The following is a 72,089-nucleotide window of genomic DNA, read 5'->3' as shown; positions in this document are numbered from 1 at the left end:
AACTAAGCACAATTCTCCATGGAATTTCCACTTGGTAAGAGCTTGACAAATGAAATAAATCCATGTGCTGATAAGAGAAATAAAATGTTTCTTATAGGGAAGCTGTATACACATATGTGTGTATACATATATAAATCCACAAATTTTAACTAAGGTAGTATATTGGCATTGCTTTGCTGTTATTCTAGAGTATTGCAAAATGCAGTGGATTCCCCACATGGCATGTAGCTTACATATTGTTGGGAAAACACACAGGGAGGGCTCTAAAAATTCTTCCTCTAACCTGTTATGACAATAATAATGATGATGTCTAACATTCCTTAAGCACTTGTGATGAGCTTGTATTTAGTAATTAACAGACTCTATAATATTTTCTTATTGATAGAAGCAGTTGTCTTTCTCATTTCTCAAATTAGGATGTTCATAGGACTAATTTCTTTCAAATGATAATTCTAGACAGAGGACTCCAAATTAAGCCAAGAAGACTTTAAGCTAGTAACTAATTTCTATTAGAATATTAGGTAATTAATTCACTAATTCACTCATTCAGTGATGCATCCATTTCTTTAGGTATCTAGAACAGTGTCTGGCACAGAATGGTCACTCAATAAATATTTGTTGCATGAGTGAATGAATGAATGATTGAATGAGTAACTCTCATGTGTAATCAGCTAGGCTTACAGAGATTGGAAAGAAAAGTTGACCCAAATAGGACTGATATCCTCAACTTGCAACTAAATGATAGCAATTGAAGGCAGTTATATCATATTAAAAGGGAATTGTGGAGAAAAATATAACTTAAGGTGTGATAAAAAAAGGTTAGTGGAAGAGAGAAGATTTGACCCTCAGTATAGAAATCAAGAAGCCAGGAATCATAAAAGGGAATGGGAACAAAGGAAGAAAAAAAAGTTGTAAATTCACAATAGGAAGAATTGCAAATAGAAGGCCAGGCCATGGCAAGTGGAAATTGATTGTGTTATCTAAGTGCAGAAAATAGTCCCTCAAAATATATTAGATGAAAACTTTGGAAATTCCCATTAACCCAAGTGTGGTGGGTAGAATAACTCCTCTACCCACCCTAAAGATGTCCATGTTTTAATACTTAAAATCTTTGAATATGTTACTTTATGTGACCAAAGGGACTGTGACTCTGCAGATGTGGTGAAGTCAAGGAACTTGAGAGGTAAAGTTTATCTTGAATTATTCAGGTGGGCTTAATATAGTCACAAGGGTTTCTATAATTGAAAGAGGAAGCTTTAGCCTCTTGGAACCCATTTCAGTCTTATGACTGCAAGAACAGTAAGCAGTGCATGTATATGTTGTTTTAAGCCCAAGTTTATGATAATTTATTACAGCAGCAAGAGGAAACTGATACAATGAGCTAATCTAGAAAGGAAAGCATTGTCTTCTCAATTTCTTTTTTTTCTTTTCTGAGTAACTTCACTCAGCGTAATAAACACCCTTGGTAGCTCAAGAACATTAAAAGCTGTGTACTGATTCACATGGACATACCTGAGAAACCTAGCAGAGTGGTGTTTAAGGTATTTAAAATGTTGAAGATAGCCTCACCCTTTGAATTCAACCTTCACTTGACCTGTGCTACAGCATCCAAATAAAATGATTCAAAAGCTTTTCCCACCCTAAGAGCAAAATCATCAACTCACATGTTTGAAGGAAGATCCACCACTTGTCATCTTTATTCTGGGGAAATACAAATGTGCACACTATTTTTTTTCCAGAAGTTTGGCTATCAGCAAAGCCTCTCAACGAGTTTTCTAAACATATGGAAGGAAACAGTGTGAAATGCACCACTTCTTTACATTGAGTCTGTAAACCTTTGCATTGCCAAACTTTCCCTTCCTCTTTTCACAGAGAAACTGATGAATTTTATCCACAGAAACATAATAGACATTACCTCACAAGACAGCGTGTATTTTCCTTTTTTAAATAAGCTACTTTTGATCACAGCGTGTATTTTCTTATCTTTCTGCAGCATCCGCAATGAACAATGACTGTTAGATCATCATCAGTAATTATGACATTTTCTCAGTTGTATAAAAACTCACTACCAAATGGATAACCTTCAAGGATTCTCCAGAAAACATGGATTATATACTGAAGGTTTTCTCTTGTTCTTTTTGCTTTTTAAAAGTGAAACATACACAGTTTGATTCTTTGGTGGCTTGACTATGGAAACATCACAGGTTCTTTAGATTTCTGTGAAATGAGGGAGATCCAACTGTGTTTCAAACTTAATGAAAAGCTGTCAGGGTTTCTTTCCCCTAATTTGAACCCTGTGTGAACTTGCATATACAAAAAGGTGTATTAGAGTCTATTACTGAGTTCAAACTAGGACTTCTGAGAGAATAGAAATAGGCATATCATGACTGAATTCAACCTTCTTGATCATGTGGCATAAATCAAACCCTAAAATCCAGACAATCTTATTTATTTATTTATTTTATTTTATTTTTTTTTTTTTTTTTGAGACCGAGTCTCGTTCTGGCTCTGTCGTCCAGGCTGGAGTGCAGTGGCGCGATCTCAGCTCACTGCAAGATCCGCCTCCTTCCTGCCTCAGCCTCCTGAGCAGCTGGGATTACAGGCGGATGCAACAAAGCCCGGCTAATTTGGTGTATTTTCAGTAGAGACAGGGTTTCACCATGTTAGCCAGGATGGTCTGGATCCCCTGACCTCGTGGTCCGCCCTCCTCAGCCTCCCAAAGTGCTGGGATTACAGGCGTGAGCAACCGCGTCCGGCCCTGACAGTCTTATCTTTAATTAACTTTACAACCCAGAAGAGATGAGTTAGTTTTGATCTAACAGAATTCCTATTTTCCAAGCCCACAAAGAAATTTTGTCCAGACCTATGTGAGTTTTAATACGTGCTAAAATTTATATTATTTCACTTTTCATAATTGTCCACAAAGACAATCAAGGTAGGATACAGGTGACTGTTTCAAAAACAGTGGCTGGTCTTGGCTCACGCCTGTAATCCCAGCATTTTGGGAGGCCAAGGCGGGGGGATCACGAGGTCAGGAGATCTAGACCATCCTGGCTAACACGGTGAAACACCATCTCTACTGAAAATACAAAAAATTAGCCGGGCGTGGTGGCGGGCACCTGTAGTCCCAACTACTGGGGTGGCTGAGGCAGGAGAATGGCATGAACCCAGGAGGCGGAGCTTGCAGTGAGGCGAGATTGCGCCACTGCACTCCAGCCTGGGCGACAGAGAGAGACTCCATCTCAAAAAATAAATAAATAAATAAATAAACAAATAAAAAATAAAATCAGCAGGTATCCACATAATGAAATGAGTTTACCTAGTTTTTATTTGCTCACATGTTCAACCAATATGATTTAAAATTAAAGACTTAAAGACCTCAAACCTGAACTTTCTTCTTTTTCCTTTTTTTAAAGTTACAGGTCCCACTCTGTCACTCAGGGTGGAGTGCAGTGGCATGATCACAGGTCACAGCAGCTTCAAACTCCTGGGCTCAAGCAATCCTCTGCAAGCAGGTGCAGAGCACCATACTCAGCTAATTTTTTTTTTTAAGAGATCAAATTTTACCATGTTGCCAAGGCAGGTCCCAAACTTTTGGGCCAAGCAGTCCTCCCACCTGGCCTTCCAAAGTACTAGATTTACAAGTGTGGCCTCCTGAAACCAGCCACAAACCTGAAGTTTCCAAGAAAACATTACTAAAAGTCATGTATTTTTTGGTTAAATAATGACAAAAGAAAGACTAAGTAGGACAACATAGAATAATATCAAGTGCAACTCAGAGATCCAATGTGAAGGGAAAGGCATTAAGAAGAGATGCTTTTCATGGTCTATTAAATGCCTACTAGGGCCCTAGATCATTGGTAGGAGTTCCATGGAAACGACAAGTGAGAAGTCAGAATTGGGGTCGGGGTATTTATGTTGGATAATATCCTAGTATGAGTGGTAAGAACTTACAGGCAAGAAAGTGTCCAGGAAGTAAATGTAAAAAAATATTCAGTTCTAGAAAAACCCAGTGGAAAATAAAGTGTTGGGTTGATATATTTTACAGTAGCACGATGAAGTCTGAGCTAATCTGTTATAAGGGAGAGCTAGAAAGGCAAAATTGTTTTGGGCAAAACAGTTCAGAGAACAGGAGTCAGCTGAGTTTAACAAATCACATGACATTTTAAGATGAGAGAGAATAACAGTGAAATATGGTTTTTAATCTTATATGCAACCATCTTTGAAAACATGATGTGATTGCTCTTGCTTTTTATTTTTATTATCCAGTCCCATGATGTGCAGTCTTTCTCTCAATGTTTTGCTTTGTGATTTTAAGAGGGAAGTGTTTCCATGAGAAACAATAAGCGTCCAATGGACGTGCTAACATCACAGATGATTTTTGTTTGGCTGTAGATAACAAGGCTCCCACAGTGAGAAAACCAGGGTGAAAATGAAGAATAAATTTATTGCTGGAGAAAAAAAAAAGTGCACATCCTGCACATGTATCCCAGAACTCAAAGTATAACAATGTCCAGAATGTGGTGGAGGAGGGAGTGTGTCCTCTTTGGGCAGAGTCTGTGAGATATTTTGATAGGGTGCCTCGTGAATTCACCAGGCTAGATCTTGGCTGAAGTTGTGTGCCTAGCAGTAGAGAGGAAACTTTAACACCCTATATTGCTTGCTCTAATCCTCTCATCATAGGAGGAGGGAGAACCAGCTGAAGGAACCTGTCCCCTTCACCTGTCTACTCGCAAAGTTGAGCAATGGCTATGATCATGAGCTAGAAAAGAGCTTAGGTTGATCTTTTTGAAGTGGTTATATATAGTTTTTGTTGGTTTTTCACTATGCATCCTGAACTACCCCCTACTCCCACCACACTCCCAGTGATATGAATGACTACTTCCTATTCCAAGTAGCAATACATATTCTGATTTCTGACTCAGGCTGTCTAAACTTCCATATGAGATCTTTCCTTTGCTGTCCTTGCAATGTTGGGAGGTTCCTGAACTATTCTTTAGGATTATTTGTTCTCATCTCTGAAACAGGGTGGATGGAATGATACCTCTCTCATTGACTCGTTGGGAGAATCAGAATGAAATGGTATATGAGGAATGATTTGCACAGTGTCTGGTGTTAACAACAAGCACTAATCTGTGCTGGTCATGATGGTTATGACACATCCATGAATTCTAATACTTTGAGCCCTGCTGATGGTGAGGGATAATCTAGGAACTCCTGGAGGGACTATACATTGTTCTGTAATACAGGTGTAGAGGTCTCCTTATGACCTTCAATCATTCACTTGCTTCTCGAGAGCTTCCATTGAGTTTTCTCCTTCCCCCTTCTTCTTGCTTTGTGCCACGGGGGGATGACAAATGTGGGCTATGTCTGTGGATCCTGTGTCTCTGGCTTCAGCATGGTTTGGGCAATGATAAGCCATGTTGTTATAGGAACAACAGATTTATAAACCCACTACACAGTAATGCACCAATGCACAAAAGCAGCAGTGTTTGCAGCAGAGAAAGATTTTAATAATCACAGGGTGCTGAGTGAAGAGATGGGAGGGACATTCAGATCCATCTCCTTGGAGATGGATCTTGGCTGAAGCTTTTAAGGGGATCGTGGAAGGCAAGGGGCTAGAACATTAGGGTCACTCATTGGTCAGTGTAAGGGAGATGAAATCATCAGGGTGTGCCAATGGCATTCTTTGGTGAGTCAACTCCTTGCAGGGTCCTTTAGACCAACTAGCATCAGTCATTTTATTATTGTTTGGTATGCAGGATGTGAAAGAATATCTCAAAGGAGAACTTCACTTTTCACAGTGCTTAAGTTGTTGTTTATAAAGCAGTTATGGGGAGCTATAATCTAAACTCAGACAATAGATACCAAAGCACTGTGAAGAAGCCCGTCGGAGAGCTAGCTGACCTAGGGATTAATGCTAAATATACTGCAAGCTTGCTTTAGTTTGTTTCTACCTCTCCATTTTTCTTTGATTATTTTTGTAAAGTTATAGGGATGGTATCACTGGTGGGAAATTCGAGGAAGGGTGGAGAATAAAGATAGGTTTCTCTTTCTCTAGTGTGGTCCCTGTGAGGACGTCTAGGGCTGAGATGACCTCAACAGAGAAGACACCTAGTTATCTTCTAAAGGCTGCTAGAGGCAAACCAAGAAAGACTTCCTGCATGGTTTATGGCCTCCCTACACATGTGTCTAATTAATAAAACAACAGCACAACTCTTTCACAGAAAATCCTAATTTGAATATGCCCTTTGTTTCACTATAGGGCACCATTTTCCTCGTATGCCTTGTAGGCAGACACACTTCCGAGGTCATGAATTCCTGAATTATTCACAGAATGTGGATTTGTGAATGCTAGCATTTCAGGATAAAATGTACCAACCACTTGGTGCAGATAAGTGTATGAGATCTGTTGCACAGTAGGTTGACTAAAGTTAATAGTAATGAGTTTTGTATTTCAAAATTGCTAAGACAGTAAATGTCAAATGGTCTTGACACAAAAAAATAAGTATTTGAGGTGATGGGTAGGTTAATACACTTGATTTAATTATTCCATATTATAAACATATATCAAAACATCACATTATACTCCATAAATATATATAATTATAACTTATCAACCAAAACTTTGAAAATTAAATAATTTAGTTAATTGAATAAAAGGCTTTTTAATATGAAAGCATCAGTAGATGTTGAGGTCTGGCCACAGAATCATTTTACTGAGGTGTGTTTTCAGGTTGCACATCAGGTTGATGCTCTGTAAGTACGGTATTATTTTGTTTTTGTTTTTTTGAGTCTCACTGTGTTGTCCAGGCTGGAGTGCAATGCTGCAATCTCCAGTAACTGCAACCTCCACCTCCTAGGTTCAAGCAATTCTCCTGTCTCAGCCACATGAGTGGCTGGGATTACAGACATCCATCACCATGCTTGGCTAATTTTTGAGAAAGAGTTTCACCATGTTGGCCAGGTGGGTCACCAACTACTAACCTCAAGTGATCCACCTACCTTGGCCTTCTAAAGTGCTGGGATCACAGGCATGAGCCACCGCAACTGCCCAAGTATGGTTTTTGAACATGAACATAGTCAGCAACTCCTGACTTTATTATTTATTATCACTTTATTATTTTTTGAAGAGGCATAGTCTCTCTGTCTGTCATCCACTGGAGTACAGTGGTGCAGTGATGGCTTACTGCATCCTCCACTGGTCTCAAGTGATCCTCTTACATTTGCCTTCAAATTAGCTGGGACCACAGGTATGCACCACTACACTGACTAATTTTTTCTATTTTCTGTATAGATGATGTCTCACTATGTTACTCAGGCTGGTTTCAAACTCCTAGCCTGAAGAAATTTTTGTGTCTGGGCCACCTAAAGAGCTGGGATTACAGGCCACCACACCTAACCTAGCATCCCTCACTTTAAATAAATACATATCAAATGCATAGTAAGAGTCTAGATATCATATGTATAGTCATAAGTCATTTGACTCTAAACCTTTTTTATTTGCATAGATGGTTCACACTCAAAATTTACCATTAATTCCAATTTATGACAGTAAATTGTATGTCTGGCCACATAAGTATAGCAAACACACTTTTCTGTATTTAGGTTTGCCATTTATTTATGTATTTATTTATTATACTTTAAGTTGTGGGATATATGTGCTGAATGTGCAGGTTTGTTACATAGGTATATGCACGTAATGGTGGTTTGCTGCCCCCATCAGCCCATCATCTACATTAGGTATTTCTTCTAATACTATCCCTCCCCTATGCCCCCAACCCCCAACAGGCCCCAGTGAGTGATGTTGCCCTCCATGTGTCTACGTGTTTTCATTGCTCAACTCCCACTTATGAGTGAGAACATGCCATGTTTGGTTTACTGTTCCTGTGTTAGTTTGCTGAAAATGATGTTTCCCAGCTTCATCCATGTCACTGCAAACGACATGAACTCCCCCTTTTTTTATGGCTACATAGTATTCCATGCTGTATATGTGCCACATTTACTTTGTCCAGTTTATCGCTGATGGGCATTTGGGTTGGTTTCAAGTCTTTTCTATTGTGAACAGTGCCGCAATAAACATATGTGTGCCTGCATCTTTATAGTAGAATGATTTTTAATCCTTTGGGTATATACCCAGTAATGAGATTGCTGGGTCAAATCATATTTGTGGTTCTAGATCCTTGAGAATCACCACACTGTCTTCCATTGTGGTCAACTAATTTACACTCCCACCAACAGTGCAAAAACTTTCCTATTTCTCCACATCCTCTTCAGCATCTGTTGTTTCCTGACATTCTAATGATCACCATTCTAAGAGGTGTGAGATGATACCACATTGTGCTTTTGATCTGCATTTCTTCAATGACCAGTGATAATGAACTTTTTCTCATACGTCTGTTGGCTGCATAAATGTCTTATTTTGAGAAGTGCCTGTTCTTATCCTTTGTCCAATCTCTGATGGGGTTGTTTTTTCTTGTAAATTTGCTTAAGTTTCTTATAGATTCTGGATATTAGCCCTTTGTCAGATGGATAGAAAGCAATAATTTTCTCCCATTCTATAAATTTAATGTTCATTCTGATGATAGTTGCTTTAGCTGTGCAGCAGCTCTTTAGTTTAAATAGATTTCATTTGTCAATTTTGGCTTAGTTGCTGTTGCTTTTGGTGTTTTTGTTGTGAAGTTTTTGGCCATGCTTATGTCCTGAATGGTATTGCCTAAGTTTTTTTCTAGAGTTTTTGTGGTTTTAGGTTTTATGTTTAAGTCTTTAATCCATCTTGAGTTAATTTTTGTATAAGGATTAAGGAAGGGGTCCAATTTTAATTTTCTGCATATGGCCAGCCAGTTTTCCCAACGTCATTTATTTAATAGGGAATTCTTTCCTCATTCCTTGTTATTTTCAGGTTTGTCAAAGAACAGATGGTTGTAGATGTGTGGTATTATTTCTGGAACCTCTGTTCTTTTCCATTGGTCTCTTTATCTGTTTTGAATCAGTATCATGCTCTTTTGGTTACTGTATCCTTGAAGTTACATAGCAGAATGACTCCAGCTTTGTTCTTTTTGCTTAGGATTGTCTTGGGTATATGGGCTCCTTTTTAGGTTCTATATGAAATTTAAAGTAGTTTTTCCTAATTCTGTTAAGAAAGTCAATGTTATCTTGATGAGGATAGCATTATATGTATACATTACTTTGGGCACTATGGCCATTTTCACAATATTGATATTTCCTATCCATGAGCATGGAAAGTTTTTCCATTTGTTTATGTCCTTTCTTATTTCCTTGAGCAGTGCTTTGTAGTTCTGCTGGAAGAGGTCCTTCATCTCCCTTGTAAGTTGTATTCCTAGCTATTTCATTCTCTTTGTAGCAGTTGTGAATGGGAGTTAACTCATGATTTGGCTCTCTTTCTATTATTAGCATATAGGAATGCTTGTGATTTTTGCACATTGATTTTGTATCCTGAGACTTTGCTGAAGTTGCTTATCAGTTTAAGAAGATTTGGGGCTGAGACGATGGGGTTTTCTAAACATACAATCATTTCATCTACAAACAGAGACAATTTGACTTCCTGTTTTCCTATTTGAATACCCTTTATTTCTTTCTCTTTCCTGGTTGCCCTGGCCAGAACTTTCAATACTATGTTGAATAGGAATGGTGAGAGAGGTCATTCTTGTCATGTGCCAGTTTTAAAAGGGAATGCTTCCAGTTTTTACCCATTCGGTATGATGTTGGCTGTGGGTTTGTTATAAATAGTCCTTATTATTTTGATATACATTCCATCAATATCTAGTTTATTGAACATTTTTAGCATGAAAGAGATTTAAATTTTATTGAACACCTCTTCCGCATTTATTGAAATAATCCTGAGTTTTTTGGTCATTGCTTCTGTTTATGTGATGGATTACATTTATTGGTTTGTGCATGTTGAACCTGCCTTGCATCCCAGGGATGAAGCCAACTTGATTGTCGTGGATAAGCTTTTTGATTTGCTGCTGGATTCAGTTTGCCAGTATTTTATTGAGAATTTTTCCTTTGATGTTCATCAAATATACTGGCCTGAAATTTCCTTTTTCTATTGTGTCTCTACCAGGTTTTGGTATCAGGATAATGCTGGCCTCATAAAATGAGTTAGGGAGGATTCTCGTTGTCTATTGCTTGGAATAGTTTCAGAGGGAATAGTCCTAGCTTCTCTTTGTACCTCTCATAGAATTTGGCTGTTAATATGTCTGGACCTGGGCTTTTTTTTTATCTGGTAGGCTATTACGTACTGCCTCAATTTCAAAATTTGTTATTGGTCTACTCAGGGATTCAACTTCTTCCTGGTTTAGTCTTTGGAGGGTGCATGTGTCCAGGAATTTATCCATTTCTTCTAGATTTTTAGTTTATTTGTGTAGAGTTATTTTTAGTATTCTCTGATGGTATTTCTGTGGGATCAGTGGTGACATCTTCTTTATCATTTATTAGTGTGTCTATTTCATTCTTCTTTCTTCTTTATTAGTCTGTTTAGTGGTCTATAAATTTTATTAATATTTTCAAAAAACCAGCTCCTGGATTCGTTGGTTTATTGAATGGTTTTTTTTGTCTCTATCTACTTCTGCTAATCTTAGTTATTTCTTGTCTTCTGCTAGCTTTTTAATTTTCTTGCTATTGCTTCTCTAGTTCTTATATTTGTGATGTTAGGGTGTTGATTTTAGATCTTTTCTACTTTCTCCTGTGGGCTTATAATGCTATAAATTTCCCTCTAAATGCTGCTTTAGCTATGGCCCAGAGATCCTGGTACACTTTGTCTTTGTTCTCATTTGTTTCAAATAACTTGTTTATTTCTGCCTTAATTTTGTTATTTATCCAGTGGTCATTCAGGAGCAGGTTGTTCAGTTTCCATGTAGTCATGCAGTTTTGAATAAGTTTCTTAATCCTGAGTTTTAATTTGATTGCACTGTGGTCTGAGAGACTGTTTGTTATGACTTCTCTTAATTGCATTTGCTATGGAGTGTTTCACTTCCAGTTATGGTCAATTTTAGAATAAGTGTGATGTGTTGCTAAGAATGTATATTCTGTCAGTTTTGGTTGGAGAGTTCTGTACATATCTATTAGGTTTTCTTCATCCAGAGCTCAAGTCCTGAATATCCTTGTTAATTTTCTTTCTCATTGTTCTGTTTAATATGACAGATGGGTGTTATTGTCTTCCACTATTATTGTATGGGGGTCTAAGTATCTTTGTAGGTCTCTAAGAACTTGCTATATGAATCTGGGTTCCCTTGTATAGGGTGTGTACATACTTAAGATTGTTAGCTCTTTTTGTTACATTGATCCCTTTACCATTATTTAATGCCATTCTTTCTTTTTATTGATCTTTGTTGGTTTAAAGTCTGTTATATCAGAGACAAGGATTGCACCCTCTGCTTTTTTTGGCTTTGCTTGGTAAATATTTCTCCATACCTTTATTTTGAGCCTATATGTGTCTTTGCACATGAGATGGGTCTCTTGAATACAGCACACCAGTGGATCTTGACTCTTTATTTAATTTGCCAGTCTATGTCTTTTAATTGAGGCAGTTAGCCCATTTACATTTAATGTTAATATTATTATGTGTGAATTTGTCCCAGTCATTATGATACTAGCTGGTTATTTTGCCATATAGTACATGCAGTTTCTTCCTAGTGTCAATGGTCTTTACATTTTGGTATGTTTTAGCTGTGGCTGGTACCGGTTTTTACTTTCCACAGTTATTACTTCCTTCAGGAGCTCTTGTAAGGTAGGACTGGTGGTGGCAAAGTCTCTCAGCATTTGGTTATCTGTAAATGATTTTAGTTTTCCTTCTCTTATGAAGCTAAATTTGGCAGGATATGAAATCCTGGGTTGAAAATTCTTTTCTTTAAGGCTGGTGAATATTGTACTCCACTCTTTTGGCTTGTAGGGTTTCTCCTAAGAGCTCTTCTGTTGGTCTGTGGGCTTGTCTTTGTGAGTAACGTGGCCTTTCTTTTGGCTGCCCTTAGCATTTCTTTTCTTTCATTTTGAAAGGTGAAGCCTGGTGGGCTTCTGGGTCAGGTGGGGACTTGGAGAACTTTTATTTCTGGCTAAAGGATTGTAAATGCACCAATCAGCCCTCTGTGTCTAACTAAATGTTTGTAAATGCACCAATTAGCACTCTATCAAAATGGACCAATCAGATCTCTTTAAAATGAATCAATCAGCAGTATGTGGGTGGGGCCAAATAAGGGAATAAAAGCTGGCTGCCTGAGCTAGCAGCAACAATCTGCTTGGGTCCTCTTCCATACTGTGGAAGCTTTGTTCTTTCACTCTTCACAGTAAATCTTGCTGCTGCTCATTCTTTGGGTCCACACTGCCTTTAAGAGCTGTAACGCTCACCGCGAAGGTATGCAGCTTCACTCCTGCAGCCAGTGAGACCACGAACCCACCAGGAGGAATGAACAACTCTGGATGTGCCGCCTTTATGAGCTGTAACACTCACCACAAGTGTCGTCAGCTTCATTCTTGAAGTCAGCGAGACCAAGAACTCATTGGAAGGAATTAATTCCAGACACAATTTCAACCTTCGTGAATCTGATGATTTTGTATCTTTGGGTTGCTTTTTTGAGGAGTATTTTTGTGGTGTTCTCTGTATTTCCTGAATTTGAATGCTGGCCTGTCTTTCTAGGTTGGGGAAGGTCTCCTGGATAATATCCTAAAGAGTGTTTTTCAACTTGGTTCTATTCTCCCCATCACTTTCAGGTTCACCAGTCAAACATATGTTTTGTCTTTTCACATAGTTCCGTATTTCATGGAGGCTTTCTTCATTCCTTTTTATTCTTTTTCAAGATTAGGTTTGCTATTTAGTTCAGAACATTTAACTTTACAATTTCACACAAATGGAAAAAAAGAAATTCTTTAATTTCTCCCAGCAACTGCAGGGAAAACCACACATTATTTCTGGGTTTTAAACACCACCATGAACACCACTGTATTTCTTTTCATCATAGAGGATTATTATGGATGGTCGCCCTTCTGCTGGAAATAAAAATTGTCTTCTGGTTATTTCACAGTAGCCCATGATATTAGATGTCAGTTTGGATGCTGGAATGATTGCCGAAAGCTCTCTCATTCTAGCATGAGGGAAAAGAGAGTAGCAGTGCTGCCTTCTGTGTCTAAACTGAGCTCAATTCAGGGATCTCCTTTGAAATACTTTCTGTTAGTTCTGTTGGCCCATGGAAGAATCTACTAATATGGGTCTTTCCAGAGAACACAGATACATTACTATAGTTCATTGACAGGAAATTATCTTGGATGCAGTGAGTCTCCCAGGGCAATTTCAGAACACAAGAGTCTATTCTGAATTTACCCCTCCCTTGACCTTTCATCAGTTTGTTGAAACATCTTTATTTCCCTCAGAGTTGGATAAATTAAATAACCTAGTGACAGCACTGGAGAAAACTTCTGGAAATGCAGGCAATAAAGTGTCAAATGCAAGCAGTCATCAATAGAACCAGCCATCCACCCCCAGCTTGATGCATCTAAGAGCACTGTATGTGGTTTTTGCATGTATTTAATATTTTTTCCGATGTTTATAGAGGCTCCACCAATGGTAAGAAATGCCTTGGAGACTGCAGCTTTGATATTCTGCAGTTGTATTTAAGGATAACATAATATATAAATGGTATATTCCATATTAAAAGGTCTCCTTGAGTTCCATGAGACATTTTTTCAGAAGAAATAGAAGGCAGAAAAATGTTAGATGAGGAAGTTATGTGGGTGACAAGAGACTTTGTTAGCTCTTCGTTGTTGTCTGCGAAAGAATTCCACCTAAATTAATACTTTTAAATGGATTTTCCTTTCCATTAACAGACACACTGTTAATGTAGCCTTGATAATCAAGGCACTCCAAACTGTAAGACTCTAATTACTTCTTGTTTGAAAAGGCTAATAAATGTTCTGTATTAATATTTAGAATAAAAGATTGGATTTGCACATTTTATCTTACCATTAATATAGCACAAATAAACATTTTCATTCTTTATAAATCTATGTATCAGCCCAGTTTTAGCTACTGACCTTGACTATAAGTTAATGGCTTTTAATATGTAGCATGCCAGGGTGGATTGCAAAGCTTTTTATTCCTTAGGAAAGAGTGTTTGTGAAGGAGTGGTGGGGATGGATGATGTATTAATTATCTTTTGTTGCACAACAAATAGTCACAGAGTTAGTAACTTAAATCGTCTTTCTTTCTTTCTTTCTTTCTTTCTTTCTTTCTTTCTTTCTTTCTTTCTTTCTTTCTTTCACGGCTTCTTCAATGAAGGTGTCAGTAAGTAGTGCTCTCAAACTGAACACTTGGATGGGGAAGAAGCTGATTTCAATCTCCATTGAATTGATGGCAGAAATCATTTCCTGGTGACTGAAAAGTTCTTGGCAACTTGCACCTTCAAAGCCAGGAAGCTTGGAGATGCTGACTTCAGGGTAGTTCCAGGCCCTAATTCATTTTATTTTATTTTATTTTATTTATTTTATTTTATTATTTTATTTTAATTTTATTTATTTTTTGAGACAGAGTCTCACTCTTTTGCCCAGGTTGGAGAGCAGTGACACAACCACAGCTCACTGCAGCCTTGATTTCCTTGACTTTCTGCCTCAGTCTCCTGAGTAGCTGGGATTACAGTTGTGAGCCACCAAACCCAGACAATTTTTGTATTTTTTGTGGAGATGAGGTTTCACTATGTTGCCTAGGCTTGTTTCAAACTCTTAGGCTCAAGCAATCCACCCACCTGCCTCTACCTCCCAAAGTGTTGGGATTAAAGATGTGAGACACCATGCCTGGCCAGGTCAGGATGGCACAAAGGCAGAAAGAGGCAGGCAGAATATGGAAGGCCCTATTTGTTTGAAGACATCTATGGAATCATGAAAACTTGAGATTTGGAGAGGATGGTCTTAAGGGGCATAGGATTAGATTTTAGGGATAAGTCCAGACTCACTAGGGTATGATGGGAGACCTGGCTACATAAAATTGAGATCTCCAAGCATTCCACACTCCAGGTAGGACAAAAACGATGATAGAATAAATCTTTCCACATCCTCAATCCCTAAAAGACTGCAAGTTGTTTTGATGCAAAGTAGAGAGAGGTTAAATTACATTTCATACTTCCCCCAAATCTGTAATGCAGTATTGGTCAATTCAGCACAGTTAATCTCAATAGACAAATAACAAAAACACTCAACCAAGAATGTTATCAGAGAAATACATTAAGGCCTTGTATAATAAGAGGACATATGGAAAATTTTAAAAAATATTTTTCTGTATTTTGAAACAAATTTTTCTTTTAAAGTTTTTGTAAAAGATGCCATGCATATCATGCAATAACTAATTGAATGAATTAAAACATGATCTACTTTCAACCCCATTTTAAAAACAATCCTTTCTAATAGACAGTATATTTTATTTCACATCATTTTGATTCAAGAAGTCAAAAAAGTACTTAATTTCATATGAAAATAGAAATGTATACTATGAAAACTTAGGTGATAAATAAAGGTTTTCAGAATGATACTAATATGTCAAATCAACACTTGAATTCCTGAGAAAAATTTACTTTGTTAGGTTGTATTGTCATTTTAATACACTGCTGGAAGTATTTACTAAATTTTGCTCTGTTTCTTGTCCTGTCTTTTTATTATTATTATTATACTTTAAGTTCTGAGGTACATGTGCAGAACGTGCAGGTTTGTTACATAGGTATACATGAGCCATGGTGGTTTGCTGCACTCATCAACCCGTAATGTACATTAGGTATTTCTCCTAATGCTATACCGCCTATCCTCTCCCTTAACCCCCTACCCCCCAACAGACCTCAGTGTGTGATGTTTCCCTCCTTGTGTCCATGTGTTTTCACTGCTCAACTCCCTCTTATGAGTGAGAACATGTGGTATTTGGTTTTCTGTTCTTGTGTTCTGTCTTTTCTGAGAATGATGGTTTCCAGCTTCATCCATGTCGCTGCAAAAGACATGAACTCATCCTTTTTTATGGCTGCATAGTATTTCATGCTTTATATGTGCCACATTTTCTTTATCCTGTCTATCACTCCGGGGCATTTGGGTTGGTTCCAAGTCTTTGCTATTGTGAACAGTGCTGCATAAACATACGTGTGCATGTGTCTTTATAGTAGCATGATTTATAATCCTGTGGGTACATACCCAGTAATGGGATGTCTGGGTCAAATGGTATTTCTAGTTCTACATCCTTGAGGAATCACCACACTGTCTTCCACAATGGTTGAACTAATTTACACTCCCACAAACTGTAAATGTGTAAAAGATTTCCTATTTCTCCACTTTCTGTCCAGTATCTGTCGTTTTCTGACTTTTTAATGATCACCATTCTAACTGGAGTGAGATGGTGTCTAATTTTGGTTTTGATTTGCATTTCTGTAATGACCAGTGATGATCAGCATTTTTTCATATATTTGTTGGGTGCATAAATGTCTTCTTCTGAGAAGTTTGTGTTCATATCCTTCGCCATTTGTTGACGGGGTTGTTTGTTTGTTTTCTTGTAAATTGTTTAAGTTATTTGCATATTCTGTTCATCAGGAATACCAGCTTGAAATTTAATTTTTTTGTTATCTCTCTGCCAGGTTTTGGTACTAGAATGATGCTGACCTCATAAAATGAGTTAGGAAGGATTCCTTCTCTTTCTATTGTTTGAAATAGTTTCAGAAGGAGAGGTACCTGCTCCCCTTTGTACCTCTGGTAGAATTAGCCTCCGAATATGTCTAGACCTGGAATTTTATTGGTTGGTAGGTTACTAATTGCTGCATTAATTTCAGAACTTGTTATTGGTCCATTCAGGGATTCGACTTCTTCCTGGTTTAGTCTTGGGAGGATGCATGTGACCAGGAACTTATCCTTTTCTTCTAGGTTGTCTATTTTATTTATGCAGAGGTATTTATAGTATTATCTGATGGTAGTTTGTATTTCTGTCGGATTGGTGGTGATAACCACTTTATCATATTTTTTATTGCATCTATTTGATTCTTCTCTTTTCTTCTTCCTTATTAGCCTGGCTTGAAGTCCATCCATTTTGTTGATCTTTTCAAAAAAAAAAAAAAAAAAAAAAAAACACCTCCTGGATTCATTGATTTTTTTGAAGGGTGTTTTGTTTCTCTGTCTCCTTCAGGTCTTCTCTGATCTTAGTTATTTGTTGCCATGTGCTGGCTTTTAATTTGTTTGCTTCTGCTTCTCTGTTTCTTTCTTTCTTTCTTTCTTATTATACTTTAAGTTTTAGGGTACATGTGCACAATCTGCAGGTTAGTTACATATGTATACATGTGCCATGCTGGTGTTCTGCACCCACTAACTCGTCATTTAGCATTAGGTATATCTCCTAATGCTATGCCTCTCCCTCCCCCCACCCTACAACAGTCCCCAGATTGTGATGTTCCCCTTTCTGTGTCCATGTGTTCTCATTGTTCAATTCCCACCTATGAGTTAGAATATGCAGTGTTTGGTTTTTTGTTATTGCGATAGTTTACTGAGAATGATGATTTCCAATTTCATCCATGTCCCTACAAAGGACATGAACTCATCATTGTTTATGGCTGCATAGTATTCCATGGTGTATATGTGCCACATTTTCTTAATCCAGTCTATTATTATTGGACATTTGGGTTGGCTCCAAGTCTTTGCTATTGTGAATAGTGCCGCAAAAAACATACATGTGCATGTGTCTGTATAGCAGCATGATTTACAGTCCTTTGGGTATATACCCAGTAATGGGATGGCTGGGTCAAATGGTATTTCCAGTTCTAGATCCCTGAGGAATCGCCACACTGACTTCCACAGTGGTTGAACTAGTTTACAGTCCCACCAACAGTGTAAAGCTGTTCCTATTTCTCCACATCCTCTCCAGTACCTGTTGTTTCCTGACTTTTGAATGATTGCCATTCTAACTGGTGTGAGATGGTATCTCATTGTGGTTTTGATTTGCATTTCTCTGATGGCCAGTGATGGTGAGCATTTTTTCATGTGTTTTTTGGCTGCATAAATGTCTTCTTTTGAGAAGTGTCTATTCATATCCTTCACCCACTTTTTGATGGGGTTGTTTGTTTTTTTCTTGTAAATGTGTTTGATTTCATCATAGATTCTGGATATTAGCCCTTTGTCAGATGAGTAGGTTGCAAAAATTTTCTCCCATTTTGTAGGTTGCCTGTTCACTGTGATGGTAGTTTTGTTTGCTGTGCAGAAGCTCTTCAGTTGAATTAGATCCCATTTGTCAATTTTGGCTTTTGTTGCCATTGCTTTTGGTGTTTTAGACATGAAGTCCTTGCCCATGCCTATGTCCTAAATGGTAATGCCTAGGTTTTCTTCTAGAATTTTTATGGTTTTAGTTCTAACATGTAAGTCTTTAATCCATCTTGAATTAATTTTGTATAATGTGTACGGAAGGGATCCAGTTTCAGCTTTCTACATATGGCTAGCCAGTTTTCCCAGCACCATTTATTAAATAGGGAATCCTTTCCCCATTTCTGTTTTTCTCAGGTTTGTCAAAGATCAGATAGTTGTAGATAAGCAGCACTATTTCTGAGGGCTCTGTTCTGTTCCATTGATCTATATCTCTGTTTTGGTACCAGTACCATGCTGTTTTGGTTACTGTAGCCTTTTAGTGTAGTTTGAAGTTAGGTAGCATGATGCCTCCAGCTTTGTTCTTTTGGCTTAGGATTCACTTGGTGGTGCAGGCTCTTTTTTGGTTCCATATGAACTTTAAAGTAGCTTTTTCCAATTCTGTGAAGAAAGTCATTGGTAGCTTGATATGGATGAAATTGAATCTATAAATTACCTTGGGCAGTATGGCCATTTTCATGATAGTGATTCTTCCTACCCATGGGCATGGAATGTTCTCTGTTACTTTTAACTGTGATGTTATGGTGGCAATTTTAAATCTTTCCAGCTCTCTCGTGGGCATTTATTGCTATAAATTTCCCTCTACACACTGCTTTAATTGTGTCCCAAAACTTCTGGTACATCGTGTCTTTTTTCTCATTGGTTTCAAAGAACATCTTTATTTCTGACTTCATTTCATTATTTACTTAGTAGTCATTCAGGAGCAGGTTGTTCCGTTTCCATGCAGTTGTGTGGTTTTAAGTGAGTTTCATAATCCTGGGTTCTAATTTGATTGCACTGTGGTCTGAGAAACACTTTGTTATGATTTCCATTATTTTGCACTTGCTGAGGAGTGTTTTACTTCCAATTTTATGATCAATTTGAGAATAAGTGTGATATGGTGCTGAGAAGAATGTATATTCTGTTGATTTGGCATGGAGAGTTCTATAGATGTCTATTAGCTCTGCCTTGTCAAGAGCTGAGTTCAGGCATTGGATGTCCTTTTTAGTTTTTTGTTTTGTTGATCTGTCTAATATTGACAGTGGGGTGTTAAAGTCTCCCACTATTATTGTGTGGGAGTCCAAGTTTCTTTCTAGGTCTCTAAATACCTGCTTTAGGAATCTGGGTGCTCCTGTGTTGGGTGCATATACATTTAGGACTGTTAGCTATTCTTGTTGCATTGATGCCTTTACCATTATGTAATGGCCTTCTTTGTCTCTTTTGATCTTTCTTGGTTTAAAGTCAGTTTTATCAGAGATTAAGATTGCAACTCCTGATGAACATCAATATGGAATTCTTCAATAAAATACTGTCAAACTGAATGCAGCAGCACAATAAAACACTTATCCACCACAGTCAAGTCAGCTTCATTCCTGGGATGCAAGGCTGGTTCAACATACATCAACAAATAAATGTAATCCATCCCATAAACAGAACCAATGACAAAAACTGCATTATTTCAATAGATGTAGAAAAGACCTTAAATAAAATTCAATAGCCCTTCATACTAAAAGCTCTCAATAATCTAGGTATTGATGGAATGTATCTCAAAATAATAAGAGCCTTTTAAGACTAACTCGCAGCCAGTATCATACTGAATGGGGAAAAACTGGAAGCATTCCCTTTGAAACTCAGCATGAGACAAGGATGCCCTCTCTCACCACTCCTATTCAACATAGCTTTTGGAAGTTTAGCCACGGCAGTCAGGCAAAAAAAAAAAAAAAAAAAAAAAAAAAAGAAAAAAAAAAAAAAAAGAAAAGAAAAGAAAAGAAGAAAGAAAGTGTATTCAAATACAAAAACAGGAAGTCAAATTGTCTCTGTTTGCAGATGACATGATTGTATATTTAGAACACTCCCTTGTCTCAGCCCAAAATCTCCTTAAGCTGATAAGCAACTTCAGTAAAGTCTCAGGATACAAAATCAATGTGCAAAAATCACAAGCATTTTTGTACCCCAATTATAGAGAAACAGAGAGCCAAATCATGAGTTCACCTCCATTCACAATTGCTACAATGAGGTTAAAATAATTAGGAATTCAACTTACAAGGGAGGTTAAGGACCTCTTCAAGGAGAACTATGAAGCACTTCTCAAGGATATAAGAGAGGACACAAACAAATGGAAAAATATTCCATACTCATGGATGGGAAGGATAAATATTGTGAACATGGCCACAATGCCCAAAGTAAACTATAAGTTCAATGCTATCACCGTCAAACTACCATTGACTTTCTTTACAGAAATAGAAAAAACTACTTTAAATTTTATATGGAATGAAAAAAGATCCCATATAGCCAAGACAATCCTAAGCGAAAAGAACAAAGCTGCAGGCATAACGCTACCTGACTTCAAACTATACTACAAGCCTACGGTAACTGAAACAACATGGTACCTGTACCAAAACAGATATATAGACCAATGGAACAGGACAGAGGCCTCAGAAATAATAATACAAAACTACAACCACCTGATCTTTGACGAACGTGACAAAAACAAGCAATGGGGAAAGGATTCCTTATTTAATAAATGGTGTTTGTAAAACAGGACATTCATATGCAGAAAATTGAACCTGGACCCTTTCCTCACACTGTATACAAAAGTCAACTCAAGATGAATGAAAGACTTAAATGTAAGACCTAAAACTATAAACACCCTAGAAGAAAATCTAGACAATACCATTCAGGACATAGGCATGGGCCAAGAGTTCATGACTGAAACATCAAAAGCAATTGCACCAAAAGCCAACATTGATAAATGGTATATAACTAAAGCAAAAACTTCTGCACAGCAAAAGAAACTATCATCAGAGTGAATAGGCAACCTACAGTATGGGAGAAAATTTTTGCAATCTCTCCATCTGACAAAGGTGTAATAGCATCTACAAGGAACTTATTTACAAATTTATAAACAAATTTACGAGAAAAAAACTAACAATCCCATCAAAAAGTAAGTGAAGGATATGAACTGACACTTCTCAAAAGAAGACATTTATGTGGCCAACAAACATGAGAAAAAGCTCATCATCACTGGTCATTAGAGAAATGCCAAGCAAAACCACAATTAGTTACCATCTTATGCTAGTAAGAATGATGATCATTAAAAAGTGAGGAAACAACAGATGTTGGAGAAGATATGGAGAAACAGGAACACTTTTACATGGTTGGTGGGAGTGTAAATTAGTTCAACAATTGTGGAAGACACCGTGTTGATTCCTTAGGGATATAGAACCAGAAATATCATTTGACCCAGCAATTACATTACTGGGTATATATCCAAAGGATTACAAATCATTCTGCTGTAAAGATACATGCACACTTATGTTTATTGCAGCACTATTCACAATAACAAAGACTTGTAACCAACCCAAATGCCCATTAATAACAGACTGAATAAAGAAGAATAGAGTGAAAAAAGCATAAAGAATAAGTATTTCATACACAGTATGAAATACTATGCAGCCATAAAAAATGAGTTTATGTCCTTTGCAGGGACATGGATGAAGCTAGAAACTGTCATTCTCAGCAAACTAACACAGGAACTGAAAACCAAACATCACATATTCTCATTCATAAGTGGGAGTTGAACAGTGAGAACTCATAGACACAGGATGGGGAATACCATACACTGGGGCCTGTCTAGGGGTGGGGGGTAATGGGAAGGATAGCATTAGCCAAAAAACCTAATGTAGATGATGGGTTGATGGGTGCAGCAAACTACCATGGCACGTGTATACCTATTTAACAAACCTGCACGTTCTGCACATGTACCCCAGAACTTAAATTGTAATGAATTTAAAAAAGTAGGGGCAAAACTAATTTAAAGTCTAAGAAAAGGTGAGGGCAGGTGGAAAGTATTCCCAATATTCTTGATGATCACATAGTGCATAATAATCTGTAAATCTAATTTAACTTTGGAGATTTATCAAACAGGTAATGACATTCTTCTATGTATCAGGCTTAATGGCCACCTTCTCAAACATATTATGTGCTTATTCAGCAGACTAATGTGCTATTTCCATCTTCAAAAATGGAGAAAGAAATTGTGAGTGATACTATTAATTAGAACAAATAGGTTTGACTTCACTGGTAACATATTTGGAAAACAATGAGGACAAATAAATGAGAAACTAAGGAATGAAAAAAAAAGATTAGAAATAACACTAGTAAATAAACCAGAAAAAAATTACTAACCACTCTGATATAGTTGTGACATATCTTCACCCAAATCTTGAATTGTAGCTTTTATAATTTCCAAATGTCAGAGGAGAGACCCAGTGGGAGGTAACTGACTCATGGGGCTGGGCCTTTCCAATGATGTTCTTGTGATAACGAATAAGTCTTATAAGACCTGTGGGTTTTATAAAAGGGAGTTCCCCTGCACATGCTTTCTCTCTCTTGCCTGCTGCCATATAAGATGGAACTTTGCTCCTTTTTTTTGCTTTCCAGAATGATCGTCAGGCCTTTCCACCCACGTGGAACTATGAGTCCATTAAACTTATTTTGCTTTATGAATTACCCAGTCTTGGGTATGTCTTTATTAGCGGCATGAGAACAGACCAATACCCACCTAAAACGCAATAATCTAAAAAACGTTGATAGAATACAATCTATATTATGATTTCAGGCATGTATAATTAAATCTCATTTTATAGATATACAAGGAAAATGGAATACAAAGAATGGTGACTGTTGAATAATATGCTGTTCATTACCATTAACTATTTAAGTCTCAGGTTCACATTCCAGTGCAGATATAACCCACTGGAAGACATATTACTGAGATTAAAATTCATTCTTTCCCTTGCCTTACAAAAATAAAGAAGGAATTGGACTCAATTGTACCTTGAACATTTAATGACAAATATTAATAACAAGTTTTATTTTAACAGGCAGTAATCCATCTAGAAATATGAACACTGATAAAGAACATGAGGATGGGCACAGTGGCTCATGCCTATAATCTCAGCACTTTGGGAGGACAAGTTGGAAGGATCACCTGAGCCCAGGAGTTACAGTCAGCCTGGACAACATAGTGTGACCTCATCTCTAAAAAACAAAACAAAACAAAACAAAACAAAATCATGTTGGCACATGCCTGTAAGTTCCAAATACTTGAGAGACTGAGGTGTGAGAATTGTTTGAGGAAGGAGTTTGAGGCTGCAGTGAGCCATGATAGTACCACTGCACTCCAGCCTGGGTGACAGTGAGACCCTGACTCTCAGAAAAACACACACACACACAACATGAATTATGGAAACAAAATAAAATGAGAGCATGCCTGAGGACTTGAAGGAAGTCTTCGGAGATCTATGATTATCCATCAAGATAAAGTGTGCTATCAACAGCATTCAGTGAACCTTCAGGAAGCATCAGATTTAAACAGTGTTTGACGATGGAGAGAAAATCAGTATGAGATTTTGGAAAAGGGTTAAGAGTGTCAAGAATGACAGCAACGCACATGCTATCTAAAGGAGATGAGAGATAGAATGTACAAACCCAGGAAAGAGAGGTAAGACATTGGAATGGTTGGTTACATCTTTGGCAGGAAAACTGAAGGCGAAGAGGGAAATTCCATTCCTCGAGCATAAGACCTCTTACTGTATCTCTTGCTTACATATCAGCTGGGGATTGTGTTGGATTTAGACTCAGTAGATGAGGGTTGGGCCTGAGACCCTCCCTGTGCTGACACTGCTGGTCTGTGGACCACAGTTTGAGGAGCAAGTCATCAGGACACTCTCCTACAGTGAGAGGTGATGCTGCAATATTGATCCCTGAAGCCATGTGGATGGCTGATTGGCTCCCCTGTTCCTTGCCAGAAGCAACCATATTTATGGGCACTAGTGAGGCATAAAATGTGTGCACTGTATGCACTGGGGCAAAAAAAAAAAAAAAAAAAAAGAAAGAAAAGGATTGGTATTCATACTCTCATATCATGTTATGTGTAGGATATTGGGAAATTTACAAGTTAAGGAAGAAACAAGAAGGGGAAAAAAAGAAAACCTTAAAAAACAAACAAACAAAAAACAAAGAATGGAGATGCCATTACAACTATTTAGAAAATTAAAAGATGCATAGTTTTGAAAGGAAAGGCTGTTTGTTTACTATGAACTCATGTGTCCTAAGATGGTAGCTCCTCCTGGAAACTTATTCTGTTTATTTAGTTGACCATATTTTAGCATGTATTGTTCACATTTTCCTTAGCTTCTAACCTGTCACCTTGTTGTGCTTAAGGTGCAGAGTGGAAGTTCAGTTAAAGTTATTGAAGTAAATATGATTGGCAGAATTTTGGTCTCCATGACTTTTGGCCCTTTGTGTTCCTTCCATGGTTATGTGATGTTGCATGGCAAAAGAGAGTATACAGATATCATTATCATCAGTTGACCTTAAAAGAGGGAGATTTTTCTGGTTTACTAGGGTGGGACCAATGTAATCAGGAGTCCTCAATAGCTGAGAATTTTGCTGGCTCAGGAGGAAGAGATGTGGCAGCAGAGATGTCCTACTGAGACCTCAGTCCTAGAACTGCAAGGAACAAACAAAATTCTTTATGATCTAAATGAACCGAGAAGCATATTCTCCTCCAGAGCCTCCAGATAAGAACCCAGACTGCTTAACAACTTAATTTTAGCCTTGTGAGGAACTTCCAAGCGAAGCCCACTCCATATTCTGACCTATACAAGGGTGAGATGATAAATTAGCATCATCTTCAGTTGCCTATTTCATGGAAGTTTATTATAACAGCAATAGAACATGAATATGGAGGCCAGGCACAGTGGTACATGCCTGTAATCCCAACACTTTGGGAGGCTTAGGTGGGCAGATTACTTGAGGTCATGTGTTGGAGATGAACCTGCCCAACACTGTGAAATCTCTTCCTACGAAAAATACAAAAATTAGCCGGACATGGCGGCAGGTGCCTGCAATCCCAGCTACTCAGGAGGCTGAGGCAGGAGAATCACTTGAACCTGGGAGGTGGAGGTTGCTGTGAGTTGAGATTGTGCCATTGCACTACAGCCTGGGTTACATAGCGAAACTCTTTCTCAAAGAAAAAAAAAATGAATATGGTGAGCACCAGAAAGTGCAGGACTTGTGATAGAATTCCAGGAGTTGCTTGCACAGCTGGATAACGTATTGAAGTAGGAAAGAGAACACATGATTTCAATGGAGCAAGTAAAAGATGTGAGGAGAGAAAAGGAGCCTCAAGAGGAAAGGAAGAAAGTCAGGATTCCAGCTGGTGTTGAGTCCATGGAAGGAGAAAAGGATAAAGAAGTTGGAGGGGAACAAAAGGGGGAGAGAGAGCTGCAGAGGGACAGTGGATGTGTGGATCTGCAGGTCTCCTGTAAGCTGTGAGAGCCTGGTTTGTCAGGTAGTGCTAAGGTAAAGAAGATTCAAGTGTGAGCTATTGTGTAGGAAGTGAGATGTGAAGATAGGCAGTCGTGGCAGGTTCCACTCTTGTTTCCTTTAGAATGGTGTGAAAGTTCCAATATAGAGTGAATGGCACATCTGAGGAAGCCAGGAAAAGGGGTCGTTTTTTGAGAATAAGAGAAGCTTCCTTCTGAATTTAGACTGTGGAAAAACATCTGCAAACTGGGCTTTGAAGATGCAAGACAGAGTGGAATAAATGGGTAGAAAAAGACAGTGGAGGAAGCCTGGGAAGGGATCAAGGCATTCTGCTGTTGTTTCTTCTGGCTCATTTATTCCATTTTAGTCCATGACAAAACAGACAATGGCCTGACCCACCGTCTGCTTTATAAGGCTGATAATCAAAATAATCCTTTTATTTTTTTTTTCTTTTATTGAGACAGGGCTTTACTCTGTTTTCCAGGTTGGAGTGCAGTGGTGTGATCTTGTATCACTGAAGCCTCTACCTCCTGAGCGCAAGCAGTCCTCCCACCTCAGCCTCCCAAGTAGCTGTAACTACAGGCGTGCAACACCAAGCCCAGCAAATTTTTAAATTTTTTTTGTAGACTCCAGGTATCACTATATTGCCCAGGCTGGTCTTGAACTCCTGGGCTGAAGCAATCCTCCAGCTTCAGCCAATCAAAGTGCAGAGATTACAGGAGTGAGCTACAGTGCCCAATCCCTTTAATCTTAAATACTTATCTTCAAGGAATTAAATTGACCATCTTTTACAATGTATTGACCACACATCCTCTGCTTGCAAGCCTCTGGGTCAAGACTCTCAGTCCTTCTTTCTAAGATTCCCTCTTCATTACTATCGCCCTGATTTCTGTTTGTGTTCTGCCCAGATAACCCCTTCACATCTCATTCTCATCCATACATACTCTTCAAAAATGTCAACAGAATTTGGAGACTTTGTGCTTACTACTTTCTCTGTGTTGGAGGAAAGACACATTGCTCAGTCTTTATTTTCTTCAATTCTCTTCTCAAACATCCCCTTATTAGAGAAGCTTTCCTTAAATACTCTTTATACAATGGCAATCCCAAATTCCAGCTTATTATGCCTTCTCTAATATCTATGTATGTATGTATGTATGTATGTATGTATCTATCTATCTATCTATCTATCTATCTATCTATCTATCATCTATATCTATCTACTGTCTGCATATCATCTATCACCTGTATTATTATCTATAATCTGTCTACCTAATATCTATCCATCCCACCTTATTTGTTCTATCAATCTATCTAATCTAATCTATCTAATCTATCCATCCATCCATCTTATCTTTCCTATTTCCTTCCTTTCTTCCTATCTATTCATCTTATCTGTCCTATTTATTTCCTTCCTTCCTTCCTCCTTCCTTCCTTCCTTCTTTCCTTCCCTCCTCTCTCTCTTTCTTTCTCCCTCTGTTTCTTTCTCTGATCTTTCTTTCTTTCTCTTTCTTTCTTTCCTTTTTCTTTTTTTCTCATTTATCCTTTTATCTACCTATCTTCTATTTATCTATCATCTATCCTATCTATCTACCTATCTTCTATTTATCAACATCTATCTTATCGATCTATCTTCCACTTATTGATCACCTATCTTATCTATCTTCTACATTCAATATGAATACATGGGAGTAGGACTTTGTTTCATGTTCTCAGTGGCTAGAATAGCACATAGCATATAGTAGACATTCAAAAATGTTTGTTGCAGAGTGAATGACATTTATTGGTCTGCCCAGCGTGGAGTCCTGGAAGTATCATGAATTCAGAGAGAAAATACATAAAATTGTTAATCTTCTGTGCACTGGGTTTCTATCATAATGCATAGATGCTAATATGGTTTGAATGTTTGTATCCTCCCAAAATTCCTATGTCGAAACCCTCATTGCCAGGGTGATGGTATTAGGAGGTGGGGCTTTGGGAGTTAATAAGCTCATAAGGGTGGAGCCCTCCTGGATGGGATTAATGCACTTATAAAAGGGACCCCAGAGAGTCTCTCACTCCTTCCACCATGTGAGGATGCAGAGAGAAGGTGCCATCTAAAAAAACAGGAACTGAGTCATTTCCAGACAGTAAATCTACCACACATTGATCGTGGACTTCCAGCATCCAAGACTGTGTGAAATACATTTCTGTTGTTTATAAGACACCCAGTTTATGGTATTTTGTTACATCAGCCTGAAAAAACTAGTTTTTCATATTTTCATCTTTGCTTTTACAGCAAGACTGAGTTTATACATTATTAAGAATAATACAATATCAACTACCAATCTTGTAAGAAGTTTTATTCTTACCAAACTGTTTTTATTATTGTTTTTGAAACCATACCCCAATCTCCCTTGAGTGTTGGTAATTATTAGATGTCAAATAGTTAACATACTTACATAATATTTAAGATATATGTATTATAGAATAACTAATATTTTCTAATTCATTTTCTATCAAGAAAATGGAGGAAAGCTAAGAATAACAGAATTTTATTCACACAATGAATGTATAAAATCATGAAATATGTTTACCTCTTGAAATACACCACTTTGCTTAGAATAGCCTCAGAAGGAATGGTACCAGCTCCTCTTTGTACCTCTGGTAGAATTCAGCTGTAAATGCATCTGGTCCTGGACCTTTTTGGGTTGGTAGGCGATTAATTATTGCCTCAATTTCCGAACCTGTTATTGGTCTATTCAGAGATTCAACTCCTTCCTGGTTTAGTCTTGAGAGGTTGTATGTGTCCAGGAATTTATCCATTTCTTCTGGATTTTCTAATTTATTTTCACAGAGGTGTTTATAGTATTCTCTGATGGTAGTTTGTATTTCTGTGGAATTGGTGGTGTTATCTCTTTTACAATTTTTATTGCATCTATTAGATTGTTCCATCTTTTCTTCTTTGTTAGTCTGGTTAGCGGTCTATTTTGTTGATCTTTTCAAAAAACCAGCTCCTGGATTCACTGATTTATTGAAGGGCTTTTATGTCTCTATCTCCTTCAGTTCTGCTCTGATCTTAGTTATTTGTTGCCTTTTGCTAGCTTTTGAATTTGTTTGCTCTTGCTTCTCTAGTTATTTTATTTGTGATGTTAGGGTGTCAGTTATAGATCTTTCCTGTTTTCTCTCATGGGCATTTAGTGCTGTAAAGTTCCCTCTACACACTGCTTTAAATGTGTCCCAGAGATTCTGGTATGCCATGTATTTGTTCTCATTGGTTTCAAAGAACTTATTTATTTCTGCCTTAATTCCTATATATCCGGTAGTCATTCAGGAGTAGGTTGATCAGTTTCCATGTAGTTGTGCAGTTTTGAGTTAGTTTCTTAATCCTGAATTCTAATTTTATTGCACTGTGGTCTGAGTGACAGTTTGTTGTGATTTCTGTTCCTGTCCATTTGCTGCAGCATCTTTTACTTCCAATTATGTGGCCAGTTTTAGAATAAGTGTGATGTGGTGCTGAGAAGAATGTATATTATGTTGATTTGGGGTAGAGAATTCTGTAGATGTCTATTAGGTCAGCTTGGTCCAGAGTTGAGTTCAAGTCCTGGATATCTTTATTAACTGTCAGTCTCATTGTTCTGTCTAATATTGACAGTGGGGTGTTAAAGTCTCCCACTATTATTGTGTGGGAGTCTAATTCTCTGTGTAAGTCTCTAAGGACTTGCTTTAGAATCTAGGTGTTCCAGTGTTGGTTGCATATATATTTAGGATAGTTAGCTATTCTTGTTAAATTGATCCCTTTAATATTATACATTATGTAATGGCCTTCTTTAGGAATCTTAGTAGTCCTCCTTAAGAATCCTCCATAACTCATTTTAGGAGGCCAGCATTATCCTGATACCAAATCCTGGCCGAGACACAACAACAACACAGAATTTTTAGGCCAATATCCCTGAAGAACATCGATATGAAAATCCTCAATAAAATACTGGGAAACTGAATCCAGCAGCACATCAAAAAGCTTATCCATCACAAATAAGTCAGCTTCATCCCTGGGATGCAAGGCTGGCTCAACATACACAAATCAATAAACATAATTCATCACATAAACAGAACGAATGAGAAAAAACATATTGTTATTTCAATAGATGCAGAAAAGGCTTCGACAAAATTCAACAGCACTTCATGCTAAAAATTCTCAATAAATTTGGTATTGATGGGATGTATCTCAAAATAATAAGTGTTGTTTATGACAAATCCACAGCCAATATTATACTGAGTGCACAAAAACTGGAAGCATTCTTTTTGAAAACTGGCAAAAGATGAGGATGCCCTCTCTCACCACTCCTATTCAATGTAGTGTTCTAAGTTCTGGCCAGGGCAATTAGGCAAGAGGAAGAAATAAGTGGTATTCAATTAGGAAAAGAGGATGTCACATTGGCTCTGTTTGCAGATGACACGATTGTATATTTAGAAAACCTCATTGTCTCAGCCCAAAATTTCCTTAAGCTGATAAGCAACTTCAGCAAAGTCTCAAGATACAAAGTCAATGTGAAAAAATCACAAGCATTTTTATGCACCAATTATAGAGAAACAGAGAGCCAAATCATGAGTGAACTCTCATTTACAATTAATAAAAAGAGAATAAAATACCTAGGACTCAAACTTACAAGTGATATGAAGGACTTCCTAAAGGAGAACTACAAACCACTGCTCAATGAAATGAAAGAGGACACAAAAAAATGGAAGAACATTCCATGCTCATGGATAGGAAGAATGAATATTGTGAAAATGGCCATAATACCCAAGGTAATTTATAGATTCTATGCAATCCATCTCAAGCTACTATTGACTTTCTTCACAGAACTGGAAAAAAAAAGTACTTTAAAGTTTATTTGGAACCAAAACAAGAGCCTGCATACACAAGACAATCCTAAGCAAAAAGAACAAAGCTGTGCGCATCACACTACCTGACTTCAAACTATACTACAAGGCTACAGTAACCAAAACAGCATGGTGCTTGTACCAAAACATATATATAGACCCATGGAACAAAACAGAGGCCTCAGAAATAATACCACACATCTACAACCACCTGATCTTTGACAAACCTGACAAAATCAAGAAATGGGGAAATGATTCACTATTTAATAAATGGTGCTGGAAAACTGGCTAGCCATATGTAGAAAGCTGAGACTGATCCCTTCCTTACACCTTATACAAAAATTAACTCAAGATGGATTAAAGACTTAAATGTAAGACATGTAACTAGAAAAATCCTAGAAGAAAACCTATGCAATACCTTTCAGGCAATAGGAATGGGCAAAGATTTCATGACTAAAACGCCAAAAGCCAAAATAGATGAATGGGGTCTAAATAAACTAAATAGCTTCTGCACAGCAAAAGAAATTATCATTGGAGTGAACAGGCAACCTACAGAATGGGAGAAAATTTTTGGAATCTACACATCTGATGAAGGGCTAATATCCAGAATTCACAAATAACTTAAACAAATGTACAGTAAAAAAACAAACGACCCCCTCAAAAAGTGGGCAAAGGATATGAATAGACACTTCTCAAAAGAAGATATTTATGCAGCCAACAGATGTATGAAAAAACACCCAGCATCACTGGTCATCAGAGAAACGCAAATCAAAACCCCAATGAGATATCATCTCATGCCAGTTAGAATGGCAATCATTAAAAGGTCAGGAAACAACAAATGCTGGAGAGGATGTGGAGAGATAGGAACACTTTTCCACTGTTGGTGGGAGTTTAAATTAGTTCAACCATTGTGGAAGACAGTGTGGTGATTCCTCAAGGATCTAGAACTAGAAATATCATTTGACTCAGCAATCCCATTACTGGCTCTATACCCAGAGGATTATAAATCATGCTACTATAAAAGATGCATGCACACATACATTTACTGTGGCACTATTCACAGTAGCACAATAGCAGTCTTGGAACCAACCCAATGTCCATCAGTGACAGACTAGATTAAGAAAATGTGGCACATATACATCATGAATACTATACAGTCATGAAAAAGGATGGGTTCATGTCCTTTGTGGGGACTTGGATGAAGCTGGAACCATCATTCTCAGAACCTTCACACAAGGGCAGAAAACCAAACACCGCATGTTCTCACTTATATGTGGGAGTTGAACAATGAAAACACATAGACACAGCATGCGGAGCATCACACACGAAGGCCTGCTGGGGATTGTGGGGCTGAGGGAGGGATAGCATTAGGAGAAACACCTAATATGAATGATGAGTTGATGGGTGCAGCAAACCAATATGGAACATGTATACCTATGTAACAAAGCTGCACATTCTGCACTTGTACCCTAGAACTTAAAGTATAATAATAAAAAAAGAGAAATATACCACTTTGCAAATAAAGGTAGGGCCCTATCTATTCACTATAGCCATTGAAAACCTGTAAGAGCAAAGTAAAATCTTCTTAAATTCTCAGGGCAACAAGATTAATTAGAACTAAGAAAGATAATTGAGTAGCTTTAGATTTGCATATGCAAGATCGTTTTTAATCTTATAAAAGTGTATTTTACATAACATTAACTATAGAACATATATATTCAGAAATGCATAAAATTAAGAAAGAAATCAGACATGATGGAAGGACATAAACATATTGACTGAAGAAAGGCTGACAGCTAGAGAAACATTTCACAAGTAGCTAAGTCTTTGAAATTATAATATTTCAATGAGGCAAAACTGAAAAGTTGTTTAAGTGTTCTTTCTTCCTGCCTAAACATGTATTTGGCTTGTACTTTCACAAAACAAGACATGCTAGAAACCATAAGGCAAAAATACACATAATTTTAGACAGGGCCACTAGACTGAGTCTGAGTCATTAGAGGACATTGGTCTACAAAACCAGGTACGACGTACACTCAGTCATTGTCTAAATTGCGTTGGAAAATATGCCAAGTTTATGAGTTTCTAATATTAAATCCTTCGAGTAGATATTTACTTTTCTTTTCCTTCCTTCAGATAGGAATGGCACCCAAGGAGTTTTGACACAGGTTATCACTCTTTACATAAAATGATGACCTATATCAATAAAGTAAGAATAAACATTTAAATCTATCCAATCGTAATGTATGAACATTGGTCTTCTAGTTCCTAAAGGCAGAAGCTGGAAGATTCGTGCCGACTACTGTCCACATTTCCATGTGTCTGTTGTTATTCTATCATATGCACAACTAAAATAAAGACAGTAACTTTCTTTTTCCATTCACATATATATTGTTGTTTTTGTTTCTCTTTAATATCTCTAAAAGTACCTATTTGGTTACCACAGCCATATGCCCTTACATACATGAGAACACCTTGGGCATGTAGCATCAAAAGCCACAACAGAAAATGCTCATTTTTAAACTAAAGGATTATAAATATCTGGATGATTACCAGGTTGATCTAACTGCATCATCTGGTCAAAATCTCATGATCTAGGCAAAGTGACTGCTGTTTGAATGCCAATAGTTTTATCTCAAAATGCTAACATTTAGAATACAGTTAAACATTGCTTAATATCTTTGGCTAACTATTTCTTTTGAATTTCTTTCTTTCTTTTTTTTTTTTTGGTTGTTTCTGCAACAATGCTGAAATTAGATGCTGTTAAAAAACAGAACTTAATTGCTACTATAATTTGAAAAGATTTGGAAACATTTGGTGCTGTATTTTTGAAAGACAATTTTATGACATTGAACTAGACAGTCAAGACACAATTTATTCTTTGTAAACTAATCCTGTAATCTCTGTCCAGTTGGGCTCAAATGTACACTGATAGGATCTTGTCCAAATCTGTGTCCTGTGAGACTAATTGGTTCAGCTACCACAGTGGCAAGTCTCCATGCAATTCAGCAGTAAAGACATCCTGCTGGAATGGATCTACATGACTCTACATGCCTCTAAGAGGCAAAATGCAGGAAGAGGGAAAGGGATGAATCAAAAATAAAAAAGGGAGATTATAAGAAACATCATAAGGCCAGATACTTCTCCATCTTCCTCTTTTTCCCCTCAATTTCCTTGGGCCATATAATATGCCTTTCTTAAGACAAATATAAATAGATCAAGGATGTTGGAAGAAACAGCCTGAGAAAAGAGATAATTACTGTCTGTTTTTCACTGGTGTCTCCCTTGTAAACTTGCTGGTGTTACACCAGAGCATGGTGTACCCTCTGCCCTCCCCAAATGAGGTATATGATCAGGAGCATTATTTGATAAATTTGATTTTGGACATATTTACACCATTATGTCAACATTATTATGTAGAATCACATGAAATTGACAATATTCAGCCATGAAAGTTTTGTATTTCATTCAACACAATATATCTCTTCAAGTTAGTTGAATTAATTCAGAGAAATAAATGTCTGTTCTTACAAAAATGAACTAGGGAACTCACGGCACCATGATTGCTTAGTAACATTACTTAGTCATGCTAAGAAAAGTTTCCTTTTCCCTTGTGGTATGCATTGTAAATTTCTTCTATATTTCTTCTCCTTCTGTACATGGAGGATTATAATTATGCCCAAGCCTTTGGAAGTAGTAGATGTAACTACTTCACTATTCACAATGAAACATGAATGGAAGTGATGCATTTTGCATCTGATTAAATAAAGGTATTTAATCACCTTTACTGGACTCTCTAGCCATCTCCTCACATGATGCCACATGTTGAGATGATGACATTCTATAAGTGTAGAGCAGGTCTCTCTGCCAACCACATTGGATGCCAGCTTACTCAAGAAATAAACTTTTGTTTTAAGCCATTGAGATTTTTGAGTGGTTAGGTACTATAATTAACCCAGATTATTCCCACTTAAAAAAGATCTCTGGGGGAAAAATATAATGGCAGGCAATACTCAATAATACTTACTATTGATGGTAAAAATAGAATCAACATTTGCCAACTTAAAACTTTGAGAGTGTGAATGGCCTTTCCAAAACTTCTGGCCCCAGGAATTCCCACTTACTAGAAATCGTGTTTAGAAACATCTTTTCTGGGGAGGTTATCAAAACTCCTGACACTGTGAGTTCTAAAGTAGTTAAATCCTCCCCTGCTTAATATTTGGTTAGGATAAATTTCATTAACACAAACCCTGGAAGGGTAGGGTAAAATTCCTCGTAGTAGTGCACAGTCTTTGTTTTGTCTGAGCAATATGGAATTGTAGAAACATCCTAATATCACTAGCAATTAATAATAAATGCACTCAGAAGTGACAATCCAAAGTCAATATATGGAAATGTCATCTTTTTGGAGTGAAGCTATTTTGACAGGCTAAATTCCAATAATATTAAACACAGCTGTGACTTTAGCATATGTGGTGATGACTCAGTTAGGTAAAATTAAGATCATGACCACAGGGCAAAATTAAAAGACAGACATGACAGAAAGAGGAAAGAGTTGATTTCAGTAAAAAAAAAAAAAAAAAAAAAAAAAAAAGAAAAAAGAAAATGTGAATTTATTCAGAGCATTTATTCTAATAATTTTTTTTTTTTATTTGTCCCCAAGAGAGAAAAAATCTTTTCAACCATTATATTTTTAGGTACAATTGTAAACATGGCCTAATCCTCTTTTCAATGTTAAGAAACCCAGTAGACCAAATCTCTGACAACAAACACAATAGCAATAAGTACATGCTGCAGAGTTTGGGGTAACATAAAGTGTTTTTGCACAAGACATCCAGAAATGAATAACATCACTCGGCTCCTATTTCTGGCTGCTCTTTTTAAGCAAGCTGTAGATTTCACAATCGACTTTTGTTCAAGACTTTGCTTCATGATAATAAAGTTTATTGAAAGCATTTGTTTTGCAGCTCTGTGTTGTCCCAGTCTAATCTGAAATTAAAATAATTGTTATTGAAATTGAACAAAAGAAAAGAAATGTCATGAGATGAATTACAATTGTTTAGTATGGACAATTAACCTGATTTTCATTTTCAAAAAATGTGATTTTGCCCAAAGAAAACTATTTGCTTCTTGGAAAAGAAATAATAGTTGGAAATGCTTGAGTTATTCATGTCACATTTAGACAGAAAAGTTTCGATCATTTAAAGTGTTTGTTATGGTGTTTTATATATATATATATGTTAAAATTTTTATTATGATGCAGGCAGAACTTGTCTTCTCTATCATTCCCCTTCATTTGGCTCTCCAGTGTCTGTGCCTTAAGTTCTGCCCCTAAATAGTTCAGGGGTTCCTAAAAGCCATGTTTTCATGCCCTGAAATCTTCCTTTTTCTTAATTCACAGGTCCATTTAGGGGCTTGTCTCTACCAGGATAGAGATTAGAAATTGCTACTCTATCGAACACTCTGTTGATATTAGGGTACTATGGCTTCTCCCCAGTATAGTTTCCCCAAAGTCAGATTTTGAGGCTTATTTTATTTTTTATAGAGATTGAGTCTTGCTCTGTCACTCAGGCTGGAGTTCAGTGGCATGATCATAGCTTATTGCAGCCTCCAACTGCTGAGCCCAGGCACTCCTCCCACCTCAGCTTCCTGAGTAGCTACGGCTACAGGTGCATGCCACCACATCTGGCTAGTTTTTATTTTTTGTATAGATGGGGTTTTTCCACATTGACTAGGCTAGTCTTGAACTCCTGGCCTCAAGGGATTCTCCTGCCTTGGCCTCTCAAAGTGCTGGGAATACAGTCATAAGCCAACATGCTGGGCCTTAGAGTTTTCAGATTTAATACAAATTCTACCTTGTCACAAGGAACTCTAGGAGAGCAATATCTCTGGAGAGTGATATTCTACCAGTCTTCTTCCCTGGCCTTGAAAGGGGACTTTTGTGAGCAGGGGAGCAGTGAAAAAATATTTATGAAAGGTGTTTTCCTTGGCTTAAAGGAATTTCTCTGGAGGCCTAGGCCCTGCTCTGTTTCACCCTGAAGGTAGAGACTGGAACCAGGAGATAAAAAATTAGAGAAGGACTGCGGTACAAGGTCCATGGAAAATAGCATATTCTTTGGAATGTTGCTTTTTGCTTTCCAGCCAGTGTGTGTAGGTACTACACGAGGTCAGTCTAGGAGGCAGAGCCCTGACACCTTGCAATAGATATGCAAAACACCTGCACCTTTAGTGCCCTGAAGCCCTCTTGTGTTGCATGCATGTCACATGCTCATGCTTACAAGTAATTATTAAGTGCTTTTACTTAGCCAACATGGGTACATCGTATAACTCCAACTCACTTCAAAGGAAAGTTTATTACAATCACCTATCTCCTCCATCTTGCTTTGTTTACTTAAAATGTCATGTGTTTGTTGGTCAGCTTCATAAGACAAGCGCTCTTTCTGATGTCCTAAGTCAGCTCTCTAAATGTCTCATGCTCCCTCTTTCATGCGTGTTTGTGTAAAAAGACCACCAAACAGGCTTTGTGTGAGCAATAAAGTTTTTAATCACCTGAGTGCAGGCGGGCTGAGTTCAAAAAGAGAGTCAGTGAAGGGAGATGGGGTGGGGCCATTTTATAAGATTTGGGTAGGTAAAGGAAAATTACAGTCAAAGGGAGTTTGTTCTCTGGCGGGCAGGAGTGGGGATCACAAGGTGCTCAGGGGGAGATTTTTGAGCCAGGATGAGCCAGGAAAAGGACTTTCACAAGGTAATGTCATCACTTAAGGCAAGGATCAGACATTTTCATTTCTTTTGTGGTGGAATATCATCAGTTAAGGCAAGGACCGGACCGGCCATTTACACTTCTTTTGTGGTGCAATGTCATCAGTTAAGGCGGGGCAGGGCATATTCACTTCTTTTGTGATTCTTCAGTTACTTCAAGCCATCTGGATGTATATGTGCAAGTCACAGGGGATACGATGGCTTGGCTTGGGCTCAGAGGCCTGACACCCCCCTCCTCCTTGGTTTCTGTAAAGGAGAATGCTGCTGCTTTTTATAGGAGTAATTTCCCTGAGCATCTGATAAAAGTCAAATGCTAGCATGATTCTATAAAACTGCATAGTAACAAAATTATTATCACCTAGTCATTTTTCTTTTCTTCCAGATATACATTAATCAGTACATTAGCAGTTGCAATTTAACCTTAATAAAGACAAAATATAAAGTCTATTTGAGATCATAGACTTTGAGGTCAAGTGTATTTTGATACCAATGAATATGCTTGAAATCTGAAGTGAGGTAAGTTGCAGCTTGTTTCAAGAGCTTTTGTAACATTATCAAATCCCGAACCCAGAAATCTGTCTTTAACCGCACCCACCATCCTCACTAAAGTGACTGAGGTGTGTGTCTACATGGAATAATACCAATATGACTTCATTTTGAGGGAAATGGCTGACCCACCTTGTCTTATCCATGGTGGATCAGTAGTCCCTCAATAGGAAGGAGAGAACAAAATCAGCCTGGTTACACAGGACCATGAAATACACATTTATAATTATGCAAATTCATCTATTGTTGACAGAAATTGCAACATTGATTTGTTGCTGTTTGACTTTGCATTTGAATACTTGCAAGCAAATTCCTTTCTTATTATACCTACTTTTTTCCTGCACTTCCTCCTAAATCTTTCAAACTAATTGCTTTGTATATCCTATAATCTGAGATCAGAGAGTAACTCAAGAACAAATTGCCCCACTTCTCAGGAAAAGTGCACTGCTCTATAGTTGAAGCCATTTCAATTCTTTTGCAAACATATTCTGAATAATTTTTAGTCTAGTTTTATTTATTGCTGGGACCAGCTCCTCTCTTTAAGTGTCTCCCTGTGAACACACTTTGACAAGGGTTAATTTGCAAGAACAAAATGTACACAGACCTGCAGAGTGTGTGTGTGTGTGTGTGTGTGTATGTGTGTGTGTGGTGGAGAGGAATATTGGCTACTCTCTTTAATGAGAATGGAAGCTAAGCTTTAAATAAAGTTTCATGGGTCCTTAGAATTGGTCAAATGCATCCACAGGGAGTGAAAGGGACTGAACAAGTGACAGAGCCTTTCCTGTGTGTTATGGGCTGAATTGTGTCACCCCCCAGCCCTCACCACTGACCAATATTTAAATGTTGAAGACCTAACCCTCACGACCCCATATTTTGACTTTATTTGGAGATATGGCCTTTAAATAGACAATTAAATTAAAATGATGTCATTAGGGTGGACCCTGAATCAATAGGACTGGTGTTTTTATTAAAAAAAGGAGATGAGGACACAGACGCACACAGAGGGATGACCCTGTGAGGTCACAGGGGGAGATGGCATCTACAAGCAAAGAGGAGAGGACTCAGGGGGAATCAACCATGCTCACACTTCCAGGATGATGAGAGAATATATGTCTGTGGTTTATAAGCCACCAGTCTATGGTATTCTGTTTCAGTCACATGAAATGAACTAAGACATCTCATAAGAAGAGATGAGGACACAGCCACACACAGAGGATGACCCTGTGAGGACAGAGGGAAAAGATGCCATCTCCAACCCATGAGAGAGGCCTCAGGGCAAACCAGCCCTGCCCACACATTGGTGTCTGACTTCTAGCCTCCAGGACTATGAGAGAATACATTTAAGCTGTCCAGTCTGCTGTCCTTTGTTATAATAACAAGAACAAACTAATATACTATAAAAGGACACTGTGTTGGAGTGCAAGTTGCCAAGGGAGGAGAGTGTGTTTAGGTGTAGCTGTCTTTCAAGGACAGATCAAGAGACCTAACTCATACGTGCCTTTGATGACGCAAAGATGTGGATTATAGGTAATTAAAAAATGATACCCTCAGGTGTGGCAGTAAATAGTATTATGGTTGACCAGAGATTTGCATGCCCCAGTCTCCAGAACCTGTGCAGTTGTTACATCCCACAGCCAAAGGGACTTTGCAGATGTGATTAAATTTGCAGACTTTAAAATAGTGAGATTATCCTGGTTTATCAGAATGGGCCCAGTTTAACCACTCAATCTTTTTAACATCTAAGGAGAGTTCATTTGAGAGATGTCATGGAAGAAGAAAAGCAAGGAACATGTACGTCATTGCTGGTTCTGAGACATAGCTGGCTACATGCATGCATGGTCTTAGAGACGACTCTAGGAGCAGAAGGCAGTCACCACTGATAGCCAGAAAGACAAACAGGGACCTTAGTCCTACTTCAATGAACCAGATTGTGTCAACAACCTTAATGACCCTGGAAATGGATTTTTCACAGAGTCCCTACATAAGAACCCAGCCCAGCTGACACCTTGATTTTACCATGGTTAGACTCTAAGTAGACAACTTCATGGAGCCACCAGGAATTCTGACTTACAGATTGGAGAACCAATAAATGGGTATTGTTTTAAGCTGCAGAATCTGTGGATATTAGCTACAGCAGCAATAGGAAACTGATACTGGTGTATTTTACAAATATTTTTGGTCTGTACCTGATAACCTCAAGTGATTTTGACCCTGACTGTATGAAGTATGGTCTGTGGACCAGCAGCCTAGGCATCACTTGGGAGCTGTTTATAAATGCAGAAGCTCACCCCACCCTAGACCTCTTGCATCAGAATCTGCGTTTGGGTAAGATGCCCAGGTAACTTTTGAGCACACCCAACAACTACCTCTATTCATTCAGAGATCTAAGCAGGATGAGGTACTATGTTTTTTGTTTAGCAACATCATGAGAGGTTAGCAAAATTACTTAAATAAAATAAAGAAAATACACAATGGCCAAATATGTGAAAGAATGTTGAACACAACTAATCTTCAGGGAAATGCAAATCGTAGCCACAATGAGGTACCATCTTACTCCAGTTAGGATGGCTATTCTCAAGAGGACAAAAATCAACAATGGTGGTGAGGATGTGCAGAAAAGGAACACTTAAATACTGTTAGAGGTAATGTAAATTAGTATCGCCACTATGGAAAGCTGAATGGAGGTTTCTTAAATAACTACAAACAGAACTATTATTTGATAGTTGTGTGGCAGTCCCACCACTGGGCATTTGTCCAAAGGGAAGGAAAGGAAATCAGTTTATGGAAGAGACATCTGCACCCCTGTGTTTATTAGCTGTTCATAATAGCCAACAGTAGATGAAGAGATAAAGAAATTCACTATATGCACACAACAGAGTACTATACAGCTATAAAAACAATTAAATCTTGTCATGAGCACCTCTGTGGGTGGAACTGGCACACATTATGTTAAGGGAAATAACTCTGAAACAGAAAGTTAAATACCTTATGTTCTCACTCATATGTGAAAGCTGAAAACGATGCTGATCTAATAGACTTAAAAAGTACAACAGAGGATACTAGATGCTGGGAAGGGAAAGGAAAAGGAAGGGATAGGTAGAGATTTGTTCAATGATACAAAATTACAGCTAGATAAGAGGAATAGTTCTAGTATTCTCTACCTGTATAGGACGACTGTAGTTAACAATAATATATTACACTGTTTCAAGTAGCTGGAAGGAGGATACTAAATATTCCCAACACAAAGAAATGATTAATATTTGAAATAATGAATGTGCTAATAACCCTGATATGATCACTATACATTACATGTATCAAAACATTACTATGTACCCCATTAGTATGTACTATTATTATGTATCAATTAAAATATAAAGACTTTTTTGGATAAATCTCTTAAATCTCTTAGCTGTACCACATAATATGTCATTTTTCACTATCTTTATGCATTTGAAGCTTTTTATGTTTTATTTATTTATTTTAAACAGCGTCTTAGTCTGTCACCCAGGCTGGAGTGCATTGGCATTATCTCGGCTTACTGCAACCTCTGCCTCCCAGGTTCAAGTGTTCTCCTGCCTCAGCCTCCCCAGTAGTTGAGGTTACAGGCATGCACCACCATACCTGGCTAATTTTTGTATTTTTAGTAGAGAAGGGGTTTCACCATGTTGGTCAGGCTGGTCTAAAACTCCTGACCTCAAGAAATCACCCACCTCGGCCTTCCAAAATGCTGGTTTTACAGGGCTGAGCCACCTCACATAACCTGAATCTTTTCAAATGAATGTTATTTTCATAACCTGTTTTGTTGATGGCAAAGATTCTGTTAATGTGATATTGACAGGGAATTTCCTGGGAGTCAAAGTTACTTTAACAGGTATCTTGGCATTTTCCATTCCAAACTCTTTTCTCCATTAATGCTAATCCAGGCTGGGCAGGCAGCCACTGTTCTGGAGAAGTTAGACCAAGATCAGAAGCTAAGGAGTGTTCAACATTCATAAAACTGCCTTAAAATCCTGTTTTTCATCCTGTAAGCCTCAACTCTTCTTGAATTCCGTAACCCTATCCCTTCCATCAGCTGCTAGTGTCTATGATCCTCTGAATCCAGCCATGCCTTCCTCTCTTACTTTGCCAGTGCTTTAAGCCTTGACTGGTACAATTCCCCTTGACAACTGCTCCAGGGAATTAGTGGACCTGTTAATAAACAATGTTCCACTTCTCTAATCCGGGTCCTCTCATCCTCATAAAACTGTTTATGATGTATTCTAACTCAGATCCTTGGTTTTACCAGGAGCAATATTCTCAGCTCTATTTTTATCGTATGCAAGGTAAATATCAGCATGAATAAAAAAATTATTTTTGTTTTCATTCACTGGCACGCTAAGTAGGCAGTTTACTTATCAACCAATTTTTGAAGCACCTTGATTGTAAAAGATTAAGCAGAAATGCTGCGTGGTCTGGCTTCTCAAGAGATATGTTATCTAGAGTCAAACTCAGATAGATATCTGAAAAAAAGCAAATTGAACATAGCTCAAAGAATAAGTCTGATGACTAATCTAGATGGATTTGGGAATCACTGACTAAACAAAACTTCCTCTAACAGCTTAAGAATATTCATTTGATATGAAATTATCATCTATGAAATTATCATGTATATATCATATCTCACTAAATGAAATTATCATTTAGTGTAAACTGCTTGCTGATTTTTTTATGGTGAACCTATTGAGTGTTGCTTAAATCTTTACATCTAAAAATATCCACCAGTAGTAATTAAACTGCTGTTATGATAAAGACAACCATGCTGTGGTGCAGTTCATGTTCTGTGTATGATGATTTAACTACATGAACAGGTACACAGGATGTAACTTGTTGAAAGCTACAATGGATGCATTTAATAAAGTCTATTACTGAAATGTGTGCTTTTCACTGGTCATGGGTAGAATGCACAGTCATTTGGGAAATATAAATCATACAAAAATCAAAAATAAAAATATGCATAATTTGTATTCATTAATATATACCATTAAAGAAGTGATGCAGCCAATTAGAGAGTTGAAAATAGTTTCACATATCTGATGACTGACTGAATATATAAAGAACTTCTATAAGTCAGTATCAAAAAGATGTAGAAAAGCAAATAGAAAGATGAGAAGGAATCAGACCTTTCAAAAGTGACTATTTAGAAAACCAATGAATGAACATATTCAAAGCATCTCAAACTTACCAGCCATCAGGGATATGCAAATTGAAACCACTGTGTGATACCACTACACAACCTTCAGAATTTGCTAAAATCAAAAAGATAAACATCAAATCTTAGTGAAGACATGGAATTAATAGAAATTTCATACATGATGGGTGAAAGTATAAATTGGTCATTTTGGAAAACTGTTGGGCAGTATTTAAATATTGCAGAATGTATTCATGTTTTATGGGCCAACATTTCCAATCCTAAAAATCTGTACATTTGTTCACCATCAGAATGGAAATCACTGTTTTTGGCAGCACTATTTATAATCATCTCAAATAGGACTCATGCCCTAACCACCATAAGATTTGAACCATCTCTTTCAGCCATAGACTAAGAAAACATTGAAGAAGTCTTGAACTTAAAAAAGTTTTTTGGAGTAGATAATGAAGCATGAGTTAAATTTCATCCTTGATTTGGTCTGAGTTTGCTTCTGCTCAAGTTAACATGGTGCACATTTCTTTATGTTAACATGCCTCCAAGCACCCTGCATTTACCTGTGTTTCTGGTCATTTATGGGTGTATTTCCTGGTACTCACCCAGTGCCCAGCACAGAATACATGCCTGTGGAACTTCATATGTAGTTATCAGCCAGCAAGAAACAAATAAATACATAAAATGATTTCTCAGACAGTAGAAGCATTTCCTGGTATTATTTTTTCCTTTGGAGTTTATTCAAAGCATTGTCTCAAAATGTTTAAAGGAGATTTTATTACAAGAGAGAGTATCTGTTATGTGATGTCTCTAACACTTATGTCAGCTAACTGGATTTCGTTACTGAGAAAAGATGAATAGATTTTGAGAATAAGCCTTGACATTCTCTCATATCCTATTAAAAGACATTGCTAACTTGTGGCTAGGCATGGTGTCTCATGCCTGTAATCCTAGCACTTTGGGAGGCTGAGGTGGGCAGATCACTTGAGGTCATGAGTTTGAGACCAGCCTGGCCAAGATGATGAAATTCCGTCTCTAGTAAAATTACAAAAATTATCTGGGTGTGGTGGCACACACCTGTAATCCCAGTTACTCAGAAGGCTGAGGCCTGAGAATCACTTGAACCCAGGAGACAGAGGTTGCAGTGATCCAAGATTGCACGACTGCACTCAGCCTGGGTGACACAGCAGGACTCTGTCTCAGAAAAGGAAGAAAAAAAGAGGTTGCTAACTTGTGGTAAGGCACTCCCCAATAGGGAACTCCTTGTCTGTTATCTCAGACCTCTGCTTACTTCTAAGAGGACAAGGGGAGGACCCTTATCTCTGAAAACTTTTGGTATGCCACAGTTTGGTAAGAAAGCCAGCCCTCTGAAGAGTGGAGATGATATTGATTATTGTTTATTTAATAGTAATGCTGTAATATTAATTAAAAAATCTTTGTGCTGTGTCCTCTGGAGATGTGTAATTCCTACCCCTGGCATAAAATTGTCATTTTAAAAGATAATCTTGGCATGAAATCTTTGAGTTTTATTGGAGGGTATTATCACAAAGATAGGGAATGATAATATACTCTTTGTAACTGACTGAGCCCTTGTACTTGAACTTTAAGTCTCTTCACCCATCCTCTTCTGTGATATGATAGGTAGAGTCCATTGTCTTTCATCCTTGAAAATGCATTTCAAGAGGTTACATGAAAGGGAAAACTCTTTGTTATTCTCTTTTTCTAATCTGAATAGAAAGCACACAGAAGTAACTTTCTGGAAATTTTGAAGTTAGGCAAGTGTGTGTTCAACAATATCAAATTATTATAATTCTGGGATATTTACCATGAGGTTAATAATGCTATGATTGTTGATGAGGTTCATAGATGGCAAATATTAAATAATTTCATTTTTAGTCTTAATATTTGAAAGTTAGCTAACCTTCTTATCAAGAATTCTGTATCCTGAGACTTTACTGAAGTTGCTTATCAGCTTAAGGAGATTTGGGGCTGAGACAATGGGATTTTCTAAATATACAATCATGTCATCTGCAAAGAAAGACAATTTGACTTCCTCTTTTCCTAATTGAATACCCTTTATTTCTTTTTCCTGCCCGATTGCTCTGGCCAGAATTTCCAACACTATGTTGAATAGGAGTGGTGAGAGAGGGCATCCCAGTTTTGTGCCAGTTTTCAAAAGGAATGCTTTCAGTTTTTGCTCATTCAGTATGATATTGGCTGTGGGTTTGTCATAGGTATCTCTTATTATTTTGAGATACATCCCTCCAATACCTAATTTATTGAAAGTTTTTATCATGAAGCGCTGTTGAATATTGTCAAAGGCCTTTTCTGCATCTATTGAGACAAGCATGTGTTTTTTGTCTTTGGTCTGTTTATATGCTGGATTAGGTTTATTATCTTCTTATGTTAAACCAGCCTTGCATCCCAGGAATGAAGCCCACTTGATCATGGTGGATAAAGTTTTTGATGTGCTTCTGGATTCGGTTTGCAAGTACTTTATTAAGGATTTTTGTAAAACCATAAAAACCCTAGAAGAAAACCTAGGCAATACCATTCAGGACATAGGCATGGATAAGGACTTCATGTCTAAAACATCAAAAGCAATGGAAGCAAAAGCCAAATTGACAAATGAGATTTAATTAAACTAAAGAGCTTCCACACAGCAAAAGAAACTACCATCAGAGTGAACAGACAACCTACAGAATGGGAGAAAATTTTTGCAATCTACTCATCTGACAAAGGGCTAATATCCAGAATCTACAATGAACTCAAACAAATTTACAAGAAAAAAACACACAACCCCATCAAAAAGTGGGCAAAGGATATGAACAGGCACTTCTCAAAATAAGACATTTATGCAGCCAACAGACACATGAAAAAATGCTCATCATCACTGGCCATCAGAGAAATGCCAATCAAAACTGCAATGAGATACCATCATAAAACAGCCAGGAAACAACAGGTGCTGGAGAGAATGTGGAGTAATAGGAACATTTTTACACTATTGGTGGCACTGTAAACTGGTTCAACCACTGTGGAAGACAGTGTGGTGATTCCTCAAGGATCTAGAACTAGAAATACCATTTGATCCAGCCATCCCATTACTGGTTATATACCCGAATGATTATAAGTCAAGCTGCTATAAAGACACATGCACAGGTATGTTTATTGCTGCACTATACACAATAGCAAAGACTTGGAAACAACCCAAATGTCCATCACTTATAGACTGGATTAAGAAAATGTGGCACATGTGCACCATGGTATACTGTGCAGACATAAAAAAGGATGAGTTCATGTCCTTTGTAGGGACATGGATGAAGCTAGAAACAATAATTCTTAGCAAAGTATTTCAGGAACAAAAAATCAAACACCGCATGTTCTCACTCACAGGTGGGAATTGAACAATAAGAACACTTGGACACAGGAAGGGGAACATCACACAACGAGGCCTGTCATGGCATCGGGGAGAGGGGAGGGATAGCATTAGGAGATATACCTAATGTAAATGACGAGTTAATGTGTGCAGCACACCAACATGGCACATGTATACATATGTAACAAACCTGCATGTTGTGCACATGTACCCTAGAACTTAAAGTATAATAAAAATAAATAAATAGAAGACATTCATTTTAGAAAATTAAAAAAATGAATTCTGAAAATAATTTGCATAGACTGTGTTACAGAGCAGCAAGTTAACTGCTACTTCTCTGTTGAAAATTTCTCTTGCACATATTTCTTTCTATGAATGTGCTACAAGTTTCTTTTCATAGAAACAGCATAAGACTTTAGTTACTTAAAATGACCTTGCAAGGAAAAAGAGGCAGCAGAATAGTGACCTGCTTACAATGATAGTCTCCACACCTTAAATGACATGGATGAATATTGATTCCCAAAAGTAGAATTCCATGAAACCCTTAACCCTCTGACACCTATACTCATGAAAAGATCCCATGCCAACAATAATCCAGAAGACAATGGTGACTTTGATTTTATTGCGATTTTATTTTTAACTTTACCTGAATGATCAACTTCTCAGCCACAATCCACTTATAGTGAGATCAAATTAATTTTTAATGACTAACAACACACCTAACTAGGTGGAAGTGGAGCAAAACAAAGAGTCAGCTCATTGTCTGTGATCCAGAAATCCACTTAAAACATTCATGGTCTCAGAGTCCCATCATTTGTCTTGAGAAAATGAAATGGCTTAGTTATTTTCACTAAATAAATAGTGCCTGGTGTAGACTTAGACCTTATGACTGTCTGACAAATATTTAATGGTTCTTCTAAGGGAATTACAGATTAAAAAATGAAAATTAATCTGTATTTATCCATTCTATTATCTATCTACCTATCAACTATACATCCTATCATCTATTATCTAGCTACCTATCCATCCTGTCATCTACCTTTCTATCCTATCTATAATCTATCTATTCATCTATCATTTCTCTATTATTCTATCCATCCTATCATCTATTTATCTACTGTATATTATCTATCTAGCTATCTATCATTATTATCATCATAATCTGTTTATCTGCCTATTTTCTGTATACACTTAATCATAGAAAATGTCAGACACAGTTGAATTTTTTGGTAACTTTTACCTTATTTCCATACTGTCTTCTCTGCCTACACCCCTTCCCCTGCCTCAAATCTGGACCATAAATTTGGCCTTTAGTCCTTACACATATTTTAAAATTGTTGCTATATATTAGCTATTCAGAAACTACACATAGACATGTTTTGCATGATTTGAAGCTATAATGATGTAAAGCACTTATGCAAATAAATCATTTATATTGAGCATATCCTTCTGTTACTTGCCATTGCTCTTGCCTGGAATTTGTTAGATTTTTTTAAGTTAATATATCTCTACTTGACTCATTTGTTCTACTGTACATGTTTTCATTGTGTGGCTATACAATCTGTGGTTTTATTCCCCTACTGATGAAAACTTAGATTGTTTCCAGTTTTTTGCTCTCATGAAAAATGCCTCAAGGAGCATTCCCATACTTGTCCTTTTAAACACCAATATGAGCACTTCTTCAATATGCGTAATGAAGAATGAAGTAGCTGGCTCAGAGGATAGGTGTATTTACTTATTATTGCTTAGCAAAATGGGGTTTGAAACAATTTACATTCTGACTATTTAAACTGAAACTTTAAAATATTTGCTGATCTGATTGTTATGATGTAATAATGTATTGTAGTTATTATTATTTTTTTTTTGCAGAGACAGGGTCTTGCCACGTTGCCCAGGCTGATCTTGAACTCCAGACCTCAAGTGAACCTCCCACCTCTGCCTCCCAGAACTCACTTATATTTTTTATTTGCATTATTCTGGTTACCAGTGAAGTCAAATATCATTTTATGTTGTTATTAGTCATTTGGATTTTCTGAGAATTTCCTGTTTATATTATTTGACCATTTTTTTGGTAATAGATTTATAGAAATGTACACACACACATATACGTACATTTTGACTATGAAATCTTTCATATTGTATATATTTACATACATATATTACTGATACACAACATTTGTCAATTACATGCACAAAACCCTTATAACAACAGTAGTTTATGTTTTTTTGTCTTGTTTATTATTGTGTGTCAAAGTAGTGGCTAAACAATTTATTGAATAACTTTTAAGGCTATCAAAATATCAATCATTTCTGTGCGTGTGTGTGTGTGAGAGACAGAGAGAGAAACAGGGTGTCACACTGTTGCTCAGGCTGGTGTGCAGTGGCATAATTATATGGTCATAGTTCACTGCAGCTTTGAAATGCTGGCCTCAAGCAATTCTCCTGACTTAGCCTCCCAAGTGTCTGGGACTACAGGTGAACTCCATACCACACCTCGATGAGATGTGTGTTCTTCATGTCTGGTTAAGAAAACTTTTAGTGTTCAAATCCATGACAACACTTTAATCTAGTTTACTCAGGTGCAATTAATTATATATATATATATATATATATATATATATATATATATATATATTTTTTTTTTTTTTTTCAAAATAGCCTTCCTGTAAAGTCATCTGATACTGAACTCCAATAGTTATCAAGTCAGGTTATTTAGGCATTTAGGCTGCAAGAAATGTTATCATAGCTGCAAAACAGAAAATAAAATGCACATAACATGCTCAGGCTTAATTGATAATAAAAAGTAAAATAATCACCATAATTCTAAAGTATCTTTAAAAGCCAGAACAGGAACATAGGTAAAACAAAACCACCTTTGTTGAAATCTCTTTGGTGTCAGACATGTTCCATTATGCAAACAATTGGAAGTCCACAGCAATGAGTATTTGAGCTAATTTCCAATACAAATGCCTCCTATTTAAGGGTTTAGGATGTTCATGCTAAGCCTAGCTTTGGCCTTTCTTAAATCATTTTACTCTAATTCCTACAAAAGTTCACATGAGATAATATATCTTGGTTCCTATGTACAAAACTAACCAACTGAGGTGGGCTAAGCTGTACACAAACCCCTATAAATAAACTCAACTTCTTTTAATGGCTAGTCTGCAAGCTGACATTTTGCTTCATAAATTATTCTGTATCATCATTTCAAATCAGTTTACCAGGGCTTGATCTATGCTGCATAAATAGATAAAAATTGTATTTTGGGACAGGTTTAGACTGTATTGATCTGAGAGCAGAGGCGATGGTATTCATCAATGTAGGCTCTAGCCTTTTTGCCATCAAAATACCTCGGCAGAATCAGATGTAAGTGTCGTGTGGTTAAAAGAGAGTTAACTGTCTAGATAATTCTTATAACGCCTTGGAAGAGGCATTAGCTGTTGCAAGACATGACTTGCACCAACTAATTTTATATGTCACCTGGGCTGGGTCAGAGGATGCCCAGATACCTGGTTAAACATGATTTCCAGTGATGTCTGTGAGGCTCTTCAGAATGAGATTAGCATGTGAATCCGTTGACGACGCGGGCAAAGAGCTTGCCCTCTGCAGTGTGGGCGGCTGTCACCCAATATGTTGAGACACTCAATAGAACAAAATGCAGATGAAGGAGGAATTCAGCTTTCTCCTTTTTCTTTTGCCTTACTGCTTGAGTGGAGACATCTAATCATCTGCTGCCTTGGATAGGGCTTTTACACTATCAGCTCTCTAGTTCTTCGGCTTTCAGATTCAGATTGAATGATGCATCTGCATTTCTTGGCTCTTCAGTTGTAGATGGCAGATCATGAGAATTTTCAGCCTCCTCAATTTCATGAGCCAGTTTCTTAATAATTATGTATCTATCTATCTATCTTCATCATCATCATTATCTATCTATTATCTATCATCTATCTATTATCTCTCTATCTATTTATCTAGCTCTCTCTATCCAGTTGGAAAAGCAATTTCCAATTGGCTCTGTTTCTCTGAAGAACCCTGACTAATACTTTATACTATCCATGCAATGGCCTGTCACCAGCATGGAAAATCTGGAAAAAAATGCAAGTAATTATAGACCTACCTGATAAATGCACACTCTTTAGATTTCTCTTAGCAAAGTTGCTTGGACCATTGACCCAAGCCCTCTGTGTAGTTTACGGCATACTAGCCAGGTTGGCATGGACTCATAAGTAGTTATAAGTGAGGAAAAGCTGCGAGTAACCAATACAGTGCCTACTACAGCTTAGGGCTTTAGGTCAGGGTCCCAAAATGTGGCTCATAAAATGGAGTTCTTGGAACTCTCAGGGAGGGGAAGCCAGCTGAGGAATGAGGAAGCAGGATAGAAAATGGAGAAAGTCAAATAGAGTGTGATTTCTGCAAAGTCCCAGGCTCAGTGTGACGTCTGGGGAGCACTGAGCCTTACATAATGTCTTAGAGGATTTCTGACTCATCTTTTTTTTTTTAATTTTTATTTTTTGCCTGAAAGTAAGGGAGCTGGGTATTCCTATCTACCCCCATTCAATCACTGGTGATGTTGGGGCTTTGGTGACTGAGAGGATAGAGATGCAGAATGAGAAGTGACATTAACTACTGGTATTTCTCCGTGTTCCAGTGACCCAAGGACAACAGTTTCCCTTATAAAAGTCTTAGAAAAAAAGTACTCAACAGTGAGTGGTTGTCTCACAGAGGGTAAAAGGGAGCTGCTGAGAATTTGGCAGAGCAACAACTTTGGCTACAGTGGTCACACAATATTTACTGAACTAAAACCCCATCTGTCTATAGACCCTGCAATGGTTTAATCTGTAGTACATTGAAGATTTTCTTTTAAAGAAATGCAGCAGAAATTCATCTTGATCTCAAAAATATTCCTTAAAAAATAATAATATAATTGTGTTTTTGGTTTCTCAGAAATCATCCTTGAAGAAAATTGTCTAATCACAAATATCCTTTAAGAATTCTATCAGCCTTGTGTGGCTGGTCAAATCTGAAGTTTGCAGAAGGGAAATTGATTGATCAGAAAAGACAGAGGGGACTAAATTTTAAGAAAATAATTAAAGAGATTTATGTAGTGGCAGAAATGGTTACAACTTGGAAATCAGCCAGAAAATGCTGAATCATGGGGATTATAGTAGGATCGATATTCCCTCGTATAGGTTGCCTGTCAACAAAACAACAGTCGGTGAAGCATGTGACAGGGTTTCATTCTGAAAAGTATTCAGAAGTGCATTATTTTTCCCTGATAAAAAATTTTAAGACATGATTATCCAGTCACACAGTATTTTCCCCCTCAGATGCTCTTTTTAATTTCCTTTTTTTTTTCAGAACAAGAACTGTATTAGCAGTTTGATGAAAGTGCTAGTTTATTTCCAGAACTTTATTACCTGTTTATTCCTTGTCATCATTTGCCACTGTAGCATAGGAAGTAGCTGATTACAGCTTGGAAGCCAAATTCTGTCCATCCCCTGCTTTTGTAAATAAAGTTTTATTGAAACTCAATAATGCCCATTCATTTATGTATTGCCTGTGGCTGCAGTTTCATTCTGCTTTGCGCTACAAGAGCAGTACTGAGTAGCTGTGACCAAGACAACATGGCCCACAAGTCCTGAAATCCTTACTATTGGCTCTTTATACAACTTTGACAACCCCTGAATTAGGATGTAGGTGAATGCCAAAATCTACAGCACCTATTTTCTTCCTCGCCTGCTTTATAGAAAACAACAGGCCTCTGAGAAGATCTTTCAATATCCTGGGAGAAGATAAGAGGTCAGAATTTATCTCAGGAAAGACAATATATGCTATTGTCTCATGTTTTCATTAAAAGTCTGCAAAATACAGAGTGAAAAAAGATGGCAAGGAAACACATCTAACTCTGAAAAATGATAGCTATTTTTTTTGTTCTTTGCATATTATATGATTTTAGCATTTTAGCAATAAGCATGGAAGTATACCTTCTATAATAAAAAATATATTTTTTAAACTCCATAAACTTGTAAAAAATATCAGAGCATTCTTTCTCTGTAATCAGTAGGTGGTGGGGTTGGATCTTGGAAGTAAATTAATTTCTCATGAGCATCTTCAGTGCCAAGAACATTTTACTTATTCCTCCAAGAGCAAGACAATAATTTTCTGGAATAAATATTATCATTCTTAGTTTAGGAGGCGGGAGTGATTTTTCTAGCACTGCTGTATTTGCTAAGGAAAGAGAAAGTTGGATGCACAGCTGACTTCAATGCTTGTGGTCTTTGCAGCATATTGCAAATGTAAAACTTATCAAATACTAAATGAAATCAAAGCATTAAGAGGTGTGTTCTAATAATTAACCAAATAGTATATTGTCAGCATAACAAGAATAAACAGGGTGTTACTATTGGGGAACTGTCTATTGCCAGAAAAAATATATAATGCATTTTTTTGCGTGTACACACACGTGTGTGTGTGTGTGTGTGTGTGTATATATCTGTGGGTATACAAACACACATTAATATATGTCAAATAAATAATATGATAAAATAAGTCATGGAGTAAAGTAATTTTGGAGTGATAATCTCCATTACAAATGTACCTATTATGGCATGCATTGATATTCATCAGTAAATAATAAGAGGTTTTAAAAAAATTTGATTATGGGCTGTATTTTCACAAGTATGTTAAGTTAGATCAGGTGCTGGTCTCATGTGCTTAAAATAAGGTTACAAGGAGCTTTTCTAGAATAGTACTTTATAGTGTTCTTCTGTTCAAGGCTACCTTTGTAGGATGTCCTCTAATAAATAACTCCATAAATTTGGAAAATGTAGTTGACCTGATTTGTACCATGGGACTCTTCAGAGTCTTTGCCAAATTACTGCTCTTTGTGAATATTCAGGAGAGGGTGCTAGCCCACAGCTTTTACAGACATGCTATGAGATAATGTTTGGCAATGTCGGAACACATTTTTGGCTGTCACCTCAGAAGGTGGTGGTGAAATTGGGATCCAGTGGATAGAGGCCAGGGATGTGGCTGAGTACCCTACAGTGCATGGGACAGCCTCTCACAGCAAGGAAAGGTCCAGACAAAATATCAGTAGTCGCAAAGTTGAGAACCCTTAGACTGGGGAGAGAAGGGATTTGAAGCAGTTCTAACTTTGCCTTAACCTGGAATATCAAGCCAAAGCCTTGAGGCATTTCACAGAACACAAGGGCTCTCAGAGGCACTGCCTGACAAAATATAACAAGTGAAGTGGGGCAATTTAGTCTAGGAGGTTTAAGGGTATCACTGTTGTATGATGAATCAGTGAGTTTCTGAGCCAGTATGCATGAAGTTTGGAGATACCTCTGGAGAATAAATTAACACCTAGTAACTGCCTGGATGTAGCATCTCCAGGTACATCTGGTCAACCAGGTTAGGTGGGCCTAACATTCATTTACTGGATTCAGCTCAAAGACTTCCGGTAAATACAAACACTCTAAGAAGAGACAGTGCATGGAAAAAAAGTCAACATTGACTTAACATTGACTTCAGGACAGAAGCAACTACTTTAAGTAAATAATTCACACCCGAAAGTGATTTCCAGTCCAGCTACAGGAGACAAATGTCAACCCTAGAAGAAGGCAATATTTAGGTGGTATTAACTGTCCCAAGGTAAAGTTATGTATGTTAAATAAAGAGATATTTTAGTTTATTTGTCATTTTACCTTGTTCCTGACATTTAACAAGTGTCAATGACTGCAAAATAGAAAAAAAAGCACTTCACTAAAATCAGAAATGTGTGGGAGGATAAAAAAAGCAATGTTGGAATCTCATAACCCCATATTGTACAAGAAGACAGGAAGTTCCTTCTCCCATCCTCCTGGTTTCTGGGGCTTTAGTGCATTTCATAGAATAGTGACCTGGGTGCTACTAATGCACCAGTGGTTCTAGTGGCCTGCAACAAATGGACCCAGTCGGGAACCATGAAAGAGAAACAGAAATTCCTATATCTAGCTTAGATGGACATACTTGAAGCAGTGCACTAGCAGAAATCATTTCTTTTTGAATTCACATAATATAAGCACCTTGAATTTAAAGAAAAACTAGAAAAGATAGAATGAAGCAGATGGAGTGAGCCAACCAGCAGTACTCAGATCACCATGGTTTGAATGGAATCTTAATTTGATGCCTATTAACATGAAATTGGGGGAATTCATTTTAGATCATTATCAAATAAAACAGGGAGTAGTCCAGATGCTGTGGCTTATGCCTGTAATCCAGCACTTTGGAAGGCTGAGGCAGGTGGATCACATGAGGTCAGGAGTTCGACAGCAGCCTGACCAACATGGCAAAACCCTATATCTACTACTGAAAAAAAAAAAAAAAAAAAAAAAAAAAAAGCTGGGTGTGCTGGTAGGTGCATGTAATCCCAGATACCTGGGAGGCTGAGGCAGGATAATCACCTGAATCCAGGAGGCAGTTGTTGCAGTGAGTCAAGATTGAGCCACCCCACTCCAGCCTGGGTAACTGAGCAAGACTGCCTCAAAATAAATAAAATTAAATACATATAAAAAATAAAAAATAACTAAACAGAGGAACATAGAAAGAATAAACTGGAGGGAAACAAGATATAAAACAATAAAATCAATTTAGAAAACATCCAAATGACTAAGATAGTAATGACATCTCTGAAAGCATATGCACAAATAAACAAAATAAAAAGTCATAATAATAATACATGGAGTTAGGGAGAATTCACTCTTTTTCTATTGTTTGTAATAGTTTCAGGAAAAAAAAAAATGGTTCCAACTCCTCTTTCTACCTCTGGTAGAATTCAAATGTAAATCTATCTGTTCCAGAGTTTTTTTGGTTGGTAAGCTATTAATTATTGCCTCAGGTTCAGAAATGGTTATGGTCTATTTAGTGATTCGACTTCTTCCTGGTTTAGTTCCCTAGAACTAAACCCTAGAACTAGGGTGTATGTGTCCAGGAATTTATCCATTTCTTCTAGATGTTTTAGATTAATTGGATAGAGGTGTTTATAGTATTCTTTGATGGTAGTTCATATTTCTGTGGGATCAGTGGTGATATCCCCTTTATCTTTTCTATTGTGTCATTTGATTCTTTTCTTTTTTCTTCTTTGTTAGTTTGGCTAGCGGTCTATTTAGTTAATCTTTTCAAAAAACCAGCTCCTGGATTCATTGATTTTTTTTGTTTTTTTGAAGGCTTGTTCCTGTCTCTGTCTCCTTCAGTTTAGATCTTTCCCACTTTCTCCTGTGAGCATTTAGTGCTATAAATTTCCATCTAAACACTGCTTTAGCTCTCTCTCAGAGATTCTGGTACATGTATCTTTGTTCTCATTGGTTTCAAAGAACTGATTTATTTTTGTCTTAATTTCATCATTTATCCAGTAGTCATTCAGAAGCAGGTTGTTGAGTTTCCATGTAGTTGTGGAGTTTTGAGTGAGTTTCTTAATCCTCAGTTGTAATTGGATTGCAACTGAGAGACTGTTTATTATGATTTCCCTTTATTGCATTTGCTGTGGAGTGTTTTACTTCCAATTATGTGGTCAATTTTAGAATAAGTGCTATGTGGTGCTGAGAAGAATGTATAATCTGTTGATTTTCAGTGGAGACTTCTCTAGATGTCTATTAGGTCCACTTGGTCCAAGGCTGAGTTCAAGTCCTGAATATCCTTGTTCATTTTCTATTTTGTTGATTTGTCTATTAGTGACAGTGGGGTGTTAAAGTCTCCCACCATTATTGTGTGGGAGTCTATGTCCCTTTGTAGATCTCTAAGCACTTGCTTTATGAATCTGGGTGCTCCTGTATTGAGTGCATTTATATTTAGTACAGTTCGCTCTTCTTCTTGTTACCATCCCTTTACCATTATTTTATGCCCTCCTTTTATGTTTTTTGATTTTTGTTGGTTTAAAGTCTTTTTTTTAAATCAGAGAAAAGGATTGCAACCTCTACTTTTCTGCTGATAGTTTGCTTGGCAAATATTCCTCCATCCCTTTATATTGAGCCTATATATGCCTTTGTATATGAAATGGGTGTCTTGAATAGAGCACACTGTTGGGTCTTGGCTTTCTATACAATTTGCCAGTCTGTGTCTTTTAACTGGGGCATTTGGCCCATTTACATTTAAAGTTAATATTGTTATGTGTAAATTTTATCCTGTTATTATGATGCTGGCTGGTCATTTTGCCCATTAGTTGATGCTGTTTCTTTATAGTGTCGATGGTCATTACTATTTGGTATGTTTTTACAGTGGCTGGTACCAGTTTTTACTATCCATATGTGGTACTTCCTTCATGAGCTGTTGTAAGACAGGTCTGGTGGTGACAAAATTTCTCAACATTGGCTTGTCTGGAAAGGATTTTCTTTCACCTTCACTGATGCAGCTTAGTTCAGCTGTATAAGAAATTCTGGGTTGCAAATTCTTTGATCTAAGATTTTTTTATTATACTTTGAGTTTTAGGGTACTTGTGCACAATGTGCAGGTTTGTTACATATGTATACATGTGTCATGTTGGTGTGCTGCACCCATTAATTCATCATTTACATTAGGTATATCTCCTAATGCTATCCCTCCCCCTCTCATCACCCCACAACAGGCCCCAGTGTGTGATGTTCCCCTTCCTGGGTCCATGTGTTCTCATTGTTCAATTCCCACTTATCAGTGAGAACATGTGGTGTTTGGTTTTTTGTCCTTAAGGCAGTTTGCTGAGAATGATGGTTTCCAGCTTCATCTATGTCCCTACCAAGGACATGAACTCATCATGTTTTATGGCTGCATAGTATTCCATGGTGTATATGTGCCACATTTTCTTAATTGGAAAATGTGGCACATATTGGTCCACAAGTTGGACATTTGGCTTGGCTCCAAGTCTTTGCTACTGTGAAAAGTGCTGCAATAAACGTATGTGTGCACGTGTTTTTACTGCAGCATGATTTATTACTGGGTATATACCCAGTAATGGGATGGCTGGGTCAAATGGTATTTCCAGTTCTAGATCCCTGAGGCATCACCACACTGACTTCCACAATGGCTGAACTAGTTTACGGTCCCACCAACAGTGTAAAAGTGTTCCTATTTCTCCACATCCTCTCCAGCACCTGTTGTTTCCTGACTTTTGAATGATCACCATTCTAACTGGTGTGAGATGGTATCTCACTGTGGTTTTGATTTGCATTTCTCTGATGGCCAGTGATGATAAGCATTTTTTCATGTGTCTTTTGGCTGCATAAATGTCTTCTTTTGAGAAGTGTTTGTTCATAAACTTTGCCCACTTTTTGATGGGGTTGTTTGTCTTTTTCTTGTAAATTTGTTTGAGTTCATTGTAGATTCTGGATATTAGCCCTTTGTCAGATGAGTAGATTATTTCAAGATGGATTAAAGTCTTAAATGTTGGAGTGTAGCCAAGATGGCTGAATAGGAACAGCTCTAGTCTATAGCTCCCAGTGTGAGTAACACAGAAGATGGGTGATTTCTGCATTTCCAACTGAGGTATGGGGCTCATCTCACTGGGGAGTGTCAGAAAGTGGGTGCAGGGCAGTGGGTGCAGTGCACGCAGTGTAAGCTGAAGCAGGGTGAGGCATTGCCTCCCCCAAGAAGTGCAAGGGTCAGGGAATTCCCTTTCCTAGTCAAAAAAATGGTGACAGAAGGCACCTGGAAAATCTGGTCATTCCCACCCTAATACTGTGCTTTTCCAATGGTCTTAGCAAATGGCACACCAGGAGATTATATCCCACACATGGCTCAGAGCGTCCTACACCCATGGAGCCTTGCTCATTGCTAGCACAGCAGTCTGCAATCAAACTGCAAGGCAGCAGCGAGGCGGGTATGGGGAGGGACACCCACCATTGCCTAGGCTTGAGTAGATTAACAAAGTGGTCTGGAAACTCAAACTGGGTGAAGCCCACTGCAGCTCAAGGAGACCTTCCTGCCTCTGTGGACTCCACCTCTGGGGGGCAAGGCATAGCCCAACAAAAGACAGCAGAATCCTCTACAGACTTAAATGTCTCTGTCTGAGAGCTTTGAAGAGAGTAGTGATTCTCCTAATACGCAGCTGGAGATCTGAGAACGGACTTACTGCCTCCCCAAATGGGTCCCTGACCCCTAAGTAGCCTAATTGGGAGGCAATCCCTAGTAGGGGCAGACTGAAACCTCACACAGCCAGGTACTCCTCTGAGACAAAACTTCCAGAGGAATGATCAAGCAGCAACATTTGCTGCTCACCAGTATCTGCTATTCTGCAGCCTCCACTGCTGATACCCGGCAAACAGAGTCTGGAGTGGACCTCCAGCAAACTCCAGCAGACATGCAGCTGAGGGTCCTGACTGTTAGAAGGAAAACTGATAAACAGAAATGACATCCACACCAAAATCCCTTCTGTACTTCACCATCATCAAAGACCAAATGTAGATAAAACCACACAGATGGGGAATAAACAGAGCAGAAAAACTAGAAACTCTAAAATGCAGAGCACCTCTCCTCCTCTGAAGGAACACAGCTCCTCACCAGCAATGGAAAAAAGCTGGTTGGAGAATGACTTTGACAAGTTGAGAGAAGAAGGCTTCAGATGATCAAACTACTCCGAGCTAAAGGAGGAAGTGCAAACCCATGGCAAAGAAGTTAAAAACCTTGAAAAAAATTTAGACAAATGGTTAACTAGAATAAACAATGCAGAGAAGTCCTTAAAGGACCTGGTGGAGCTGAAAACCAAGGCATGTGAACTATGCAAAGAAAGCACAAGCCTCAGTAGTCGATTTGATCAAATGGAAGAAAGGGTATCAGTGACGGAAGATCAAATGAATGAAATGAAACTAGCTAGCAAGACTAATACAGAAGAGAAGTTTAGAGAAAAAAGAATAAAAAGAAATGAACAAAGCCTCCAAGAAATATGGGACTCTGTGAAAAGACCAAATCTACATCTGATTGCTGTACCTGAAAGTGATGGGGAGAATGGAAACAAGTTGGAAAACACTCTGCAGGATATTATCCAGGAGACTTTCCCCAATCTAGCAGGCAGTCCAATATTCAAATTCAGGAAATACAGAGAAAGCCACAAAGATACTCCTCGAGAAGAGCAACTCCAAGACACATAATCGTCAGATTCACCAAAGTTGAAATGAAGGAAAAAATGTTAGGGGCAGCCAGAGAGAAAGGTCGGGTTACCGACAAATGCAAGCCCATCAGACTAACAGCTGATCTCTCGGCAGAAATTCTACAAGCCAGAAGAGGGTAGGGGTCAATATTCAACATTCTTAAAGAAAAGAATTTTCAACCTGGAATTTCATATCCAGCCAAACTAAGCTTCATAAGTGAAGGAGAAATAAAGTACTTTACAGACAAGCAAATGCTGGGAGATTTTGTTACCACCAGGCCTGCCCTAAAAGAGCTCCTGATGGAAGCACTAAACATAGAAAGGAACAACCAATACCAGCCACTGCAAAACATGCCAAATTGTAAAGACCATCGAGGCTATGAAGAAACTGTATCAACTAATGAGCAAAATAGCCAGCTAACATCATAATGACAGGATCAAATTCACATATAACAATATTAACCTTAAATGTAAATGGGCTAAATGCTCCATTTAAAAGACACAGACTGGCAAATTGGATAAAGAGTCAAGACCCATCAGTGTGCTGTATTCAGGAAACCCATCTCATGTGCAGAGACACACATAGGCTCAAAATAAAGGGATGGAGGAAGATCTACCAAGCAAATGGAAAACAAAAAAGGCAGGGGTTGCAATCCTAGTCTCTGATAAAACAGACTTTAAACCAACACAGATCAAAAGAGACAAAGAAGACCATTATGTAATGTTAAAGGCATCAATTAAACAAGAAGAGTTAAGTATCCTAAATATATATGCACCCAATACAGGAGCACCCAGATTCATAAAGGAAGTCCTTAAAGACCTACAAATAGAATTAGACTCCCACACAATAATAATGGGAGACTTTAACACCGCACTGTCAACAGGTCAATGAGACAGAAAGTTAACAAGGATATCCAGGAATTGAACTCAGCTCTGCACCAGGTGGACCTAACAGACACCTACAGAACTCTCCACCCCAAATCAACAGAATATATATTCCTTTCAGAACCACAACGCACCTATTCCAAAACTGACAACATTGTTGGAAGTAAAACACTCCTCAGCAAATGTAAAAGAACAGAAATTATAACAAATTGTCTTTCAGACAACAGTGCAATCAAAGTAGAACTCAGGATTAAGAAACTCACTCACAACTGCTCAACTACATGGAAACTGAACAACATGCTCCTGAATGACTATTGAGTACATAATGAAATGAAGGCAGAAATAAAGATATTCTTTGAAAACAATGAGAACAAAGACACAACATACCAGAATCTCCAAGACACATTCAAAGGAAGGCAAGAAATAAATAAGATTAGAGCAGAACTGAAGGAAATGGAGACACAAAAATCACTTCAAAAAATCAATGAATCCAGGAGCTGTTTTTTTTTTTTTTTGAAAAGATCAACAAAATTGATAGACTACTAGCAAGACTAATAAAGAAGAAAAGAGAGAAGAATCAAATACATGCAATAAAAAATGATAAAGGGGATATCACCACTGATCCCACAGAAATACAAACTACCATCAGAGACTACTATAAACATCTCTGCACAAATAAACTAGAAAATCTAGAAGAAATGGATGAATTCCTTGAGACATACATCCTCTCAAGACTAAACCAGGAAGAAGTTGAATCTCTGAATAGACCAATAACAGGCTCTAAAATTGAGGCAATAATTAGTAGCTTCCTAACCAAAACAATTCCAAGACCAGATGGATTCACAGCTGAATTCTACCAGAGGTACAAGGTGGAGCTGGTACCATTCCTTCTGAAATGATTCCAATCAATAGAAAAAAAGGGAATCCTCCCTAATTCATTTTATGAGGCCAGCATTCACTCTGATATCAAAGCCTGGCAGAGACACAACAAAAAAAGAGAATTTTAGACCAATATCCTTGATGAACATTGATGCAAAAATCCTCAATAAAATACTGGCAAACCAAATCCAGCAGCACATCAAAAAGCTTATCCACCATGATCAAGTGGGCTTCAACCCTGGGATGCAAGGCTGGTTCAACATATGCAAATCAATAAACTTAATCCAGCATATAAACAGAACCAATGACAAAAACCATATGATTATCTCAATAGATGCATAAAAGGTCTTTGACAAAATTCAACAAGGCTTCATGCTAAAAACTCTCAATAAGTTAGGTAGTGATGGGATGTATCTCAAAATAATAAGAGCTATCTATGACAAGCCCACAGCCAATATCATACTGAATGGGCAAAAACTGGAAGCATCCCCTTTGAAAACTGGCACAAGACAGGGATGCCCCCTCTCACCACTCCTTTTCAATATAGTGTTGGAAGTTCTGGCCAGGGCAATCAGGCAGGAGAAGGGAATAAAGAGTATTCAATTAGGAAAAGAGGAAGTCAAATTGTCCCTGTTTGCAGATGACATGACTGTGTATCTAGAAAACCCCATTGTTTCAGCCTCAAATCTCCTTAAGCTGATAGGCAACTTCAGCAAAGTCTCAAGATATGAAATCGATGTGCAAAAATCACAAGAATTCTTATACACCAATAACAGACAAACAGAGAGCCAAATCATGAGTGAACTCCCATTCACAGTTGCTTCAAAGAGAATAAAATACCTAGGAATCCAACTTAAAAGGGACATGAAGGACCTCTTCAAGAACTACAAACCATCACTCAATGAAATAAAAGAGGATACAAACAAATGGAAGAATATTCCATTTTCACGGGTAGGAAGAATCAGTAACACAAAAATGGCCATACTGCCAAAGGTAATTTATAGATTCATGCCATCCCATCAAGCTACCAATGACTTCTTCACAGAATTGGAAAAAACTACTTTAAAGTTCATATGGAACTAAAAAACAGCCTGCATTGCCAAGTCAATCCTAAGTCAAAAGAACAAAGCTGGAGGCATCAAGCTACCTGGCTTCAAACTGTACTATAGGGCTGCAGTAACCAAAACAGCATGGTACTGGAACAAAAACAGAGATATAGACCAATGGAACAGAACAGAGCCCTCAGAAATAATGCCACATACCTACAACTATCTGATCGTTGACAAACCTGACAAAACAAAAATTGGGGAAATGATTCCCTAGTTAATAAATGCTGCTGGGAAAATTGTCTAGCCATATGTGGAAAGCTGAAACTAGGTCCCTTCCTTACACTTTAAACAAAAATTAATTCAAGATGGATTAAAGACTTACATGTTAGACCAAAAATCATAAAAACCCTAGAAGAAAACCTAGGCAACACCATTCAGGACATAGGCATGTGCAAGAACTTCATGTCTATAACACCAAAAGCAATGGCAACAAAAGCCAAAATTGACAAATGGGGTCTAATTAAACTAAAGAGCTTCTGCAAAGCAAAAGAAACTACCATCAGAGTGAACAGGCAACCTACAGAATGGGAGAAAATTTTTGCAATCTACTCATCTGACAAAGGGCTAATATCCGGAATCTACAATGAACTCAAACAAATTTACAAGAAAAAAACAAACAATCCCATCGAAAAGTGGGTGAAGGATATAAGGAGACACTTCTCAAAAGAAAACATTTATGCAGCCAAAAAACACATGAAAAAATGTTCATTATCACTGGTCATCAGAGAAATGCAAATCAAAACCACAATGAGATACCATCTCACACCATTTAGAATGGCGATCATTAAAAACTCAGGAAACAATAGGTGCTGGAGAGGATGTGGAGAAATAGGAACACTTTTACACTGTTGGTGGGACTGTAAACTAGTTCAACCATTGTGGAAGTCAGTGTGGTGATGCCTCAGGGACCTGGAACTAGAAATACCAATTGACCCAGCCATCCCATTACTGGGTATATACCCAAAGGATTATAAATTATGCTGCTATAAAGACACATGCACAGGTATGTTTATTGTGGCATTATTCACAATAGCAAAGACTTGGAATCAACCCCAATGCCCAACAATGATAGACTGGATTAAGAAAATGTTGCACATACACACCATGGAATACTGTGCAGCCATAAAAAATGATGAGTTCATGTCCTTTGTAGGGACATGGATGAAGCTGGAAACCATCAATCTCAGCAAACTATCGCAAGGACAGAAAACCATACACCGCATGTTCTCACTCATAGGTGGGAATTGAACAATGAGAACACATAGACACAAGAAGGGGAACATCACTCACTGGGTCCTATTGTGGGGTTGGGAGGGGGAGGGATAGCATTAGGAGATACAGCTAATGTTAAGTGACAAGTTAATGGGTGCAACACAACAACATGGCACATGTATACATATGTAACAAACCTGCACATTGTGCACATGTACCCTAAAACTTAAAGTATAATAAAAAAAATAAAGATATGTGTTAACTGTTGTGTACCAAAGCAGGCTATTAATTCACCTAGCCTGAATTTCAACTGAGATTTACTTAAATTTCATGTATTGTCTACTTGAGTTTTCTTCTCTTCTTCCTTCCAAAATATCTGCTTCATTTTGTCATGGAAGATCTGCTTCAAGGATATATGAATTTTCTTTGTTTTTTTTTTTTTTTTTTTTTTTTTTGAGACAGTCTTGCTCTGTCACCCAGGTTGAAGTGCAATGGCATGATCTTGGCTCTCTGCAACCTCTGCCTCCTGGGTTCAAGGGATTCTCCTGCCTCAGCCTCCCCAGTAGCTGGGATTACAGGTGCCCGCCATAACACCCCACTAATTTTTGTATTTGTAGTAGAGACGGGATTTCACCACTTTGGCCAGGTTGGTCTCGAACTCCTGACCTCAGGTTATCCATCCACCTTGGCCTCTCAAAGTGCTGAGATTACAGGTGTGAGCCATCTTGCCCAGCCAGATATATGAATTTTTTAAACTTGGCTAGATTCATTGACTGTCTTTAGGACAAAGAGAGTAAACAAATTGCCTTTTCTACCCTTTGGTGTAGTGCATCAACCATGCTTGTTGAGAACCAAAAGGGAAGAGGCTCTGGAAAAATGAGGTCAGCAAAAGCCACAGAGAAGCATTTCTTAAGTTTCAGGGAGGATTTAAAGTTTTCTACAGTATGAAACTAAGAAAAATATAATAAAAAGACAATTTTATTAGATTCTTTTTCTTCATTTCTGTGACTCTCATTAGCTAAGGTGCTGAGAAAAAGATATTGGTTTTGTGTACAGAGACGAATGTGAGAGTAAACCTGTTCTTGATTCAGATCTCATTTTGTTGTTATTGTTGTTTTTATGTCTACATAGTATTCCATGGTGTATATGTACGATATTTTCTTTATCCAGTCTGTCATTTTTTGGCATTCTGGTTGATTCCATATCTTTCCTATTATGAATAGTGCTGCGATGTACACACACTTACATGTGTCTTTATGGTAGAATGATTCACATTCCTCTGTGTATATACGCAGTAATAGCGTTTCTGGGGCGATTTGATTTCCAGAGCCTATTTCCTCATCTACAAACCTAGGGCATAGGATTAGAGGAGTGGTTAGCATGGTGGTGGAAGGTGCAGGAGGAGATGAGACTTTAGACCAAGAACTATTGTTGATGTAAAAAGACCGGAGTGGCCTGGATTTGTGATGCGCCCCCAAGTGAGGTTCAAATATTGTCATTGTTCTGATAACAGGCACGAAGAGCAGTTGCAGGAAGGCATACCAAAGGCCACCTCCATTGAAAGCAAAGCAGAACAAAACGCAAGAAAATGGGCTGGGTGTGGTGGCTCATGCCTGTAATCCCAGTACTTTGAGAGGCCAAGGAGGGCAGGTAATTTGAGGTCAGGAGTTCAAGACCAGCCTGTCCCACATGGTAAAACCCCATGTCTACTAAAAATACAAACATTAGCCAGGCATCGTGGTGCTCCTTTAACCTCAGCTTCTCAGGAGGCTGAAGCAGGAGAATCCATTGAACCCAAGAGGTGGAGGTTGCAGTGAGCCAAGATTGCACTGTTGCATTCCAGCCTGGGTGACAGAGTGAGACTCTGTCTCAAAAAACAAACACACACACATACACACACACACACACACACACACACACACAGAAAAAAAGGTATACCTGCGAAGAAGGAATTAATGAAGTCAACTGTCACCTAATATTAGTAGTAATAGAAATTTTAAAATCCTCTTAAAGTTGCTACAGTGTGACTCCTCCTTACACATAAGTTAAAAGAGAATATTACCACCCTGTCTTCTCTCTGTGGACAGTGGACCTTATCTGTGCTCCCCAAGTCTGCATTCCTCAAAGTTTATTAGAATCCCAGAGGGTTCCTGAACAGCTGCAGGGTCACAAGACTGATAAGTTTAGGTTGCACGACATGTTTCTCTTAAGATGTAAGACATGTTGTAATGCTGCCTTTGTTTCTTGCTTCTGTAACTAGCTCCCTGCCTCATGTAGTTCCTGCCTTAAGATGTTTAAAAGTATGAAAAGCCCTTTGTTCTGGGCTCAGACTTTCTGGACATATGTCTGGCTGGGCCAGTGATCATCTTAGTAAACTCCCCTGAATTTTTTTTTTTTTTTTTTTTTTCGGTCTCTCCAGTCTTTGATTGTCTCACAACACCTGCAAACCTAATGGATTCAAAACTCCATGTCATATTCCAAGTTTTTTTTCCAACTTCTACTCTGAATTGAACAAAATACAACACGTATAAAACACTTTTCATAGTTAGATGATAGTAAAATACTCATTTATTACAGTTTAGGACTTTTTAGGGAGTGAATCTGATGATGGGTGGATACAGTTGATTTCATTTTTTTAAGGACTCATATATATTCAAAAATCTTATTTTATAATTTTTAAAATATATAACTTTGTACTGTGCCAACAGACAAGCCACTTCTTAATCAGTAGTATTATTTAAACTTTGATAGTTTACATTCAACAATATTTTTAAACCTTAATGTTTAAAGGAGGTTTTTGGAAATATACTGTTATAAGTAAAGTTGCTTGGTAACCGGGACTATTTCACTCAGTGTTCAAATGACTTTTTGTGTCTCAATAAATCCTGCCATTGAAACAAATGTAAGAATACAAAAGAGCATTAAATCTCTTGGAAATTATGTTGCACAGAAAAAATAAAACAGAGCCCCCATATGTTTCTATTAATAAACACATAATGTTAATGCAGTAATATAACATAGAATATATTAAATGAGGAAAATATATGTTTCAAAAGGGGGTTCACATGCATTCTCAAGATTTGGATAAAGGTAAAACAAAAGCAAAGACTTCAAAGAAATGTGCACCCCAAATCAGACCATTTATGAGTCGGGAAGATAATAACATATTCTTAGATGCTATGTCAAAATCATAGTCATTTGCTTCAATAAAAAGAGATTTTATTCAGGTAGGTTCAATGGAAGCAGCTATTTTTGTTGACATCCTAGTATGTGTGATGGACATTGCCCAAACATTGGCTAAGCCTTACCACCACCCTGCAAAATGAACTGTTCAGTGAGAACTAAATTCTTATATATTTTATGTTGCCCAAATTCCTATCTAAGGTGTCTGGGAAGTCATGCCTTACAAACCATAAATTCTCATCAGATCAGTTTTTTTTTTTTCATTTTTTTTCTTTTATTATTATACTTTAAGTTTTAGGGTATATGTGCACATTGTGCAGGTTAGTTACATATGTATACATGTGCCATGCTGGTGTGCTGCACCCACTAACTCGTCATCTAGCATTAGGTATATCTTTCAATGTTATCCCTCCCCCTCCCCCCACACCACAACAGTCCGTAGAGTGTGACGTTCCCCTTCCTGTGTCCATGTGATCTCATTGTTCAATTCCCACCTATGAGTGAGAATATGTGGTGTTTGGTTTTTTGTTCTTGCAATAGTTTACTGAGAATGATGATTTCCAATTTCATCCATGTCCCTACAAAGGACATGAACTCATCATTTTTTATGGCTGCATAGTATTCCATGATGTATATGTGCCACATTTTCTTCATCCAGTCTATCATTGTTGAACATTTGGCTTGGTTCCAAGTCTTTGCTATTGTGAATAGTGCCACAATAAACATATGTGTGCATGTGTCTTTATAGCAGCATGATTTATAATCCTTTGGGTATATACCCAGTAATGGGATGGCTGGGTCAATTGGTATTTCTAGTTCTAGATCCCTGAGGAATCGCCACACTGACTTCCACAATGGTTGAACTAGTTTACAGTCCCACCAACAGTGTAAAAGTGTTCCTATTTCTCCATATCCTCTCCAGCACCTGTTGTTTCCTGACTTTTTAATGATTGCCATTCTAAATGGTGTGAGATGGTATCTCATTGTGGTTCTGATTTGCATTTCTCTGATGGCCAGTGATGATGAGCATTTTTTCATGTGTTTTTTGGCTGCATAAATGTCTTCTTTTGAGAAGTGTCTGTTCATGTCCTTTGCCCACTTTTTGATGGGGTTGTTTATTTTTTTCTTGTCAATTTGTTTGAGTTCATTGTAGATTCTGGATATTAGCCCTTTGTCAGATGAGTAGGTTGCAAAAATTTTCTCCCATTTTGTAGGTTGTCTGTTCACTCTGATGGTAGTTTCTTTTGCTGTACAGAAGCTCTTTAGTTTAATTAGATCCCATTTGTCAATTTTGTCTTCTGTTGCCATTGCTTTTGGTGTTTTAGACATGAAGTCCTTGCCCATGCCTATGTCCTGAATGGTAATGCCTAGGTTTTCTTCTGGGGTTTTTATGGTTTTAGGTCCAACGTTTAAGTCTTTAATCCATCTTAAATTGATTTTTGTATAAGGTGTAAGGAAGGGATCCAGATTCAGCTTTCTACATATGGCTAGCCAGTTTTCCCAGCACTATTTATTAAATAGGGAATCCTTTCCTCATTGCTTGTTTTTCTCAGGTTTGTCAAAGATCAGATAGTTGTAGATATGCAGCATTATTTCTGAGGGCTCTGTTCTGTTCCATTGATCTATATCTCTGTTTTGGTACCAGTACCATGATGTTTTGGTACCAGTACCATGCTGTTTTGGTTACTGTAGCCTTGCAGTATAGTTTGAAGTCAGGTAGTGTGTTGTCTCCAGCTTTGTTCTTTTGGCTTAGGATTGACTTGGCGATGTGGGCTCTTTTTTGGTTCCATATGAACTATAAAGTAGTATTTTCCAATTCTGTGAAGAAAGGCATTGGTAGCTTGATGGGGATGGCATTGAATCTGTAAATTGCCTTGGGCAGTATGGCCATTCTCACGATATTGATTCTTCCTACCATGAGCATGGAATTTTCTTCCACTTGTTTGTATCCTCGTTTATTTCCTTGAGCAGTGGTTTGTAGTTCTCCTTGAAGAGGTCCTTCACATCCCTTGTAAGTTGGATTCCTAGGTATTTTATTCTCTTTGAAGCAATTGTGAATGGGAATTCACTCATGATTTGGCTCTCTGTTTGTTGTTGGTGTATAAGAATGCTTGTGATTTTTGTACATGATTTTGTATCCTGAGAATTCACTGAAGTTGCTTATCAGCTTAAGGAGATTTGGGGCTCAGACAATGGGGTTTTCTAGATACACAATCATGTCATCTGCACACAGGGACAATTTGACTTCCTCTTTTCCTAATTGAATACCCTTTATTTCCTTCTCCTGCCTAATTGCCCTGGACAGAACTTCCAACACTATGTTGAATAGGAGTGGTGAGAGAGGGCATCCCTGTCTTGTGCCAGTTTTCAAAGGGAATGCTTCCAGTTTTTGCTCATTCAGTATGATATTGGCTGTGGGTTTGTCATAGATAGCTCTTATTATTTTGAAATATGTCCCATCAATACCTAATTTATTGAGAGTTTTTAGCATGAAGGGTTGTTGAATTTTGTCAAAGGCCTTTTCTGCATCTATTGAGATAATCATGTGGTTTTTGTATTTGGCTCTGTTTATATGCTGGATTACATTGAATGATTTGCGTATATTGAACCAGCCTTGCATCCCAGGGATGAAGCCCACTTGATCATGGTGGATAAGCTTTTTGATGTGCTGGTGGATTCGTTTTGCCAGTATTTTATTGAGGATTTTTGCATCAATGTTCATCAAGGATATTGGTCTAAAATTCTCTTTTTTTGTTGTGTCTCTGCCAGGCTTTGGTATCAGAATGATGCTGGCCTCATAAAATGAGTTAGGGAGGATTCCGTCTTTTTCTATTGATTGGAATCGTTTCAGAAGGAATGGTACCAGTTCCTCCTTGTACCTCTGGTAGAATTCGGCTGTGAATCCATCTGGTCCTGGACTGTTTTTGGTTGGTAAGCTATTGATTATTGCCACAATTTCAGATCCTGTTATTGGTCTATTCAGAGATTTAACTTCTTTCTGGTTTAGTCTTGGGAGAGTGTATGTGTCGAGGAATTTATCCATTTCTTCTACATTTTCTAGTTTATTTGCATAGAGGTGTTTGTAGTATTCTCTGATGGTAGTTTGTATTTCTGTGGGATCAGTGGTGATATTCCCTTTATCATTTTTTATTGCGTCTATTTGATTCTTCTGTCTTTTTTTCTTTATTAGTCTTGCTAGTAGTCTATCAATTTTGTTGATCCTTTCAAAAAAACAACTCCTGGATTCATTAATTTTTTGAAGGGTTTTTTGTGTCTCTATTTCCTTCAGTTCTGCTCTGATTTTAGCTATTTCTTGCCTTCTGCTAGCTTTTGAATGTGTTTGCTTTTGCTTTTCTAGTTCTTTTATTTGTGATGTTGTCAATTTTAGATCTTTCCTGCTTTCTCTTGTGGGCATTTAGTGCTATAAATTTCCCTCTACACACTGCTTTGAATGTGTCCCAGAGATTCTGGTATGTTGTGTCTTTGTTCTCATTGGTTTCAAAGAACATCTGTATTTCTGCCTTCATTTCATTATGTACCCAGTAGTCACTCAGGAGCAGGTTGTTCAGTTTCCATGTATTTGAGTGGTTTTGAGTGAGATTCTTAATCCTGAGTTCTAGTTTGATTGCACTGTGGTCTGAGAGATAGTTTGTTATAATTTGTGTTCTTTTACATTTGCTGAGGAGAGCTTTACTTCCAAGTATATGTTCAATTTTGGAATAGGTGTGGTGGGGTGCTGAAAAAAACATATATTCTGTTGATTTGTGGTGGAGTGTTCTGTAGATGTCTATTAGGTCTGCTTGGTGCAGAGCTGAGTTCAATTCATGGGTATCCTTGTTGACTTTCTGGCTCATTGATCTGTCTAATGTTGACAGTGGGGTGTTAAATTCTCCCATTATTAATGTGTGGGAGTCTAAGTCTCTTTGTAGGCCACTCAGGACTTGCTTTATGAATCTGGGTGCTCCTGCATTGGGTGCACATATATTTAGGATAGTTAGCTCTTCTTTTTGAATTGATCCCTTTACCATTACGTAATGGCCTTCTTTGTCTCTTTTGATCTGTGTTGGTTTAAAGTCTGTTTTATCAGAGACTAGGATTGTAACCCCTGCCTTTTTTGGTTTTCTATTTGCTTAGTAGATCTTCCTCCATCCTTTTATTTTGAGCCTATATGTGTCTCTGCACGTGAGATGGGTTTCCTGAATACAGCACACTGATGGGTCTTGACTCTTTATCCAATTTGCCAGTCTGTGTCTTTTAATTGGAGCATTTAGTCCATTTACATTTAAAGTTAATATTGTTATATGTGAATTTGATCCTGTCATTATGATGTTAGCTGGTTATTTTGCTGGTTAGTTGATGCAGTTTCTTCCTAGTCTCAATGGTCTTCACAATTTGGCATGATTTTGCAGCGGCTGGTACTTGTTGTTCCTGTCCATGTTTAGCACTTCCTTCAGGAGCTCTTTTAGGGCAGGCCTGGTGGTGACAAAATCTCTCAGCATTTGCTTGTCTGTAAAGTATTTTATTTCTCCTTCACTTATGAAGCTTAGTTTGGCTGGATATGAAATTCCGGGTTGAAAATTCTTTTCTTTAAGAATGTTGAATATTGGCCCCCACTCTCTTCTGGCTTGTAGGGTTTCTTCCGAGAGATCTGCTGTTAGTCAGATGGGCTTCCCTTTGAGGATAATCCGACCTTTCTCTCTGGCTGCCCTTAACATTTTTTCCTTCATTTCAACTTTGGTGAATTTGACAATTATGTGTCTTGGAGTTGCTCTTCTCGTGGTGTATCTTTGTGGCGTTCTCTGTAGTTCCTGAATGTGAATGTTGGCCTGCCTTGTTAGATTGGGGAAGTTCTCCTGGATAATATCCTGCAGAGTGTTTTCCAACTTGGTTCCATTCTCCCCATCACTTTCAGGTACACCAATCAGACGTAGATTTGGTCTTTTCACATAGACCCATATTTCTTGGAGGCTTTGCTCATTTCTTTTTATTCTTTTTTCTCTAAATTTCCCTTCTCTCTTCATTTCATTCATTTCATCTTCCATTGCTGATACTCTTTCTTCCAGTTGATTGCATCAGCTCCTGAGGCTTCTGCATTCTTCACGTAGTTGTTGAGCCTTGGTTTTCAGCTCCATCAGCTCCTTGAAGCACTTCTCTGTATTGGTTATTCTAGTTATACATTCTTCTAAATTTTTTTCGAAGTTTTCAACTTCTTTGCCTTTGGTTTGAATGTCCTCCCATAGCTCAGAGTAATTTGATCGTCTGAAGCCTTCTTCTCTCAGCTCCTCAAAGTCATTCTCCATCTAGCTTTGTTCCGTT

This window comes from Pan troglodytes, chromosome Y, assembly GCF_028858775.2.
Source record: "Pan troglodytes isolate AG18354 chromosome Y, NHGRI_mPanTro3-v2.0_pri, whole genome shotgun sequence".
Lineage (NCBI taxonomy): Eukaryota > Metazoa > Chordata > Mammalia > Primates > Hominidae > Pan > Pan troglodytes.
Note: the sequence above shows the minus strand (reverse complement) of the source record.